Here is a 72,089-nt window from a genome sequence, read left to right as displayed (position 1 = left end):
ACCTATGCACAGTATTGGAAAAAAGAAAATACACCATCAGAGCTAGATATAATCAGAAAAGTGTTGGCCTGTGCAGAAGCAGATAGGCTCACTCTTGAACTTAAAAATAAAGGGGAATCAGAATATTTTGAAGTATGGAATAGATTTTATGATTGGTATAAGACAAGATGACAAGACTGGAACAAATGTATATATTGTGATTGGACAGAAGGATAGACAATGTATTAAGTAGATTAATCGTTAATGGTTGAAACTAGCTGTATATAATGTGAATGTATGGTCACTCTGACTCCGCGGTATTTCATTGTTTTAAATGTAAAAATAATTAAAATATATTTTTTAAAAAAGATTTGTTTCTTTAAAAATTGGTTTGCTGAAGCATTCCAGAACGTGCCAATGATTGTTGACATGGCTACTCCTGTTTAAATGCATGCAATAAGTTTCCACAAGTCTTAATGTAACTATTTAGTCATTTTATGACCTCTTAAACTATAAAAAGAAAATCTCATTGTGTCATGGCAGCACTAGACTACCATCTTCGACTCTTAGAGGCCAAGATTATCCAAAGTATAGGCAGCCAAACCAAAGCTCCCTGCCCTATTCTAGCCCAATGGTCTTGCAACTATGACATTACTTGCTCTATAGAGCAAGTAGTGATCTTTTTGTAACTCATAATTTTCTTAGAGGACAGTGTTAGCTGTCAAATCTTTGACCTTATTCTCAGCCTTGGCCTCACGCAACCCCCATAAGATTTTTTTCAGCTATGGATTCCTTTCTTGAATTCAAAGGACATTGAACGGCCAAGCTATGAATCTTGTTCCACAACGTCTCCTTGGATTTGGCCTGTCCTTGCAGGGGTATCAAACTCGATTTCATTGAGGGCCGCATCAGGGTTGTATTTGACCTTGGGGGACCAGGGTGGACATGGCCAGGGTGGTGTGATCAGCTCAGTGGTGGGTTTCAAATTTTTTTTAGAACCTCTTCTGTAGGTGTGGCCTGTTTTGTGGGAGTGGCTTGGCAGTCATGTGACTGGGTGGGCATGGCCAAATTGTAAAATGTGATGAAACTCACTTAACAATGCTCTTGCTTAGCAACCAAAATGTTGGCTCAGAAACTCTGGCATTTGAAGCATGCAAGTCTTAAAGCTGTCAAGTTACAAGACCCTTGCACCCCTAACCCTTTAGAAAAAAACCCAGGGGTGTTCAAACTTGACAGCTTTAAGACTTGTGGACTTCAACTCCCAGAATTCCTCCTCTCGCTCTTCATCTTGATGATGTGCGGACGGGCGGGGGGAGGGAGCTGGAACCGGTCCTAAACAGCACTGTAGATTTGTGGAACCTCTTCTATAGAAGAGGTTAGAACTGGCAGGAACCCACCCCTGGACCAGCTCAACATCACTTGTGTCGGGGATGCCTGTGGTGGCCTGAGTGCTCTGCCAGCAAAAACGGGCTCCCAAGCCTCTGCCAGCAAAAATGAAGCAGGAGAGTGCTGCCCGCAGCCCTCATAAGCTCCATTGTTGGCTGAGATGGCCTCCTGTGACCCTCTGCCAGTGAAAACAAATGTCAGTAGGGCTGCATGTAGCCCTCCCAACCTCTGTTTTTACTGACAGAGGCACTGCGGGATGGTCCTTCACTGTTTCCAGGACAGCCCCATGGGCCAGGTCTAAGCACCCCACATGTCAGATCTGGCCTCAAGCCTTGAGTTTCTCACCCCTGTTCTATTGTGTAGGTGTACATTGAAATTGATTGAATGAGCTAATTGACCCTGGTGAAAAAGAGAAGTCATATCAGACTTTTCTAAGAAATACTGAGGGTGGTAGTTATTTAACAATAGTTACCTAAAGGAAGGATTGTGTGTGATGCCTTTCTAGAAAGAAACAAAAATAAAGCAGAAACTTCAGATTGGAAAGATGCTCATTTCTGATATGTTAAAAAAATAGAAATATTTTGCATTTCTGCTTCAAGAACAAGAACTGAAAAAAGAGGTACTTTTTTACTGTTCATACTTATTGTTATAAACTAAATAGACCTTTTAAAATACACTGTAATTAAATTTCAAGCATACCGTAGGTCAATTTCAAGATATGGAACATTTTTCACTGAAAGCAGGAGACTGATGCTTTGAAAATATTGGGTTGAAATTGCAGTTTTCAAAGAGTACAAAGGTAGCAGTGCATACATCTGCACCAATAAAACTATAAATCTGTATCAGTCCTTTACCAATGATGTAATTCAACGTCCATGTTTCATACCAGCCAACAAGACATCCATTACAGTCTAAGCTGAGTTTTGTCACAGGGAAATCGAGCTGAAAGTAGCTATCTGAGTTACATCCATTTATTTCCGAGAGAGCGCAATGCAATCATCCAAAATAAGAATCTTTGTATACAGTTAATGTGAAATATTTTCCAAACTGGTGATCTCATGAAGAAAGATTGAATTCTGTGACTGTGCTGTCTGCCAAGTAGAACACTGATGCAAGATATATAAATGCCATGGTCTAATGCCAGATGGCAGCTGTGTACATTGAGATGGTTTTAACATGGTTAGAATATTGATTATTATAACTGTTTTTGAATGGGAAACATTAAAACATGGTTCTGGATGTAGGATGAGAATGTTTCTCTGCAAATAAGAAAAGAAAGTGGGGAAAAGGAATGTAGCAATTTGGAATTGAAAACAAGCTTGTTTCTCATGCTCAGACAAGAATACCATTGCATGGTTCCTTAACGGCATCAAAGTAAGTTGGGAGAATGAAAATAGCAAAATGCCTAACAAAATATTTGTTCTTGAATATGAGCAAGAATATTAAAAAGAGGAAAGCAGTGCAATGGAGGTGTGATTTACTGGAATTATTTTTTTATGTAGCTTTTTCTGAGAAGAATTGCATGTGTCTGATAGAGAAAAGAAAAGCTCCCTAGTAATGATTTCCCATTCATACAATGTATGTATTTTTGACAGTGTATGTATGCATTAAAAAGATCTTAACTCTTGTTGCACTGCCGGTGTTGGGATGCCCCACCTCCTGCTGGCCAGCTGGACTTTGAGTCTCTGCTGTGCATGCGCACATGTCCGCGCATGCCCATGTGCACATGCATGCATGTGCCCATGTGCACATGCATGCATGCGCACATTTGCGCATTTGCGCACGACCATGCACATGTCTATGCATGCGTGCATTTGTGCACATTTACACATGTCCGTGCATGCATGCATTCATATGCACACGTGCTCCTTTCAGCTTGGGCATGCGTGCATGCAGAGTTTGGGCACTCGGAGTCTAAAAGTTTGTCATCACTGTCCTAAGAGAAAGAACAAACCAACTGACAGAGAATCTCAATGGATAAATAGGAACTCTGACAGACTTGGATTCAGTTTCACCTTCTTCTTTTTTTATTCTAAGAGTTGTACTTCTCAGTTAAGAGAACAAACATTTATTATAGATGATGCTGCATTCCGTTTTTGGCTTGTAGTCAAGGGATCTACCTAGATTCAGCATTATTGCTGGCTGGTCATGAACAATTACTGGCAAGGAAATATTTTGGCTGATCAACAATTTTTACCTGAAGGAATGAGTCCTAGATTTGAGGAGTCATTGTCTAGTTAATATAATGTTCCCATAGGAAAACATTGAAGTGTAAATTGCAATTGGTCTCAAATGTGGTTTGATGAATGGTGCCTTCTGAAGTTTTCACATCACCTCCATGTTGAAATAATGTTGCTTTCTGAGTACAATTCAAGTTCAATAGTAACAATAAAGCTTTTATGGCTTAGTACAGCGATGGCGAACCTTTTTTGGCTCACATGCCATAAGGGGGGAACACAGGGGGGTCGTGCATGGGGATGCTGCACCTATAATGCAACGTGTGACACCCCCCCCCGTGCTTATGCGCGCATGAGAGGAGCTCCCCCCCATTTTTGCATGCTTTTTTCACCCTTCCCAGGTCCAGAGGCTTTATAGGAGCCTGGGGAGGGCGAAAACAGCCTCCCCCCTCCCCTGGAGGGCAAAAAATGACCCTACGAGCAAACTGGAAGTCACTTCCGGTTTGCTCGCAGGGCTGGTTTAAGCCCTCTGGAGGCTTGAGGGAAGCCTCCTGAAGGTCCTTGAAGCCTCCGGAGAGCTTAAACTGACCCTACGAGAAAACCGGAAGTCTGTTGCCAAACTTCCAGTTTGCCCAAAGGGCTGGTTTTTTGTGCTCCGAAAGCTTCATAGAACCTCCTGAAGCCTCCAGAGGGCCTCCGGGGGGGGGGGAGGCTCTTTTCTCCCTCCCCAGGCTCCTATAATGCCTCTGGAGCCTGGGGAGGGTGAAAAATGGCTTTAAAAAAGGCTGAACTCAGCTGGCCACCATGCACATGCATACTGGCTAGCTGACAGAGCAACGCCTTGCGTACCCTGACAAATGGCTCCATGTGCCACCTGTGGCACGTGTGCCATAGGTTCACCATCCCGGGCTTAGTAACTTGCAAGACTACCTTACTGAATCTGAAGCAATTTAGAATTGGGGGTTTAAGTATATATATATATGCCAGTGACTAAAATCAACTGATTCCTGTTTATTCTTCTATGGTATTTGTAGACATTACACATTATATTGAAAGATTTGACAAAAAGAAAAAGAGATCCACTCAGGATAAACAACATAAAGGGCAGAGAAAATTCATGTAGTAAAGCAAATAATGCCAAATACTACGGTATAAACTATAAATAAAAATATAGTGAAAGGCAGAGGGGGAAAAAAGTCACACAAAGAGGCTTTGAGCTTCTTTGCATCTTTAAAGTATGGCAACATTAATGTGAGTAATTTCCAGTTTATTTTGCCCCTGCACAGTCCCAATTAAGATGCATATCCCGATCAAGCAAGCCCACATGCCGCTCAATTCAGCCAGAAAAAAATGGAGCTTAATCTTTATTCATTCAAATTCAGTTAAACACCAAAATATTTAACAACCAAAATTAGAATAATAGGCAGGAAAGGCAAGGAGAAAGATATGAACAATTGGAGCCAATGAACATAGCAATAGCAAAAGCACTTAGACTTATATATTGCTTCACAGTGCTTATACAGCCCTCTCTAAGCGATTTACAGTCAGCATATTGTCCCCAACAATCTGAGTCCTCATTTTACTGACCTCAGAAGGATGGAAGGCTGAGTCAACCTTGAGCCTGGTGAGATTCAAACTGCCAAATTGCATACCCATCAAAAAGGAAAGAACCACCCCACCACCACCACCCCGCAGTCAGTCCTATTTGATCAGAAAACTTCTGAGTTGGTCCCTTGTCCTTCTATTGCTGCCCACCTCCATTAAAAGATTTCAAATTTCAGCCTCTGTTCTAAAGCAGCCAATCACTGCTCGTCTGTTGAGCCTTGCTGCCAGCCAATTGGGGGCAAGGGACAGATAGAGGTGGAAAAAGGGAAAGGATAAGGCTGTTCATCTTCCTTTTCACCACAAAGTAGGCATTTCTGGGAAGTGTTGTCAGAAAATATGGTGGCACTGAAGCGACCACAGCTTTCCCAAATTTCATTCTCATGGGAGTCATGCATCCCAGCATTCTGTAAATAAATCCTTGATTCAATAATTGTTGATCTTATATCTTTCAATTTTGCCCAACTGAAGATGATAAACAAACAGACTTGAGAGTTTTAGCGGTATATACATACATTTCAATTATTAGATCTGGTTTAATAAATCATTTTATTGATTATTTGTTAATTATTACATTAACAAATTTAATTTGCAATTACTACACCTGTACAGAAATTTACAATACTAAGAATGAAAGCCTTCTTGAAAGTATTTGGGTAAACGTTATTATTATTATTATTATTAATCCAATTTATAGGACGCTCCCTCTCCACCAAGGGACTGGGGGCGACGTTAGAGGTAAAACAAATGATTTTGCTGTAAGGGTGTGCTACAGGCCACCCAACCAGCCACAGGAAATAGATGGTCTCTTTGCTAATCAGTTAGCTGAGGTGTATAGGAAACATACCTCTGTAGTAATGGGGGACTTAACTACCCTGACATTAACTAAGAAACAAACTCTGCAGAGAATGGTAGACCAAACAGGTGCTTGACAACTTTGTCATACAAAAGAGGCAACCAGAGGTACAGCTATACTGGACTTAATTATTACTAACAGGGACAAACTGGTTGAGGGAGTAGATGTTATAGGAACTTTGGGAAAGAGCAACTACAACATATTTGAATTGACCATGATGCAACCATAGGTATCTAAAACAAGTCAGACCAGTGTTTTAGACTTTAAATTTCAACAAGCTAAGTGATTAGAAGGAGAAGCCTAGAACCCAACAGTAAATTGGTTTCTAGGCCAGCCCCTTCACTGCTACCAAACTTGTACTATTCAGAGAAGGGACAGAATATAAAATTTCACAATGAAATAAATGAATAAAGCACGTACCAGCAAAGGAGCAGTGACTGGTAGGACCTGATATGCACTTTCCTGAGTACCTGGCCATGCAACATGAATAATGAATGCTGCAACAGATCCCATCAGGGATGGAATTACTCAACACAACCCAGTATTCAAGTTTCTGTTGCTTTCCCTGGGTTTGCAATGTCTAAATAGTAGTAGAGTCTCTTCATGGCCATCTGAAAAAGGCTGTGAGAGCTGCACCGTGGAATAAAGACTGTGATCAGGTCAGAAGTGTGACCAAGTGCAAAAGGCTGGCCAAAATTCAATACTACTGAGCAAGTCAGATCTAAATTCAATACTACTGAGCAAGTCACCAAACCTCACAACACAGGGATACCATCCACAGCAGGGACGTGCGGTCAGGGGAAGCAGGGGAGACAGAGCCTCACCGCTCTCATCATGAAAAGAAAAAAAAAGGAAAAGGGAAAAGGTGCTGAGGAGCCTTGGGGAATGGGACCACATGTGCAGGAGGGAGGTGCAGAAAGCTCCTGTAGTCTCAGCCTCCCTCCTGCACATGTGGTCCCATTCCCCGCCTTCTGTCGGGTTCTGACTCATGGTTCCAAGGCGAATGCGCATGTGCGAGCGGCTCCCTTCTTCGCACTGAGCAATGGCTAGTATACGGAAAGTTGCTCGCGAAAGCGGAAAGTGCGACGGACTTTTGGACCGGCGGCTACTGTTTCCCTGCCAGCTCGCTCGCGAAAGGACCCTGGAAACTGAGTCATGGCTGGCGCCTTATTAAGAATTGCGCTGCTGAAAGAGACAGAGAGAAAAAGCAGGTGTATTTTTTTTACAATTATTATTTTGTGATACGATATTGAACGTAGCGCTTAGAAGGCCATGGCTGATTCCAAGAAAACTAAGCGAGGTCAGATTTGATTAATCTTTGGTTAGGATGGGGACCCAGGAAATCCTAGGCGGGGAATGGGACCATGTGTGCAGGAGGGAGGCTGAGGCAGCCTCAGCCTCCTGCACACGTGGTCCCATTCCCCACCTTCCTGATGACGTCACCAGCCTCACCAGCCATAAACCTCACCACACGTCACTGGTCCACAGTACCTCAAAGTTTTAGACTTTGTTCCCTAAACTGCTGCCCTCCAAGATTCATTAGCAGCAGTCCCAGCAAATCTGAAGGCAGGAAAAAGCTGATGGTTTAAGTAAAACATTATTTAACAGAAAGCCAACTACGGTATGTAAAGAGTATACAGCAAGAGTGTCCAACCTTGACAATTTGTGGGCTTCAACTCCCAGTCACCCATTCTGTGCGGGTAATTCTGGAGTTGAAATCCACAAGACTTAAGGTTGCCACAGTTGGACATCCCTGATCTACAGAGACTGCAACCAGTAAGTCAGTGGTCCGTCATATGGGACAATCCATAATCCAAACACTTATGAGAAATGTTAAGATGCTTCAGGATTATTAAGAATCAATCATTGCCTTGTTGAATCAAGGGGGAAAATACCCATAATCCATAGTTTTGATTAGGACCAGGCAATCAGACATTCCAGAATGTGAACACTTTTGCATCCTACAGAAATTCTCGCCACGTAGGGTTTTCCCAAAGCATAGGGGAAAAGGCAGGAGGTCCCTAAATTAGATCAGGTGTTTAAACCATGAGGTCTACAATTCTAAATCAGTCTGGATGAAATACAAGGTCAAAGTTGGCTGTTAGTGTCTGATTATAGCCAATTTATAGACAAGAGAAATGGTTAATTTCACCACTTAGGAAAATCAGTTATCTTTATTAAGATAAAAGAGGTAAATAAATTTGAACGCTTGTGCTTATATCCAAAGGAGAGCATTTAGAACATTTAGAGTAGGGGTATTGAATGCTGGCTGGAGAATTCTGGGAGTTGAAGGCCACAAGTCTTAAAATTGCCAAGGTTGGACACCCTTGGTTTAAAAGAAAGACAAATGATAAAGGTTTTTTTTAAAAAAAAAAATCCCACTGATAAACTGATTAGTCTGAAAGGAAAGGAAAAGAAAGAGGATGCCCGCTGTCCTTCTCTACTTCTCAAAAAGCCAATTGTTTTGTGTCACATTGTCTCCACTGCTGTAGGTCACTGTTTCTTATCCTCAAAACTTCAAATGTTTTGGCGTACTGGGTGAGCAATTCTGGAAGCTGAAGTCCATGCATTTTAAAGTTGATGAGGTTGAGAAACACTGATCTAGATCACAAGTAGTCCAGGTTGTTTTCCCTTTCAAGGGATGGTACCATTCCTTGTGGGGTAGATCAAGTTTTTAGCTCCCTTTAAGAAGGATTGGCCTAAACTTTGGGGATAGATATTTGGCACAGCAAAATATTGTTCTTATTTTGGCCTTACATCAATAACAATTAAATTAAACACAATTCTGCTGTAAAGCTTTAAGTTGGATAAGGATTCCACAGTGCCTTAGTTAGTTTCCATGGAAAACGGTAGTCAGTGTTCAAATATTGGACCTAATTGGAGGTAGGTAAGGCTAAAAGGCCTGGCACAGAAAAATGGAAAATAAGCAAATTAAAATCTTAGGAACACACTGAGTAGGAGCTCAGATCCTTAAAGCTACAACAGTTTATTATTAAGTCAGTTGACACCAACTGACAATTTCTGGGAAATGAAGTGTCTCAAGTGTAGTTAAAGCCAAAATATTTAAATTTCATCTCACAATGGAGTTACAGGAATAAAAGCTTGTTATATTAAAGGAGAACTAGTGGAAAAAAATAAGCATCTGTCCATTTGATCCAAACTGGATCAATGGCACTGATCTTCAAGTTCACAGATTAGACAATATTTTACACATCTAAGCAAATATCCCAACTTGGTATTTGTTAAACAACCGAACACGAACAGGTGAAAAAAAAATAAAGCCTAAAATTACGATGTCAAAATAATTACAGTTCCCATGGCAACTGAGAGTTATATGAAACTAACCTCCCTTCTAATAAAAAATGGCTCACTTTATCGGCCTTTCCAAGGATAGACCGTCCAGGAAGGTCCCTGGGATTGCAAACAGCATGGAGGACAGCCAGAGGTGGTAAAAAGGTTGATGTGGTGGGTAGCTTACCATTACAGAGACTAGTGGGAGGTGAGTAGAGCTGACAACAACAAAGAAAAGTAGATGTTTGTTTGAAATGGCACTGATCTCCAAAATTCCTATTTCTCGTATGACTATTCAAACCAGTTGTCCTTTAGCATGTGCTTCTCTCAAAACACAGCAACGCAATTCATTCATATAAACAACCTATGCAAGAATATGTACAAAGTACAAAATAGGCACAATAATGTGCATGAATCATGAATGAATCATGCTTCACGGCCTTAGAAATGCTGTAAAATCAAGTATAAAGGTATAAAATCAAGTATAAAAATTGCATTTACAATTATAGACCAGAAGAAATGGGCATAAATTTTTAGAAAGTTTTTTTTAAAGGACAGCAAAAACTACAAAAGTGAAAAGAAAGAGTGAGACCAATAAAAACTGGATGAAGGAGAAACAGAGAGATCTTGCAGATCTACCCATCCCTAAGAACAGGAGTGGGCATCTATGGCCTCTTTACAGCCTGTGGACACAAACTCCCAGAATTCCTAAGCCAACATGATTGGCTCAAGACTTCTGAGAATTAAAATCCACAGGTCATAAAAGAACCATAATTGCCCATCCCTTCCTAAGAGTGAATGAGTAGACCATTAAAGCCGGGGCTACACAAAGAAACTAGAATTTCTTTTTCTTTCTTTCTTTCTTTCTTTCTTTCTTTCTTTCTTTCTTTCTTTCTTTCTTTCTTTCTTTCTTTCTTTCTTTCTTTCTTTCTTCACTTTTGAATCATTTTTATTCCTGGCAACTGCCAGGGCTAGTCCCTGGAGATTTTTCAGAAATGGTTTGCCATTGCCTTCTGAGTAGAGAGAGTGAGCAAGTTCAAGGTCACTCAGCTGGCTTTGTGCCCGAGATGTGCCTACAACTAGGGTGGATCTAATTCCTGCACAGTATAAGAGGGAGGGAGCAGAGAAAACTGACCTTAAATAGAAAAAGAAAAAGAGAACATGTATATCTTTTATCAGACAAGTTGTTTCAGAACAAAGTGAGCTTGCTAGCAATGGAGGGACTGATCTGAAATCTATCGAAGATGAAAATGTTTGCCATAGGTGATACTTGGACATTTGATGAAGTCACACTCCTTCTCTGTTCCAGGTCACTACAATAAACTTTCTCACTGTTACCTTTGGCTTACAAACTCATGACTGAGCAAACAGCAAAACTTAATTGCAAATCCACCTATAGCGACAAACTTGCTGTCCTAAGCAAAAATATTCCAAGGCATTAATCTGAGAAGGTCAAAATGGTTCAGAGTGCACTAGTTCCATACTGTGATGGATTATATACTTTATATATATTATCACATTGCACTTGATATTTTTCCATATCTGAAGACCTCTCTTAACTGGTCTTATTTTCCAGGAATACCCAATAAACTATTTTAAGACATCAAAAGATTGTTAAGTAGAACTTGCTCAACCAGTACATGACATTGAAACTGAAAAACCTCAGTTGCTTAGGATCTTGATGGGAGACCTTGGTGAAGACAATGTACAGATTGTTAATGTTCTAGCTGAGAGAACGCGGGTGGACAGACAGGAGGGGAGCCAGGACTTCAAGCAGCTAACAGCTTTAATGATAACAGGTTGCCAAACGCGGCACTTCACAATTCTCAGCTAACTGACAACACCTGAGCCCTGTTTGGCAGCTCTTTATATATGCCGCCTGTCAAACAGGTAACCAATCAGCGACGAACACAGCGCCCTCTAGCAGAACGTACCAGAGGGAAAACTATAATACATAACAGTTAATTATCCTAGTAATAGCAGAAGAAATAAGGATTTTCTCATCTTTCCTCTGTGCATCCCTTCATGTTTGTTTTGTCATACTGATCAGGGGTGGGCTTCAAAAATTTCAGCAATGGCTTCTCTGCCCGGTTGCTGGGTTGCTGTGGCCATGTTGGGAATGGCCTAGTCAGCCTCCTGCACCACAGGAGGTGGGGCGTTTTCACCTTCTCCAGGCTCCAGAGGCTTTCCTCAAGCCTTTGGGAGGGTGAAAACTGCTTCCCCCAGGCTCTGGAGGCCAGAAATGGGCCTGTTTCCAGCCTTCCGGAACTTCTGGGAGGCCTGTTTTCCCCCCTCCCCGAGCATCCAATATGGGCCATGTGGAGACTCCTGGGAGGGGCGGAGTGGGGTGGGAGGGATGGGTGGGCAGGGCCAGCCAGGGTTGGGATTTGGAGGTTCTCCAAACTGGCCATAACATTAACCATAGGTTCTCCTCAACCTGTAGGTAAGTCGTAGCAGCCCATCCCTGATACTGATTCATTTTTTATATTTTATATACCTACCTCACCTATTCCAGAAAACAACGATTAAAAAATAAAGTGCAGCCAGCTAAAATAACTAACAATTATAGCTCAGAATAAAAAGGCATATATGAAGAGGACCTTTCTGGATGAAGGAAAACTCCTGAGGGAATGCATTTCATAACACAAAGCAGGAGGGCAGGAGATGTTCTCCTTTGGATGCATAACAAAAAGATCTCCGAAAAAACTCAGTATGAGGAGTCCTCAACCACATTTGAGCCCAAAATTTATGTTGCTAAGTGAGACATTTGTTTAAGTGAGTTTTGTGCCATTTTGCTAGAGTTGCCAGAGTTGTTAAGTGAATCATTGCAGTTGTTAAGTGAATCTGGCTTCCCTATTGACTTTGCTGGTCAGAAACTCACAAAAGCTGATCACATAACCCCAGGGCACTGCAACTGTCATAAATACGAGTCAGTTGCCCAGAATCTGAATTTTGATCACATGGCCAAAGGGATGCTGCAATGGTTGTAAGTGTGAAAAATGGTTATATAAGCCACTTTTTTCAGTTTGAATGGTCCCTAAATGAGCTGTTGTAAGTTGAGGACTACCTGTATGTCTGCAAATATTAATATCCTAGGGGGAAAAAATCTACAACCCACTAAAAGCTATACTACCGAACTATTCGATATTCTGAAAAATAGCACTCTAAAATACTAAATTGCTGATGAAATAGAATGTTAGAAATGCTAAACTATCCCACTTATTCCTCTTGCATTTTGCATCATTTTTCAGATTTCCCAACTTAATCTTGAGGCAACCATAGCCTTACTCTTCGAGTGTACTGAATAGGAAAAGGGGAAAAAAACAGCATAAGATGGCTCAGACCAACCATGGAATTTGTATTCAAAGAAGACCGAGAGAGGCGTAGTCAAGGCCAGTCACCAGAACAATATTAAAAGGGCCTTTTGGCTGATTTCATTTCTGGCTCAGCACTCTTCCTTCTGTCCCTGGCACAACTATCTACATAAGTGCACATTTGTGGAAATAGAAAACAATTTAAATTTCAACCCTTTGCTGAATTATAAATAGGAATCTTAAACATCCAAAATGTATTGAAGTTATTTCATGGTAGACAAAAAGAGCACGAAAAGAGAAAGTGTTAGATACTTACTCTAACTACAGTGGTTTCCACCAAGGTCCTCTATTCCGGTGGGAACAGAGGTTTAATCCTATTGGTTGAAGGGTCTGACAGCTCCCTATAAAAAGGCTGCTGTCAGACTCAACCTTCGCTGGATTGTTCCCACTTGTTTTCCTTATAAAGAGCTGTTGTTACCATTAAGCCTGTGTGTGCCTATCCATTACCCAATCTAACACTGGCGACGAGGATGGGATTGGAAGGCAACTAGGCGAACTGAAAGAGCGTAGCAATCCAGCAAGTACATCCAGCCCAGAGCTCAGTGTGGCTTTGAGCAGCCATTTTTGAGCGGCAAACTCAAAACGCCCTCTGAACACAAAATGGCCATGTACGCCCCACTGACTCCATATGACCCAGTCAACGAGCACTGGCACTCGTACATGCTACGCTTTGACTGCTTCCTTGAGGCAAACAACTCATGGGCCTTTCTGAAGGCTGCAAGAAGAACATGTTCCTCAGATACTGTGGCCGGGAAGTGTTCGAGACAATGAAAGGACCCACTATGCGCCCAAGCCGTCCAAGCACGTTTGCCGGCATGAGTTTAACATCAGGAACCAGAAAGAGGGTGAGTTGATTAATGAGTACATTGTGGCACTTTGCAAGGCTGCAGCATACTGCGAATTCTGAGACCTGGATAAGCTGATTCTGGACCGCATAATTTGTGGCATATGGGACATTGACCTACAGAGGAGGTTACTCGCTAAATCTAACCTCACTCTGCAAATCACATTGGACGAAGCCAGGGCGTCCGAATCAGCCTTCAAATTTACTTAGACTCTGCAGTGCCAAAGTGCTCCACAAGACGCGCGAAAGAGTACACACGTACATCGCGAGGCTGCAGAGCCCGAGAGCTCAAAAGGCGAAGAAGATGACAGCTGCCGCATGCGCAGTAGCCACGCCCAGCTGGCACGCAAATTCAAACCGCATCTCCTACCTTGCCAAGGTGTGCCGGAGTGAATTCCCTGTCACTACCTGGTGCACCAAACCGCCAACAGAGGCCCAACCAAGGGGCCTGGCAGAAGCCACCATGGCGCTCAAAGGGCGACAATAGAGTAATCTACCACACGTCTATCAGCCAAGTCTGCACCAGGCAGCCAAAAAAGCTGAAGGTCACAGTCCTCATCGAGGACTCTCTATGTGAGATGGAGATTGACACCGGGTCATCACTGACCATCATACTGTGGTCTACCCTAAAGCAGGCTATCCCTAGCCTAAAGAAGCAGCATCTACGCACCCCTGACATCAGCCTACGCGATTACCAGGGAAACCGGGTCCCCATCATGGGCCAAGGCACCTTCCAGGTGAAGTTCAAGCAGTTCAGCAGGAAACTCCCAGTGACAGTGGTCAGCGGAAACCTGCAGAGCCTCCTAGGGCTAGATTGGTTCCAAGCCCTGGGCCTAGAAGTGACCAGTATCAACACCTTGAAAGACGACAACGCTGAAGCCATCTTTAAGGAGTTCGAGGACGTCTTCAGCACCGGTCTGGCTAAGTATGTGGGGACTCCAATTTTCTTTAGTTTGGACCCCATCATAGCCCCAATAAGGCTAAAACCCAGGAGAGTACCTTTTGCTCTCCGCCCCGTCTCTCTGCTGCTTCTTTAGGCTAGGGAAATTGACAAACTCATAGGCCAGGGAATCCTAGAGCCGGTCGATCATGCATGCTGGGAGACCCCTACACTACGCCGGGGGAACTCTGTGGATTCCTGCCACAGTGATAGGCATCACCGGCCCTCGCTCTTACCTCCTAGAGCTCGAGGATGGTAAAAATTGGAGAAGGCATATTGACAACTCCGTGGCCGCCTCTCCAACTCCACTGTTAGACAACCAGAGGTAACTCCTGCACGAGTTAGCCAAAGCCCCTCCCAAACAGAGCAAACACTCACTCCTTCCACCACCAGCTCAAGCTCGAGGGTACCAGGAAACGTATCTGGTTTTGTTGCAGGCCCGCAGTGAGCTCCGAGCAAACCGGCTCTAGAAGCTCCAGCCACAGCCTGTGGAAGTTTCCAAGAGCTTCCACCAAGCGGAGCTGCGGAACAAACAGGTCCATCCGACCTGTCCAAGGAAAACCGTCCTACTGAACTGCGTAGGTCAGGCAGAGCTACCCAAAAGCCCGCCTATCTGTGTGACTACGTAACAAGTAGGATTGTTCCATCCAAGAGGGGAGGGGTGTTAGATACTTGCTCTAACTACAGGTTTCCACCAAGGTCCTCTGTTCCGGCGGGAACAGAGGTTTAATCCTATTGGTCAAAGGGTCTGACAGCTCCCTATAAAAGGGCTGCTGTCAGACTCAACCTCCGCTGGATTATTCTCACTTGTTGTACTTAATAAAGAGCTGTTGTTACCGTTAAGCCTGTGTGTGCCTATCCATTACTCAATCTAACAGAAAGAGCCTTGAAAATTCGCCCTAATGCTGAACACTGGGAATTATTCATCTGAAGAGACCGTGAATATCCTTAAAAATTATTATTTTTTTGAACAGGACACTTACAGATAGATAGAATGACTGCCACTTTGTATGGAAGATGATGGGTGTCCGAAATGTGTTTGATAAAGCAGGATGCTGAAGCTCCTTTCACTGACCAAATAGCGGCAGAACTCGTTACGGTGCCTACAGCGCACACATTAAATAAAAGAAATCACACATCTGACTAAAATGAATTGAAGAGTGGTGCAGAATGTGATGTTTTTTCATCAGTCATTGATTTGAAAATTCCAGCTGGTGAGAAATGAAACACGGATGAAGTCAAAAACTGAAACCTTTTGAACAATTGTAACGTTTGCTGGGGCCATATCAAAGCCTCTCCAGCTTGAGAAAATATAGCTTTGGGCTACAGCAAAATACCTGGCCAGCTCTCTCCTCTAAAAGGAAACAAAGTGCCTTCTTATGAACACAAGCTGAGATAAGGAAAATACTATATTCAATAATATTTAAGAAACCCAGCCTTTAAAAAAAAAAAACCAGAAAGAAAAAATATTTACAGTAATAAAAATGAAGACTTCACAGTCAGTAATACATCCCTCCAAACAAAGTACGATTAAGGATGGATGAGAAATTTGTTCTGTCTCATATTTATACATATGTGTCTAATCCACACTTCTTAAAGCTAGCCGGAACTGGAATGTTTGTGGGTACCAAAATCTCTGCTTCTCTGCCTTGCCCAAGCCCTGCTGAAGCCTGCAGAGTGCTGCTGGGGGCTGAGGCAAGGCAAAAAAAAGCCTCTGTTTTTGCGAAAAACGGCCCATTTTTCACAAAAATGGGATGTGGGGCGGGGCTTCGGGAGGCCAAAAATGTCTATATTCGGTGTATACAATGCACCAACATTTCCATGCTCTTTTAGGAGAAAACTTTGACCATTAGAATGAAAAAGCAAAGAAAATGTACATTAATAGCAAGCCTATCCCTCAAGGTATGGTCCAAAGGCAGTAAAGGTGAACAAGTAAGAACCAAACAATAGTTAAACGTGCATAAAAAGAATGAAATCAATATAAACCCTAATATATTTTCAATCCTAATGAAAATAATACTAATAATACAATTTATAAACTCTGAGTAACATCTATAGTAACATAGCTCAATTTCCTTAATTATTGTACCTTAGAGAACCATAAAAGGCCTCTTAAAATATTTTCATAAACTCTTATGTGATGTAGGAACAGCCTGCTACCTATATGTATCTGTATCAACAGGCACTGAATTGCTGACCCTGGCTTTACACTGCCATAGTCTTAATTACGTTAGCAAAACAAAGATGGAATTACTTAATTCAAGTCATCGCAGAGGAGCCTTTGTTACTCAGTCTTTTTTTGAAATGATTTATGTTGCTGAGAAGAGAGGTACACTGGCAGCTTATTTCTGAACAGCGGGGTTAAAGTGGTGCAGCTTTTCTATATATACATTTATCTAGTATCAACAATTATTAACAATGCATCAAAAAATTTCTTTCCTCCTTCTAATTTAAGTGTGCTCAAGTTAGCTTACGGGGGGAGGGGGGGATGTCAGGATGACAACTGAAGCTGAAAAACAAGTTAGATAAACCATACCATAAAATCAGTACCATGGGAAGGAAATTGTCGGAGGTGATTATGTTCATGTATTTTGCAACAGACTGAGGGAACAAAAGCTTGTGGAGAACAGTTATTCATAATGCAGCCTGGGAGACACAAAGGCCTAGAAGTAAACTTAAGCAACCACCCACCCTATGTTAGTGTGCAGATCTTATTTATTTATTTATTTATTTTTCAAGATTTATAGACCGCCCCCTCTCCCCGAAGGGACTCGGGGCGGTGTACAGGCGTCTCATTTAAAAACAGATACAAAAGATAAATACCCTATACCCTTAAAAAAGAATTAAACCTAATACAGTTGTACAGAATGGTAAAAGTTAAAATCAACTAAAAAGCATACCCCTAAAAATTTAAAAATGCAGGCTTGAGGGACTAAAATTGGGAATTAGGCCAGGCCGGCTAAATTGAACAGGTGGGTTTTAAGCTTCTTACGGAAGGAGCGGAGGTCGGTGGTAGTTCTGATATCCGGGGGGAGGTCATTCCAGAGGGTCGGGCCCATCACAGAGAAGGCCCTACTCCTGGGCGTCGCCCGCTGGCATTGCCTAGTGGACGGCACCCAGAGGAGTCCCTCCCTGTGCGAGCGAATCGGCCGAAGGGATGTATGGGGCAGGATACGATCCCGCAAATAACTAGGTCCTGTGCCATGGAGCACTTTAAAGATGATAACCAACGTCTTCCTGTGGGATCCTTACTGCTCTCTGAGCTTTGTTGTTTTCTTGCAGACATTTCATTACCAAACTAGGTAACAGCTTCCTCTTTCTTGGTGTGTCTTTGGAAACCCCTGATAGGGTTTAGAAGGTCTTCCCTTGGTTGTGTTCTGTCCATTACTGATTTTGGCTCTTTGTGCTATGTTGATAGTGTCAGCCCTGGAGGCCATCCTTTACTTCGGATCTTCAGGGCTGCCACACTTTGTGGATGGGCATGCTGTGGGAAACGGGGGGCGGGGTGGATGGAGATAGGGTGAGATGTACAGCCATAACAACATTCTTTTTCCTGGGAGTCAAGGACGTTCAGCCTGCACCTGGAAAGGTATGACTGGGAAGACACTCCAGTTGGGACGGGGGACATGATTGGACCATGTAATGGACATGTGGGTTCAAGGGAAGGAACTTTGAGTTTGATTTGGGGGGGACGACCCAGAGGCCTTTCAGATTCGGGTTTACCCAGATGTGCCAATATGACACCTCTAATAAAATGGAGCTTTGAGAAGAATGCTTGCCTTGGGCTTTTACTTCTGCTGGGGGTGTTACTTGGAACCCTGACAGTTTTGAATCTAGTTGACTTAGATTGCAACATTTTAATATATGCATGCTGGCTATGAATAGTTATTTAGAATATTTAAATGTGTGTGTTAAGTATCAGTATTGTGGTGATGTGTTCATGAAATAAGTTGGGGATATTTTAAGTGTCATAGTAATACGCATGATGTATTTGAACCATTCTGGTGCATCCTTTTGCTGATAGTGGTAGGTGTATCATATCTAGGTTACTAAACAGTCATCTGTTTTGTTTTGTTTTTTGTCTCTCTGGCAACTACAGTAAACAGCTTTCTAGATTTTTGCAACTAAGTTGAGGTAGCCTTAGACATCTGGTGCTCTTTTAAATAGATTAACCAACTAGAATCTTTCCAGATTGACATAGGGATAAAGAAGGTAGGTAGATTGTACAGATATTCCTCGACTTCAAACCACTATTGAGCCCAAAATTTCTGTTGCTAAGCAAGACGGTTAAGTGAATTTTTCCCCACTATACAAGTTCTTTTGACACAGTTGTTAAGTAACATGGTTGTTAAGGGAAGCTGGCTTCTCCCTTGACTTTGCATGTCAGAAGGTTGCAAAAGGTGATTATGAGACCACAGGACACTGCAACTGACTTAAACATGAGTCAGTTGCCAAGGGTCTGAATTTTGATCATATGACAATTGGGATGCTGCAACGGTTGTAAATTTAAAAATTGTCATAAGTCAGTTTCAATGCCATTGTAACTTTGAACAGTCACTAAATGAACTACTGTAAGTCGAGGACTAACTGTACAGAAAATAGGTGAAAGTTTACCACCAAAAAGGTAATATTCCCATTTTTCTTTCTATTTTTATCTCCATATGAAAAAAGCAAAACAGGCAACTATGTGGTTTTTAATCTTACTATTGATCAGATGAATAAAATCAACTCAATAAAACAATCAATTCAAGGGAAGTACAATATAGCATTAACATGATTAACAATTCTTCTGATGAAGAAGCATAGCAGTATACAAATAGGTATTGATAACAATGAAAGACACAAGATTAATTCACCACTGTATTTATAGTAGCCAGTTAGATGCTTTAGGAAAAGTCATAAAACTGGAGATAAAAAACCTGCTGATTTCTGTTTTATTTTTATTCAAAACATTAAAACTGTTGATTTTCAATAAACACTATTTAAAACATGTTACATTCGGTTTGGAAATATTAAACAAGCAAAAAATAATGTTAATATCTATTGATGCACAAAGTTTCGTGAACCAATCCAGTTCCCTTTTAAAACAATCCAGATTGATTCCTACCCCAAAAGGCTACTGTTAGATATTAACATATATCGCGGCAAGTCTCCTCTCTGGTCCGCCGCTATGGCGGGAAACAGGTATCGCTCTGATTGGTCGAGAGGCGTACCCAATCCCTATAAAAGGGGAACCCTCAGACCGCAGAGCAAGCTGGATCACTACTACTACTAATAAAGAGCTGTCAAGTCACTACGTGTCCGGAGTCTGTTCTCTCGTTGCCCGAATCTAACATTGGCGACGAAGGTGGGATCGAGAGACAGATAGGACGAAGAAGCTACCTCCAGAATCCCAGGATTCGATCCAGCCCAGGAATTCGGCAGAAATTCCGGCAGCCATCTCAGGCCATCGCAGCGCGGCAAATTCAACGCAGAGAAGATGGCGATGCACACTCCTCCCGCTCCGTTCGACCCGATGAACGACCAATGGGAGGCATACATGATTCGTTTCGCGTGTTTTCTTGAAGCAAACAAATACACGGGAATAACCGATTCCCGAAAGAAGAACATCTTCCTCAGCTACTGTGGGCGAGAAGTTTTCAACACGGCCAGAGACCTCTCCGAGCCTACACCGATACAAGCGGTATCATGGACGGCGCTACAACAGACTCTGCAAACTCATTACGCGCCAAAACCTTCCCGCCACGTTTACCGCCAGGAATTCAACATGCGGAACCAGAAGGTGGGAGAATCAATCAACCAATATGTTGCAGCCCTACGTAAAGCAGCGACTCACTGCGAGTTCAGGGATCTGGACGAGCAAATCCTGGCAAGACTTGTTTGTGGGTTAAAGGACATTTCGCTACAAAAAAGGCTGTTGGCAAATCCAAATTTAACCCTACAAATAGCGCTAAACGAAGCAAGGGCGTCCGAATCAGCGGAAAGATCATCGGAAACCATACAACGCGGGGTCAACGTGAGCCAGCCAGCACCCAGACACGCCAGAGTACACTACGAGGACACAAATCCAGACTTCGAGGATCCCGAGTTCGAGGAAAGTCACCTGATGCGGAGCAGTCACATGAGGCCTGGGGGGAGATCTGGATTCCGTTTGCCACCCTGCGCAAGCTGCGGAGGGAACCACCCCCGGTCTACCTGTCGGTTCAGGAACGTTGTTTGTTCGCACTGCGACAAACCTGGGCACATTGCACGAGTGTGCCGGAGCGAAGTCCCTGCCTCCTCACGGCAGCCTCCAATGTACCGCCAACAGAAGTCCAACCCAGGGACTTGGCGAAATCAAAAAGGGCGCCCAGAGAGAAACACACGAGAGTTTACCCAGAGAGACAATTCCCATAGAGCTGAAAGGGCGTATTCCCAGAGAGATTACACACAAAGAGCTGAGAGAGCATTCTACCAGGACGCTCAACGAGAGTATTGCCAGGATACCGATGCCGAGATAGAGTTGACCCAGAGAGAGGAATTGCGAACCTATCTCACCACAATAAGTCAGGTCCGCACCAAGCGGCCTAAAAAGCTGAAAGTCACAGTCCTCTTGGAGGGCTCTCCTTGCGAGCTGGAAGTTGACACAGGATCGTCCCTGACGATCATTTCATGGGCCTCCATGAAAAAGGCTATCCCTAGCCTCAAAAAGAGCCAACTACGTGCACCAGACATCCTGCTACGAGACTACCAGGGGAACCGAGTCCCCATCGTGGGCCAAGGCACATTCCAAATTCATTTCAAGGACATCATAGCCCAGCTGCCCGTGACCATCACCAGCGCGCCATTACAGAACCTTCTTGGACTAGATTGGTTTGAAGCCCTGGGGTTAGAAGTCACCGGGATCAACGCCGTGGAGAACAGCAGTGCTGAACAGATTTTTAAGGAGTTCGAGGATGTGTTCAGCCCCGGTCTTGGTAAGTATGTGGGTAAACCTATCTCATTCAATTTAGACCCAAAAGTGGCGCCAATCCGACTTAAACCGAGACGAGTGCCTTTTGCACTCCGCCCAAAAATTGATAAAGAGATCGATAAATTAGTAGAGCAAGGAATCCTTGAGCCGGTGGATCACGCGCGCTGGGAAACTCCCATTGTGACCCCAGTCAAACCAGACGGGTCAGTCCGCATCTGCGCGGACTATAAATGCACAATTAATGTCGCGCTACAACAAAGCCCATATCCTGTGCCAGTAGTACAACACTTATTGCACTCGTTGGGGCCAGGAAAGATATTTGCTAAACTAGACATGGCCCAAGCTTACCAGCAATTGCCCGTGGATAGCGCCACAGCGGAGGCCCAAACTATAGTGACGCACAGAGGAGCATTCAAATGCAACCGGCTACAATTCGGTGTGAGTATTGCCCCGGGTCTGTTCCAGAGCGTCATGGAATGGCTTTTGCAAGGGATACCGGGAGTCGTCCCCTATTTCGACGACATCTTGGTGTCCGCTGCAAACGAGGAGCAACTATTAAAAAGAGTCAGAACTGTTTTGGCCAGAATCAGAGAGAAGGGTCTCCGCCTCAAAAAAGAGAAATGCCAAATTAACATGCCTAGTGTAGAATTCCTGGGATATAGAATCGATGGTCAGGGAATACACCCCACTTCAAAGAAAATTAAGGCGATCCAGGACGCCCCCACACCACGAAATCAGACCGAGTTGCAGGCCTTCCTCGGACTACTTAACTTCTACAGCGTTTTTCTGAGACAGAAGGCAACCGTTGCTGAGCCATTACATCGACTACTCCAAAAGAACGCAACATGGAGATGGGGACGATCCGAAGCAGCAGCTTTTGCCGCAGTCAAGCACCTGCTCACCACCGACTCGCTGCTAGTGCAATACAGCCAGACGCTACCACTGGTATTGACCTGCGATGCATCCCCATTCGGCGTCGGCGCAGTCCTCAGCCACAGGATGCCAAACGGAAACAAAGCACCCATCGCCTTCTACTCCAGGACTCTTTCGTCGGCCGAGAGGAATTACAGCCAGATGGACAGGGAAGCGTTAGCTGCTGTGGCTGGAGTTAAACATTTCCATGAATACCTCTACGGCAGCAATTTCGAACTAATTGCAGATCACAAACCGCTGTTGGGACTTTTGGCAGGAAACCGCCCCACACCAGTCTCCCTTTCTCCACGCATGACCAGGTGGACTGTTTTCCTGGCTGCGTACTCATACAAGCTGATACATCGACCGGGCTCCACTCTAGGACATGCAGACGCTCTCAGCCGTTGCCCACTCCCGGATCTTTTGCCAGACCCTACTCCCGAGGTACCGGTTCTGTTAATTGACTGTTTGGACTCAGGTCCGATTTCTTCCTGCGACGTTGCCAGATTCTCTTCTATGGACAATGTAATAAAGCAAGTTCAAACCTGGGTTTGAGGGGGTGGCCGAAGGGAAACGTGGGCCCGGAATTCAAACTGTTTTGGGCAAAACGGGATGAACTTTCAGTGTTACAGGGTTGTTTATTGTGGGGGGATCGAGTTGTTATTCCTTATGTGTTACGAAGAAATGTGTTAGAAGCGTTACATGTTGGGCATCCGGGGATCGTTAGAATGAAGGCGTTAGCAAGAAGTTACGTTTGGTGGCCAAACATGGACAAAGAGATAGAGGAATGGGTGGCCACTTGTGATCCGTGCCAAGAATCTAGACCAGCACCCCCTGAAGCACCCGCCACAGAATGGGAGAAGCCTAAAGCACCCTGGTCGCGAATACACATCGATTTTGCAGGGCCAGTCCAAGGTCAGACCTTTCTTATAGTTGTGGATGCATACTCCAAATGGCTAGAAGTAGTCCTAATGACTTCAACCACGGCAGAGGCAGTCATTAAGGTACTACGGCGACTTTTCACCACTCATGGCCTGCCCGACCTCCTGGTCTCCGATAACGGGCCCCAGTTCACGGCCATGCAATTTGAAACGTACTTAGCAGGTCAGGGAATTCGGCATGCCCTCGTCGCGCCATTCCATCCGGCATCGAACAGACAGGCGGAGAGAATGGTGCGATCCGCAAAAGAGGCCCTTGCTAGGATGGGTCCAGGTGATTGGCAAACACGCATTGATCATTACCTCTTAATTCAGCATATTACCCCCAGCGCAACGATGGGTAGGAGTCCCGCTGAACTACTCATGGGCCGCCGTCTACGGTCTCACCTGGACCGTCTTCACCCAAATTACTCTGCCACATCGCCCCCAGACTCTACAAGCAAAATTCGGAATTTTAGCATAGGGGATTCCGTATACGCCCACAACTATGCAGGGGGAACATTGTGGATGCCGGCAAAGGTAATTGGCATCACAGGTCCACGTTCATATTTGCTGGAGCTAGAAGATGGACGGAATTGGAAAAGGCACATCGATCAACTACGGGGTCGTCTGGCACACTCAGACCTACGAGCCGAGAATGAAAACTATCTACCAGCACAAAGTCAGCCATCCAAGAGCCCAAACACGGAGGAACACGACACCATTGAGCCCAGGATAGAACCAGTGGTCGATCGCGAACCAGAACTACGCCAAAGTAATGAAAGCCTGCAGACCCCCGAATGCGAAGCTGAAAGAACAGGTGAAACCGATCCTGCAACCACTCCCGTTCAACCCGAACTACGGCGTTCCACCCGGGTGAGACAAACACCCACTTATTTGAAAGACTATGTAACTAACCGGAATGCTCCATCTAAGAGGGGAGGGGTGTTAGATATTAACATATATCGCGGCAAGTCTCCTCTCTGGTCCGCCGCTACGGCGGGAAACAGGTATCGCTCTGATTGGTCGAGAGGCGTACCCGATCCCTATAAAAGGGGAACCCTCAGACCGCAGAGCAAGCTGGATCACTACTACTACTAATAAAGAGCTGTCAAGTCACTACGTGTCCGGAGTCTGTTCTCTCGTTGCCCGAATCTAACAGCTACCAGTTGCAAAAATTGAAATGGCCACCAAATGGCAGTAAAAAGTTTCAGAAAATTAACTCTTTGCTGCCTGCTGCTGATCACCCAGAATTTTTCTGACTGAGTTCTGATAGATCTTCTGGAACTCTGGCAATAAATTCTACAGTTTACTTGTGCATTCCACAATCCAACTTTAAGTACATGCCTTTCCCCAGGTTTTCTTAGATCCTTCTTGACTCAAACATTCAACAAACATGTGTATTAGTGAAATTTGTATCAATGCTCACATGGAAAAGAAAGGCCAGGGAAGGAAAATCAGTGATGAACAAACAGCATGCTGTTCTGATCAGGTTCATTAAGTCCTTATGGATGGCTCCATTCAGTATCTTGCATGAACCCGAGAGCTTGTTTTATTTTGACACAAACAAAGAAGAGAAGAAAAATCACTGCTTGTCTTGGAGCACTTTTCTGGCTTATTCTTGGAGCAAATCAAAAATCCTGATTCACTTCATACAATAAAACAAATGTGAATAGGTTTGGTTATCCTGTTCCAGACTAAGGATCTGCAACCCCATCTTGACTTCTAAATAGTTTATGGCAAGCCACAGGTAGACACCCCCAAAGGTGGACGTTCATGTATATCTCAGGAATATGATCAGGAAAATGAGACCTTGGCTGAGAGGCAGGAGGTTCATTCTAGAGCAGGGGTCACCAACCTTTCGGACCTCAGGGACCACTAAATTCATAATTTTAAATCCTGCGGACCGGTAATATGATTTTTTTTAAAAAAGAATAGTATTTAGTGCAATATTAAAAATGCAAATAATTTTTCTGTGGACCACCAACATTTTCTCATGGACCATCAGTGGTCCACAGACCACTGGTTGGTGACCGCTGGTCAAGAGTCAAAAGAGTTCAGAAATGCAAATATAGTCCACGGCATCCAGGAGTCAAACACCAAGAAGGCTGGTCAAGGTTTGTGAGGTTCTTGACACTGTTTGATTTTGATGGCTTTCTTACAGATTTTTCATTAACAAACTAATCATCAGTGCATTGATGAAAACCACCAAGATCAGAGAGCGCAAAGGACCCCACAGTTCATAAATATTTTCTTCTATTGGTCTAGGTTTATTCAGGAGACAGAGCAGGGAGCAATGATACAAGGATGAAGATCTAAGATTGGGCAAGAATTTTTTCCAACACGGAGCTGCTGAGAGCTGTTCTTAAAATGCTTAAATGCAGCTATTACAGATGTTTGCCCCTTTCATTTTTGAAGAAATGAACAGATTGTCTCTGCTTGGTTCTCCAAAGTTCTTCATTGTTGCCAGATTGAGTATTCTGCTGAGATGGTCCCTCATCACCCGAGTCCTCCTGCTTCTGCTTTTACTGATTACTTGCTGAGTTGGCCTCAGTGGGTTGATTACTTACTGACCACCTGAGAAAGGGCATGGACTTCTCAATATGTTCTCCAAATAATGCATGCAGAAGAACGGGCTCTTATTGGTTTTCTATATCAGGCAGACATAACAGCAGGAGACAACATTTGGCTGAGCTGTTTCTAGCTCCTAAGCAGAGTCATGCCTGATTAGTATTTAGACAGAAGACTACTAGCAAATCTTAGCATTCCAAGTTACACGAGAAAGGTGAATAACATTCCAAAACTAAAACCATGGCAAAAGCACTTCCATACAGATGCTAAGGCATTGCATGGGTATGTCCAGGAAATCACTAAGTATCCAGCTGAGATTCAAAACATGCTTTACCTTACTAGGCATCAGGATCATCACCCGATTCTGTTAATGTAACCTTACAATAAGGTAAGATACCTTTATCTTTACCATAAAGATACAGCTAGTATTCCAGGCTGTGCTTCTTGTCTGAACTATGTCTGAACTCTCAAGGCTAACAATTTAAAAGTGTATGGGGCATTGCATGGGTTCTGCACCAATTACTTTCCCCTACTCAATTTGTGTTATTAATTCCCAAGCCCAGCTATGTAATAGTGGCTAAATAAACACCCAGTCAGTGCCCCCTCTCCCCTGAAAATGAGAAGGATATATCAAGGGACCCAAAATACAAGGCTTTCCATTTCTAATCTCATTTCCAGAGCCGGACAGCCCCAGATTCTGAACAAAAAACATTAATTAGTTGCATCATCCAAACTATGCCCACTACTGCCTGCTTAGCCAATATCTGCTCACATACAGATATTCAGGTGGTATTGTAGGAAAAGAGCCTATGAACATCATGCAGGGCTGACGGAAGGAAGGGAAGACCCAAATTGTTGCATGGGTTAATATGATGTTATTGGAGCTGAAAGTAAGGAGTTTGCTCTAGTTTAGGGAGTGACTGGAAGAAATATTAAATATATAAATCTAGAGCTGCCAGATCAGGGCTGCAGGAACCCAGACAACCACCAGAGGGTAACCAAGGAGAACAAAAACTTTCAATTGTCATGTAATAGCCATCCAATTTTTCACAGCTGACATCTGGTAATGTAAACCATATAATTTGTTTCACATTAATACATACCTACGTACCCATTATGCTATTCCCTCTGGGGATGTGCAGCGTTACACAAAGTGCAGGAGCAGAGTAATAACCTGGAAACAAACAGAAAATAAGGACATGAGATGACAAAAAGAAAAAGGAAACATAGCTAAATCCAGTTTACACCATTTATTATACATCTCCATATTTTTCTATCCTTCCTAGAGATAGATTGATTGACTGAATTTTCATAGCTACCCATCTCATGTCCATGTGACTCTAGGTGGCCTATGCAATTAAAACAAAAGCCAAACAATAAATATAATACAACCCTTAAAACCAATTTAAAAGTATAATAACAAAAAAAGGGAAGAATGCAGTCTAAATCAACCATTTAATGGGCTCCATGCTTCTGTGGGATCCCCAGGTCTGATGGCAAAACCATGTCTTAAGGGCTTTCCAGAAATGTGGCAGCCCCTCAAATATTGCTATCATGTCACCCCAGTCCTTCTTTTCATTAAACTAGACATACCCAATCCCTTCCATTTTTGTATGTTTTAGCCTTCAGTCCCCTAATCATCTTTGTTGCTCTTCTCTGCACACTTTCTAGAGTCTCAACATCTGTTTTTATATTGTGGCAACCAAAACTGAATGTAGTATTCCAAGTGTGGCCTTACCAAGACATTATAAAGTGGTATAAACACTTCATGTGATCTTGATTCTATCCCTCTGTTGATGTACCTTAGGATTGTGTTGCTCTTTTGGCAGCTGCAGCATACTACTAACTCTTATTTAAATAATTGTCCACTAGGACTCCAAGATCCTTCTCATAGTTCTACTATTGAGCCGCGCAAACCACCTACACTATACCTGTGCATTTGGGTCTTTTTTGCCTAAATGTAAAACCTTACTTTTTTCACCATTGAATTTCACTTTGTTAAATAGGGCCCAGTGTTCAAGTCTGTAAAAATCCTTATGGATCTTGGGTTTAAACTGAAATTGAAAAAAAAAAAAACCCTGGCAACTATTCCCAACTATGTGACTTGGAGGAGAAGTCAGCTCCTAGGACTGTGCCTATTTCAGCTTATTATACAAACACATCCATTAATGAGAGAGTTGGCTTAGTCCAGTGGTTAAGGCACCAGGCTACAAAGCAGGAGACCATGAGTTCTAATAGGGACTTAGGCATCAAAGCCAGCTGAGTGACTTTGGGCAAGTCATTCTCTCTCAGTCCATCCAACCTCACAGGGTTGGAAAAGCAAGATGAAGAAGGAAGATACTTTGAATAAGTTCTCTGCCTTGAGTTATTTGTAAAAATAATAAAGCTGGGATATATATTAATAAAAATATATATGGAAATTGCAATTGCTATATTTGAACAGAAAATTATAAAGACATTTCTCCCCAAGCTAAACAAACCAACTGATGTAGAAAAATCTTATATACCATTCATTCCACAGTAAAAGTTGATATTTTCCTTGTTCTAGGTATATTATTTATCACACATAGAAGTGAGTTGGATGTTTTTGAACTTCTCTATTTTTCTTCGCAAATAGAATATCCTCGCAAGAAATGGAGAAAAGCTAATTTATTTTCTTCTTCACCTTCTTTACTGTCGGAAGAATGTAGCTCAGAAGGTCTTTTAACAATTTCCCTAGGCCAATATATGCAGCAAAGAGGAATAATTCAAACAAAATGTTTGATCCATACTTGATGCAACACTGATGCTAGAGAAATACTTTTTAAATTGATTTAACAGGTAGTAAGGTGCAACAGAGATTGTCATCTAACTTTTTTTGAATAATATTAACATGCTGTTACATTCCCCTTGTGTAATTAGGTTACCCAATGTCCTATACTCTATGGGAAGGCATTCAATACATTAGTGCTCAATTTACTCTCCCTTCAATTGCGTTTGCTCTGAGAAATAAGAATAATATTAAAAAAAGAAATGATTTTGGTTGATAACAATCTATAGGTACTACTGTGAAAAAACCCCATAGACTTAGTTACAGCTACCCAGTAGCATTGCCCCCCATTAATGTTTCTTGATGTGATCACAATCAACTGTCTGTTACATGTTGATAACTAATTTAAGCTATTTGGCATCCCTTTCTTTTTTGCTTTCTTTTTTCTTTTCGTTAAAGCAGATCCACTGGATTATACCCAAGTCAAAGCTGGATCTCAGCAATATAGAATGTCTGGCCACTTACCAAACAAGCTACAATCAGTTGCAAGAATCTGGTAGAACTTTTTGCGTAGTTATTGTAGAACACCTGGAAGAGATCAAAATTGTTAAGAAGAGGAAACAAAAAAGAAAGACTGCAGGAGGGTGTAAATGTTCTTAACCTTTCCAGATGTGCGAAAAGTAAAATTGGATTCCCGAATGTTGAGTGTTAGGTGCAGTAAAAATGCTTTTTTTTTTTTTACCTTCAGTGAATTTATGACTTTTGTATCAAACTCCAAAGTGCTGGTAATCTCCTAGAACAAGAAATATTTGTTCTCAAAAAAGATTGCAGTAGAAACATATGTGCTTGCTAGAAGATTTGCGGACAGAGTAAGGAAAAGAGAAACACCATTAGCTTCACAATGTTAAGCTATTGCTTTGGAAGTGTGATAAGATAGCCAACAAAACAGCAGGCAATTGAACAAAAAGTCCAAACTACCTAAAGTAGGGATGTGACGAAGTGTACTGAAATCAAAACAAATATTTTAGTTTAAGGCGGTGTTTCTGAAGTTTAGCAACTTTAAGATATGTGGACTTCAACTCCCAGAATTCCCCAGACAGCTATGCTGGAGAATTCGGTGAGTTGAAGTCCACATATCTTAAAAGTTGCTAAGCTTGAGAAACACTGATTAAATGCTTGCTTTTGAGAGACCTGTGTGTTGTTTGCCATACCTGACTCTTTTGGGGGGGGGGGGGGAGTGTGTCTTATACTCCAAAAAATACGGTAATACAATAAGTCTATAGAGCAGTGGTAAGATTCAAATTTTTTTACTATTGGTTCTGTGGTCGTGGCTTGATGAGCATGGCGTGGCTTGGTAGGCATGGCTTGGTAGGTGTGGCAGGGGAAGGATACTGTAAAATCTCCATTCCCACCCCACTCCAGGGAGAGGTTACTGCAAAATCCCCATTCCCTCCTGATCAGCTGGAACTTGGGAGGCAGAGAATAGTTGGGGGTGGGGCCATGTGGTATTTACCAGTTTTCTGGACTACTCAAAAGTTCTGCTACCGGTTCTCCAGAATTGGTCAGAACCTGCTGAATACCACCTCTGTAGTTAGGAAATGAAATGTCTGTAAGAAAATGACCAAGCCCAGAGAGCATCAAGGACTCCACAGTTCAACTTTGAGCTACAAATATCCTCTTCTATCAGAAACACAATTCCCTCAGCTTTTTAATAACAACATTCAGATTTTGCATCATGCAAAAGCATTTTGTTTATTCCGAATGGTTGTGATTTATTTTGAAATATCACTTCATTGGACGTTTGAAAGGTTCTAGGAACTGTCTTGTCATTAATCACTTATTGGATGCTACAGGGAGCACTCTATGAAGGGGAGCATGTTATTTACATTTTCAGGACAGAGGAGGCATTAATGGCTCCAGAAGTTTATTTAAGCAATGTTTAGCCAACTGGGAAAAATATGAAAGTTACAATTTAAAGGTATTTAAGGAAGTAGCATAGAGGTGGAGGGTGGGGAGGAGAAGGGAGAATCAGCAGAAAATGTATGGATACAGTATGTAGCATTTTAGAGATGCAACATTTCCTTAATCTATATTGATAGAATAGTTTGGAATGACAAGTCCATGCACATTTATTTATCTGTTTGTTTGTTTGTTTGTTTATTTATTTATTTATTTATTTATTTATTTATTTATTTATTTATTTATTTATTTATTTATTTATTGCCTTTATAATTTTTACAAATAACTTAGGGAGACAAACATGCTCAACATGCCTTCTTCCTTCTATTTTCCTCGCAACAACCTTGTGAGGTGAGTTATGCTTAGCGAGAGAGTGACTGGCTCAAAGTCACCCAGTTGACTTTCATGGCTAAGAGGGGACCTGAACTCACGGCCTCCTGCTTTCTAGCCTGATGCCTTAACCACTGTCCAAAACTGGAGAGACATGTGTACATTGATACTAATCTATAACAAGAAAAAAAAGGTTAATTCAGTTTCACAGCTGAATTTGGCATTCCTTATTCTTTTGACAGCAAGGTAAAAGGCAGATTTTTGCTAATCCAAATTAGCAATAAAAATGCTTATGAGCAAATGTATAAAGGGGCTCACTAAAGCTACCCATTTGCAGAATAGATGGCTTTAACCACTTTACATAATTATTTAAAGAACAAGATGGTCTGAAAACCTGATTTGTGAGTGAAACCAGTGTGGCAAAAACAGATTGCAAAGCATCTTAAGTATTCATTTGGTTTCCCAAATGCCATAAAAATTTAACACTCCTATCTGAAGGTTGTATGCAGTGTCTCCAGAGAGGCAATACAAATTAGTTTGCCTCTACCATGAAACTACAAGACCAACACTTTAAGTTTGTCACACTTTGCTGTCTATTGTGATACAACACTTTATATCTTAGGTTCATTTCATTTCAAATTATAGTGGTACTTTTAATCAAGGTCTTTGTTACAGAGAAGTCCTTGTCTCTTCTAAAATGTTTTTCTTTCTTTCTTTAGTCCTCCAGCTTCATCTCTTTCTGTGGTTTACTCCCTGGGATAAATCTCCAATTCACTTTAAATGCTCCGTGATTCAACAGATCATCTGTCTTTACAAATACAATTAGATTAGATGGATACAATTAAATTATAATTACACTTAGAATACCACAGATATTCTAATTCTAATAGTTTAGCATTTGAGAAATAAATAATTTTTCTTATGCTTTTTTCATATTAATTAGCATTTACTCCTTCCTTTGACCAGTTTCTTCAACTTTAACATATTCCTCCTGTAACATGTCAATGGAAGAGAAAAGAAGAATAGAGAATAAATAAATTGTGGTGTGCTTCTGAATAAATATTCACAATATCTTGCTACAAATCTTAAATTTGTTCTTAAGTCTCCATATTGAACAATTTTATCCCACATATATTTCAAGCGCATATTCTATACTTACTTGCCTACTTACTTACCTTCAATGTTTGTGTTCTTCCTCTTCATCCACCAATGCCAAATCAATTTATAATGGTTTTAATTGATTTACCTAAAACCATATATTCACATATGTAGCTACAGACACATAAACACAAGCTTAACCACTTAAATCCTAAATTCACAAATCTCAATAATCTTTAAATCTACCATTCATGTGCTTCACTACAAATATTTAGAGGAACCACAATCCTTTCTAGATGCAATACAAAGGGAACTAATCTCTGCATTAATGTTTTGTTCCTAACAGCGATGGAGCTTCTCCACTCTGACCAATGCATGCAACTAGGGGCCATTTTTTTCTTTTGGGGAGAACAGTTGAGAGTGTGCAACAGCAATCTGGTCCAGGGCTGCAACCAATCAAACTGACTGACAGATTCTTAAGAAAGATCCCAAGCTTGCTCTGGAATTCAAATCAGGTTCATCAGTCAACTGTTCTGGGTCAATCTAACAGACTCTGTCTCTCTGAGAAAGTGGGTGGTACCAGTGAGCCAGGAGGCAATTAAAGAATGCAAAGGACTTGTTAAGTAATTAACTTCCCCGTTAGAAGAGCGAGTATGCAGAGAAGCATAATGAGAGTGATATGGAATAACACGCACAAACCAGCATACAAAGACACTGAATAGTATAAAAATATAGTAGTTTACTATGTAGAAATATAGAAGTATTCAGAGTCCGGTTAACAGTCCAAGTCATACACACTTCAGTCAGTCAGTTATCAATATTCAGTCTAGCACACAAAGTGGCTAACAGTAGCAAGACTCAGTAACTCACGAGCAGTATCAAACACTGTCCACGATCAGCATCAAACAAACAGAGAGAGAGAACTAACAGTCATTCTGGCTCCCTCTTATAGCTGCATGAGGTAACAAACCAATTACACCTCTTAAGCATTTAAAGTAACAGTACAGTAATCATAGCTTATATACATTGCCAAGCCAAGCCTAGGGTTACACCCCTAACAGGACTGATGGTAATATCATCCATCAGTGAGCCGCAGTGGCACAGTGGTTAGAGTGCAGTACTACAGGATACTTCTGCTGACTGCTGACTGCCGACTGCCTGCAATTTGGCAGTTTGAATCTCATCTGACTCAAGGTTGACTCAACCTTCCATCCTTCCAAGGTGGGTAAAATGAGGACACAGATTGTTGGGGAAAATATGCTGATTCTGTAAAACGCTTAGAGAGGGCTATAAAAGCACTGTGAAGTGGTATATAAGTCTAAGTGCTATTGCTTTTGCTATCCAATGCCAGACTGCACTGCAATGCCCCATGCTCTAGCATACCTTCAGAATGTGCTGGCCCTCTTTAATATTTGGAACATGCCCATGATTGCCATGTAAGTCAGGAATTCTGGAGCCATTTCAGACTCCACGTTACCAAGTGGCAAGTTAAAGTCCACATGGATTCAGGGACACTATAATGACAGCAAAAGAGGTCCGTCATATATACCCCTCATTAAGTGGTGGGATGCTGCTGGTTTAACAACCGGTTGGGTGAGGTGTGCACATGTGTGCACCTAAAGCACTTGCGCACAGCACTAAAAATAGAGCATTTAGAAGCTCAGTTGCTTATCTTCCAAATCAGCAATGCCAAGTAAAACAGTGAAGGGGAAGGAATCAGCTGTGCTGCACGATTAAGATGAGCTAGAAAAGAGGAAATAAAGGACAAGATAGGGCAGGGGCGGATGGGCAGGACCAACTGATCGTCAGAGCTATCAGTTTGCCTGAACTGGTCCAAACCGGCTGAAAACCACCTCTGTCCTCATTCAATACCATTATAACTTTGCACGATCACTAATTGAGTGGATGTTAAACAATGATCACTGGCATACATTTACCTTATCGCCTTAAATTCGTTATAATTTATGAGATGTGGACATTTGTGGCCTCTGACTGTGTTATAAACAATGGCAGAGAACAGAGAACTATCAACTGACCCATAAACTACCTAGGCACATTTTAGTCTAGCTTAGTGTGTTGTGTGAATCCAGTCTTTGGGTTTTCTTCTCTTTGTTTTTACACAACCTTTGTCATTGTTTCAGACATCGGGCATTGCAATGCACAGCACATCACATCCCAATAGAAATGCTATGACATGATATACTGTAGTTCAACTCATACATTTAGAAAACGGGAAGAAAGAGAGAGAAAGATGGCTTTCCAATTTACCAGTGAAGGAGCATCATTTTTTCCTCAGCAAAGCTTTGGAAAACAACCCTATGAATGATGTGCTATTGTTCCCGTGGGCCAATTTAGAATAAAACCAAAGAACAGGATGTGGTATTCAATGTGGCTCTCTCTGACCTTGGAATTATGGCAGAGCCAGTTTTAAAACAAAAAAGAATCATGTGAGAAAAGTGTTATTTTCTAACCTTAGTGCCACCAAAAATTATGAGTACGGCATTGTTTCCCAGAAATCTTAAAAAAAAAAAAAACCTATGCTTTTTCAGGAGACAAGTGACTTTATGAATAAATGGGACTGGACTTAATATTTATTTTACCTTTTTATCCTTTGTAAACTGTTCAAACCCTTTGTGGAATTAAGTGTCATATATAGTAAATTGCAGTAGTGAAATAGATAAAGTAACCTTCTGAAGTAATATTAGTTTTGGGCCTATAAGATGAAATATATTTCAAGATGAAACAATGTCACTTTTACTTAGAATGATTAACTTTGGGTTACAGTGCAATCCCTAAATAATCGAAGCCTGAAATGCTAAATCCCTGCCAGATACTACTATGTTTTGTGGATCACTGCTGCATAAAGGTAGCGAGGAATTCACTAGTACAACAGCATGTACAGCATCTCTCCGGGAGTGGGCTGCTATGAGTTTGCCTGGGTTGGGGAGAACCTGTAGCTAACGTTATAGCTGGTTCAGAGAACCTTCAAATCCCACCCCTGGCTGACTTCTAGCCACCTCCTTTAATTACCACATACATTGAGTTTAGCTATGGGTTTAGATGTCAGTATAATGCTTTGAAGAGAAGGGCAATATGCCTACTGAAGATTTGGAGAGGTCTGGGAATGGGAGACCCAAAGTGGTGAGAGGAGTAGGTAGCTCAACCCCATGATGGAAAGACAGGGCAGCCTGAGGCCTACAGATCCATATGCAGCACCTGGTTTCCATTAGGCCATTTTTTTGGTTTTCTGATATTCTACCTGAAATAACTATTTTTACCCTTATATATATAAACTTCAATATAACTTTACTGGCCCATTTCCCAAATTATGAAAACGAGAGAGAAAGAGAGAGAAAGAGAGAGAGATTCCATATGTTTTGTCTGCTTTGCCAACGCATAGATTTTGTTGATCCTTACAGCAGCTGGTTTCATGGTCAAGATTGTTCCACCATTCCTCAAAGCATAAAGAAAATGAACAAATGTTATTACAGTCATTCGATTCAGAACACAGATTGGAACACACAGTCAAGCCATCTGCATTTAAGACTGATTCGGTTTTTATTTCAGCACAATGGGTCATGTGAATTGACCCATAGAGTCTTTAGTTTTTGCTGTTCAGTTGAAATTATTTTCCATCCATGATCCTTTACTGCTCTTCAGAAAACAGTAAGTCTAAACTTGACCACTTTTACCAACATTTTACAGAATGTAGTCACAATACCATGTTTGTCTATCAGATAAAATCATAAAACTCCAGAGGGATAGCTAAGATATGTGTGAATAAAATATGCAACAAATTATACGGTGGAATGCATATTGTGGGACGTACACAGTATTTGTCATTTGGCTCCTTTGTATTTATCATGAGCAAATTAACATGTTTTAGTCTTTCTCTGGTATTTCATTCATTTTTCATATTAGTATCACAATTTACATTTTAAGGTATCTCTTCTCTAAAAAATTCCCCCTCTTCTTTTTGTTTTTGTCCCTTAAACATAGGCAGTTAATGATGGGCTAACACCGAAATGAATAGAAAGCTAGTGAATTTTAGCAGCTCATTAAACTTTCAGCCTATCAGAGCATTTTGGGGGGGATGGAAAGATTAATATTAGGGCTTCATTCATGTTACTCATTTTCAACTAAGGTGGTCTTCACAAGCCTTAACTCTGCTTTTTTGTGTTAATAGGTAGAACACTTTTGTGTTGATCTTGCAGCACAACTTGGAACTCTTAGGACTTGAATATAGGCTCATGACAACCAATCTGATACACACTTTGGGATAAACCTTAACTTTTGAATTCTACACAATTGGGGCAAGTTTATGTCTCAGCAACACTTGAATCTATACAAGACGAAATCCCTACAGGGACCATGTTTATTGGTACAAATGACACATTTTCTAAGGCATTTCTTTGCTGGGGGAGGTGGAGGGGCGGGTAGTCATGTCTATTTCTGTGATATTATCCCATAATACTACCCTGTTTCCCTGAATATAACCCCTCCCCAGATAATAAGCCCAATCAGGCTTTTGAGAGCATACACTAAAATAATTCCGCCCCTGAAAATAAGCCCCCCCTGAAAATATTGCAATGCAGCAGCAGCTCACTGCCTCCTGCACCTCAAAACTAATAAGACCTCCCCGAAAATAAGGCCAAGTGCTTATTTCGGGGTTAAAAGAAAATAAGACCCTGTCTTATTTTTGGGAAAACATGGTCAAAGATCTTGTGCTATCTTCATTAACCAGTTGACAAGGCTTTAGTAAGCCATTGTCCACAAGCTACAACCCTAACACAATCAAATCCTGCCAGTGAAGAGGAATCTTTCCAGAAGGAGTCAAACATCCTAACCAGACGTATCAACTTTCTTGGAACCGCAGCAAAACCTGTAATCACAGGCATAAAAGTTTGCCCACCCCCAAACCAAGTTCTTATGGGTTTTCTCCAGGAGAAACTAAGTTTTGCCAATGTGTCCTGGCACAGGCTCAGCACCATGTCCAGAAACAGCCCAGCAGGTGAGCCTCTTGGCACCCTAAAGAAACAGAGTCTATAAACAGTAGAGTCAGCCCATATGGACAAATTGATGGCCAGTCTTCAGTGTCGTGGCCAAGTTGATATCTCTGAAAACATGGAAAACTAAAAGCTTATTTTAAGCAGTTGAAATATGACCCTTTCTGAATCAGTTCAACCCAAGTTACTCTTTGATGGAGAATTTGGATGCTGCTGTCCTGTCCTATTCTTATTCCTGCTGTGCCGTGATTTGTCTTAATATACTGTTTAATAACTTGCTAAACTGGAAAGCATAATTTATAAGCTGCCATGACAGGATTTATATGCTGTGCTAAACCATAATCAAACTATATTATGATGCAATTTGTAAATTCTGTCACGATCTTATGGCACTTAATATTTTTTTATTAATGTTGGTTATTGAAATGTATTTTCCTTGGTTTTCCTGCTTTTCTCACTGGTCATCCATGCAGTCTTTCTGGGAAGCCCAACATCCAACTTCTCTCTAGAAACTGGGTAGTGATAGCATGATGGTTAGCTGCCACAAAAATTCCTATTCGTACAGGAAATTGTTTGACAGTGTTCAAGAATGTACTACCAAAAATGTGTCATCATGTTTAGGGATTGACAACTTTCATATTCCATTACAGTTTTTAAAAGGATATGTAATCTAAGTGCATATGCCTCAATTGAAGGGATGAATTTATTGGTCAGAGTGTGGGGTTATTGATCTTTATGAAGCTATTCTGGAATTTTAAAATTTTGGATGAATTATGTCTAATACTTGTTGTATTTTTATATCTTCAAATTTTAATACAATTTTATATTGAGTTTTATTCAGATGCATGCATAAAATCCTTGTTTCCTCCCTCAAAGCAGATTTGGTTTAAGAAGATGAGCTATTGTTATTTTGAATGAATTAAACAAGACCCCATTTTCTTCAGTGCCATCTACCCCACAGTAAATACATTGCAGCATTAGACACCAGGCAGGAATAATCTCTGCTGCATAAGCAGCTAAAATGTTTTATTAAACAAATTACTATGATTTCAATCTGCCACAAGCATTTTTAATGTGCAGTGTATAAAGAGATGTGTCTGGGGTATGACAAACATTATTGGAGGCAAGCACAAGATTGCTTTATAAATTGGGTAGTGGTAAATCTTTGCTTAAGCCTGAGGTAGATTTTCATTCCTCCTCATATAAATAATATATAACACTTGCTCATTCTTAAAAATGTTTGATGGACTTTGATTTGACCTTAAGCTTTATACTTCTGTGAAGATCCATGAAGATGTATTTATATTTGTGGACATCCATATTACACCAATGGGAATTTTCCTATTCAACAGAGTACTGGCAGAAATATTATTCAACTAAAACATAGTAGATATATGAAATGGGCAGATGGAATCTATTTTTCCAGCAGCCTCCTTCTAACACTGGTCTTTGATAGACTTCCTTCTGAACAACCAGCATGGTATTTTTTTTTTTAAGTAAGAAAAGATTTAAAAATGTTAGAAGGGAAAAGAGGCTATAAATAATACAATGTTGCTTGAATAAAAATAGTTTAAATCACAAAGGTTATTTTATGGTTCCTATATATATGAAAGCTTTCAGAAACATGTATTGTACCCATTACCATAGTAAAGCAAGTAGGATCACAGTATAGAAATCATATACTTGGAATACCCTTCAAAAAAAGGGGGGGCATCATATAGTTTGCCTTGAATAGGCTGCTAAAGCAAGCAAGAAGGGAAAATATGCAATATTTGGGGTCATGGTTTTGGGTCGGGTATCATCATTATGTTGATAATGCTTAACAATATCTCTTGATCCCTGGCTAACCATTTCATATTACTAAGGTCTTGTTCCAGAGTCTGGAGATTGTGAGGATCTGAACAGTGAAGAATAGGCTTAAGTTTATCCCTAAAAGAGCAGTAGTTATGGCTCTTTGATTCTCTTAATATGATGACCTTTCATCTTAGGTACTGAGTGGACTTCAGTATGGCACTCAACTGGTGTAAAAACCAGTTCGTTGACCGCATGCTTCATCTGAGCTCCTGGTTCACCCAAACCAATCCGAAACAACTGAATTCCACCCCTGGTGGATTTTCTGCCTATTTGGGCCATCTGGGACATTCTGTGATTTTCAAGTCCTTCTTGATATCTGTCATCCACTGTACTGAGAGGGTTGGTTTGCTTTGGGTCTCCTTAATTAACCATGTCACCTAGGTGGGCTTCTCTGTTGCAGGACCTGGCCTTTAGAATAATCCCCCCTGGAGTTCTACATGGTTCCTTTGCATGTTGGATAGAAGGGATTTTGAAGTTGTGGGGAATTTGAAGGCGGTAGTTAGGGCGTGATGGCATTGCTCCTTAAATAGAAACTGCTGTATTGTTGGAGCTGCTTTGCATTTACAGCTGTAAAATCATTTTGTAAAACCACTCAAAGTGGTCTGGAATGGGATAGCTTACAAATTCAATAAATAAATGGCAGCAATGATTCAGGCAATAAATAAATAAAGGACAATAATGTTTTATCAAATATATTCCATTATGTTAACCTTACTCAACTAGTTCTCTTCCACTACATTGTTTTACCGTACTTGATTTAAGCTGTCCTCAGTGTTTACATAAGCAAAAAATGAAATAAGTGAAATGATAAAAAATAAATTGTATAGGAGAGAAGGAGGCAAACAACCCCTTTCACAGAATTTGGGGGGGGGGGGGCAAGGGAATTCCAACCATAATGTCTTGCCATTGGCTGGGTTGTCTATTCCTGGTGTAGAAGATAAGAAGTGTAGCATTTTGAGGGGTGGGGGGAAAGAATGCAAATACATAATTAAATATATCTAAAAACTAAAGCTTGCACTGAGTTGAAATAACTCATTTAATTTTAAAGGGAGCTATTCAAGTTCCTAGGAAAAAAAGCTCTTCGCATTATTATTATTTTCAAGTATATCAGTCTGTTTCTAATAAGTAGTTGTGAATTTGCCTATCAAAAGTTGGGGGTCTATAAATTATATCCTGAGGATCCTGGTGGTTTCTTTCCTGTAGGAATCCTTGTCAAACGCTGCTGTTAACTTAGTCATAGCTACTGATTCTAATTAAGTAATAGTAAGGGTTGCCTTTGAAGCTATAATCTATTCCCTTGTGTTCAATAAATAGAATTGCTGCAGTCTGTGGTGTTAATTTCACACTACAGTGGGAGCTCAAAGTTGTTGCCAAATATAATCATAAGTCACAGACAATTTGGATTATTACTGTGGCTCACAGTGCACCGAGAATTGTGGTAGCTTATAATCACTTCTTAAACTCATTAACTGAGTTTTTGAACGATATAACTTTCCTCTCTGCATACATATACAGTATAGTGATGTGTTAGTCTACAAATGAACTGCAGATGCAGAGTAATATCTAGGCTCACTTTTAGAAAAAAATGTGCACAAGAAATGTTAGTGGATTTGGGGATTGTTATATTAATACCACATGTTTAATACAAGCGTAGATGAAACTTCAATGTTTCTTTCCATTGTTAAACATGTAATAATTACAGTATGTTCAAGAATTTATAAAGCATGGATTTTACTGAACCTATAGAAACTATTGTACCAAACCCAATTCAATCATTAGTTGTATCAACAGAGGAGTATATATGTGGGTCTAGATTGAATTGTTGTACTGACCTAGGTTTCCTTAAAAAGCATGAAGCAGAGTCTGCGTTCCAGCAAAACCTCTTTTATTTACACGACTGTGAATCCCTTTCATTCACAGTTAGCAAGGCTTGGCAAACAGTCTTTCAGAGGAATATTTATCAACACGAATCTTATCTCGCTTGGCGAGCTGCCAGATAACTAGTTTCCAAACGCAGGACAAGGCAACACAGTCTCTTATAGTCACACATAGAACTTTCCACTCTTGAAACAACTGAAGGAATGAATTATTTCCTGAAAAAGGCCCCCTCCCCATTCACACCTCTTTTGTTTTCTCAGGGAGAGCCCAATCACCCCCAAGGTGTGGCTTTACTTCCAAGTTGACCCTGCTTTCTTAGTTATTCTTGTCTTCTGGCAGCTATGCACATGCGCACATTGGGAACAGGCTCCAACTGTTCCTCTGCCTCACTGCTATCTAGCTCCCTCTCTGCCTATGCAGAGCCCTCATCTGAGCTTTCCTCAAGCCCGAGGACTGGCCCATGTTCCTCACCAACCCCCTCACTGCCTGAGTCTGCTGCCAGTTCCACTGGCCGCCGGCGGACCACAACAATTGTGGAGTCCTTGGTGCTCTCCAAGCTTGGTTGTTGTTGCAAATGCTTCATTACCCACCTAAGTAACATCATCAGAGCTGGAAGGGAGTGGGATTTGCAATACAAATTGTTTGCATAGCTTACTGTGCTGTTGTTGTTTTCAGGATTGAAATAAGCATAAAATATGACCCTAATCAAGGAACTATCAAGGAGAAAAAACACATTCTATCAACATTGGCAGGGCAAGCGAGTGTCTCTTACCAACACTGTTCTAATTTAATTCATTCCTCTTTCTGGGATTTTTCCTATTTTTTTTTCTTCTGTATTAATAGCTAGCCTATAAAGCATTTGCGCCTTCCCACAATGTGCTTTGGTTTGATAGGCCTCTTGATTTTCCTCTGGCTGATCCAGTCTCATTGAGAGGGAAAAGTAATCCCATTTTTTTATTAGCTGTTTTACTCTATGGGCTGATGGGTGCAGAGCTTCCAAAATATGAATCTTCTCTTTTCCCATTTCCTTCCACACCTGTGTCAAATGTTTTTGGCAGCGGCTGGGCAGAAGGCTTGGATAAGAGGGGTGGAAACAGCACAGATGTCTGCAATTTTTCTAAGCAGCCTTCTCTTCCACAGTCAACAGTGCCAAACTGCAGGCATGACTGGGCAACTGAGATCCTCTCTTTATTTTATTTTTTTAATATATGTTGCAAGCATCTCACGTACGCAAAAAGGGAAAAGGCTTTTCATCCCATTTGCATCCATCATTTTGTCCCTCCCTGTCCTTCCAATGGAAGAGAATATATATAGATAGCAACATTTCTTTCACTTCTCCATTCCTTGAATACTAAGTGTGACATCTTAGTCTGTAAAGTTTTCAAATTTGTAAGTTTGCAATGATATTGGTTTTCTTTCTCAGGAAGCAAACACTACGGATTGAAAACTTTGTTCTTGTACATGCAGACCTGGATTTGGTAGAGTCAATCCAAAGGGCCAATATAAGCTACACTTGCTACTTTGTTAGTTAAAACCATAGACCAGCTTCATAAACATTACTTTGCTGTGTTGGCTAGCAATTTTGGGAGCTGCAGTGCCAGATTCCCTGGAGGGTACCAAGTTGGACAAAGCTATTATGCTTTATTTTGGGGTAGAAATGTACCAAAAGGGTAAATACTTCAAGGAATGCTGTTAATCCCATGGCTCAAAAAAGTAATTTTCTTATGGCTAAGGGGAAAAATTGAAATGTTTGGTGTTTTGTCCTATTGCTTTGAAGGTAGATTCTTGGGAATTCAAGAGATTGATATTTGTTTGTACAGCCCTATATAAACCCATCTGAGAAGCAGGTGGGTTAATGCCAGGAAGTGCCTACATAATGAATTGGACTAGGATTTCTGTATAATGTTTACATTAGTTAAGGCTCATCCACATCTGAATAATTTATATCATTACTATTAATAAAAAAATTGTTATGTGTTCATGTCCTTCATTGGTGGAAAATTTGGGCATTTTAGTTTAATGAGAAAGCACTAGAAATACATCATAACTTTCTCTATGTGTGTGTGTGTGTGTGTGTGTGTGTGTGTGTGTTGTATTTGTGCTGATGAATAAATAAAGGGAGACTAGTATGGATCCATTTCAAGCTATTTAGCTCTCATCAGCTAGCCATACCCTTACTGGGATTTGAACCTGGGATGTGTTACATATTAGGCAGATTTGTTAGCCACTACATAATCTATCATCTATCTGTCTGTCTGTCTGTCTGTCTGTCTGTCTGTCTATCCATCCATCCATCCATCCATCCATCTATCCATCTCTGTCTGTCTGTCTGTCTGTCTGTCTGTCTGTCTATCTATCTATCTATCTATCTATCTATCTATCTATCTATCTCTATCTCTATCTCTAATCTATCTATCTATCATCTATCTATCTATCTATCTATCTATCTATCTATCTATATCTATATCTATCTATCTATCTATATATCTATATATATCTATATATATCTATATATATCTATATATATCTATATATCTATCTATCTATCTATCTATCTATCTATCTATCTATCTATCTATCTATCTATCTATATATATATATATATATATATATATATCAATTATAGCAATAATAATGTGAAAGTAAGTCATAGGCACAATTTGGTGGGCCAGCTTCTAAGGCTGGAAAGTATCTATTAATCAAATAGTGATTATTTCTTTCTATTTTAATTGCAAAAAACCCCATTCAACTATGCTGTAAATCTATTCATAAAGAAGCTATATATTTAATCAAAAAGAGCCCTGAGTCCACCTGAGTTGGACAGTCAATGAATACTAATAAATAAATAAAACCTCGACATAGATCCATATTACAATATGTATGAGGTTTCAAGTTCTCCAAAATTCTTCATCCATCATAAAAGCATTGCCTCTCATATTTATTTTTCTGTCCTTATATTCTGCCTCAAATCAATGATGAGGCAAATGTCTGGTCCACAACAGAAGCTCATCAGGATGTTACAAGTCTTCAGCTGGACAATTACAGAATTCCATCTGAAAGGGCTCAGGTGCTAAGACACCAAAATAGCATAAGTAACATCAAAAAGCAACACCAGGACATTGGTGCCCCTAAAGTTGAGAAGGCCAGGATATTTTTATATATTTATTCATTTTTTTAATCAACTTTATATGGCTTCCCATCTCCCAAAAAGTGACTCTTAAGTAGGATTTATTAAATAGTCCCAAGAACCAATTGAAGAACCATAAAATAGGGAGATTCAATTAATTTTTTGGGGATCCAAAAAAATCTATTTGAAGATTTGTAGGATCCTTTTTACAGGTTGTTCACAATGCTAAGTTCACAAGAAATGGGAAGTCTGTGTTTGATGTAATTGTCAAAGAGGATTTTGGAAAGAAATACTATTCATATTAAAAATGACAACTCATTATACTGTAAATGCCTTGGTTAACTAATTTAGATTGGTTAAATATAACACCAATGGTGCTGGACTGATAATATAATAGCCACAGTAACAAAATAAAAAAATACTTTGTTTCAGTTCATGTTTACTGTAGCTACCAAATAAGTAAACAGTTTTTCCTAAGTAAAATTTTACAGTACTGTATTATAATTCAGTGACTTTAGAAAGTAAGGAAGATGACCTTGACCTTGAGGGAGATAAAGTAAATTCTGTTACCAAAGCAATGCTGAGATGAAACATAGCTTACATTCATAACAGATAGAAACTACAAAAGGCACAGACAGATACCTCTAATTCACAGGATAAGAAGAGAGGGGAGGTGGTATAATACAATCCAACTTGCAAGATTGTAGTGTGTCTGTGTGCGCACTGGTACGGGCATACCAGTTGGTGAAATTTAGCGTGCCTTCCCGTATCCCTTCTTCTGGAGGCCCCATACCAGAATGCTCCCTCACCTAGCCTGCCCCCCCCTGCTCGCTCCCCCTGCCCACCTGGTCACCTCTCACTCGCTTACCCTGCCCATCCACACCATGCTTGCCCCGCCCACCTACTTCCTTTGCCTGCGCAGCCAAGGCTCTGAGGCTACAGGTGGCCGGGGAGGGAGGGGAATGCTGCCCGTCTGCCTGCCCCCTCCAGAAGAAACAGGGGGGCCCTAGGACGGTCAGCAGCCCAAGCACCAGTGCCATGTGACTACTCTGGGGGCACAGCACCTGCCTGGACAAGGCTGCAGCCGGCAACAGGACATGAAGATAAGCCATCCAGCAGAGTGTTGCGAGGTCAGTGGGTTGGCAGGAAGATTGTGCTGAGCTGGACTGGGGGCGGCAGGAAGGCCGGGGTCGAGGCTATGCCCACGTACCGGCAAAAAACCTAATATCCCGCTGTCCCGGAACTGTGCCACGAGGTAAGGGAAGCAGATCTTGTGAGAGACCTTCCCTCCCGCTTCAGAGCACCCATGTGGGGAGATAGGGCAGCCTGGTTTGAACATGGGCCCGCGGCAGTGCCTCCTTCACTCATTGGGGCAGGTGGAGAAAGAAAGAAGCATGCGAGAAAGCACCCCCACTGCCCGTGAAGGAGGCAAGCAGCAGGCTCCTTTGCCCTTGGCTATGCATACCTCCTTTCTTTCTCTGCCTGCCTCCTTCACTCGTTCAGGCAGGCGGAGAAAGAAAGGAGGTGCACGTAGCCGAGGCACAGGAACCTGTTACTTGCCTCCTTCACGCGTTCAGGCAGTGCAGGTGCTTTCTTGCACGCCTTCTTTCTTTCTCCGCCTGCCAAACCGAGTGAAGGAGGCAGGCGGAGAAAGAAAGAAGGTGAGTGAGAAAACACCCCCACTGCCCAAATGCGTGAAGGAGGTAAGCGACAGCTCCTTTGCCCTTGACTACGCGCACCTCCTTTCTTTCTCCACCTGCTCAAATGAGTGAAGGAGGCACTCACTGGCCACTAAACCACCTGTTAGCCAACATTCAAACCAGCCAGCTTCCTCTCTCCCGGAATGGGTTCTCTGGAGGAGGAGGGAAGGTCCCTCCCAAAACCTCGCTTGTCCTGGTGGCACCCCAGCAATAGCAGCTGAGCGAGGAAAGGACGAATTCTGGGAGTTGAAGTCCACAAGTCTTAAATCTGTCAAGTTTGAACACCCCTGGGGTTTTTTTCCAAAGGGTTAGGGGTGCAAGGGTCTTGTAACTTGACAGCTTTAAGACTTGCGTGCTTCAAATGCCAGAGTTTCTGAGCCAACATTTTGGTTGCTAAGCAAGAGCGTTGTTAAGTGAGTTTCACCACATTTAACAAGTTGGCCACAACCACCCAGTCACATTGCTGGCAAGCCACTCCCACCCAGTCACATGGCCAGCAAGCTACTCCCACAAAACAGGCCACACCTACAGAATAGGTTCTAAAAAAATTTATTACCCACCACTGGTGTGTGTGTGTATACGTATACTATATATGTATATGTGTGTGTATATATGTGTGTGTGCGCGCGCGCACACACACACACACACACATATATACGATAAAACACAAATCAAAGGAGGAAGGAACAAAGGAAGGAACGAAAGATACACAAAGCTAAAGGTAAGAAATATGACTTCTGACCTTTTTAACCAATAATAACACTCTTATAATCCATCCTTCCTCTCGAATATTATACAATTTCCTTCATTTAATTCACATCTTTCTTAATCTTCAAATTCATAAATTGTATTTTTTTCCTCCTTTTAGCAAACAGTCCATGCAAGGTTTCCAAATTATAATCACTTTCAATGAAAGTAATGTTAGCTTTTCCATGGAGTTGATTCCATGATCTACCTGTGGGGCTGAAAGTGATTTAAAACTTTCATTGTTGCTTACCATCCTTATGGTGTCATTTAAGAAATTGTGTGATGTCAAATAACAAAAATGTAATTAAGTTTTAGATATGGAAGAAACAAGAAAAATCCTTTTTGATCAGGGAAACACATAACCACCTCATTAGTTTTGTTTATTTACTTGTTTGTTTATTTTTGTTTACTAGTTGGTCTAGTACTTCTGTAGCTAGTAAAAACATTTCTATCAAATTCACTATCTTATGCATTCAGTACAGGTATACCAATTTTCTGCTTCATAGTTTTCTCAATTTTCTTATTGTTCTTTCTATGATTGTTTTGCCGTTTGTTACAGGTGCTTTTATATCATTTTATTCATTGCATAACCCAAAGAATAGAAGAGCAAATAAAAAGTTGCACCTTATTTCAGATGTGAGAACAGTGACAAAGATAAGTCTTATAAACACTTAAAATTATGATAAAAAAGCAATGTTGAAATGTGATATGTAATAATAAATGGAGAATGAATAATAAGGTAACAATAGATACATTAACTGTGACCAGTTTCTATTAGCAGGTAATGTAGTAAAAATGACTTTTGATATTTCTTTGTTCTTCCAGCTTCCATGCTGCCAATTGATATACCGTATAACTTTATGTAGTAATAAACAAAAGTACCTCAATAAATAAAACACTTGCTGAAGTTTTGCTATCTAATCTAAACTTTTGATTAGATTGACTGAGGCTTACCTTTCAAATGTAGAAAGATTAAATACGTGTGTAAGCGCTATCAGATCTTTCCATACATATAATCAGAATAATAAATATCTCAACTTCCCCAAAACACAATCACAAAGCAGGCACTGGGGCCAGGGAGTAGCTTCCTCGTCTCCTTCCTTCTGTGTTGTTTTGTGTAATTTAAGTAAGAAAAAAGAACATTAGACTACTCTGGGCAGGTGGTCTGTGCTACTGAAATTAGCAGATGCTAAAAATGAATGGCATTTCTTTAGATTATGAAGCAGGGGTGGGTTCCTGCCAGTTCTAACCTCTTCTATAGAAGAGGTTCTACAAATCTACAGTGCCGTTTAGAACTGGTTCCATCTCCCTCCCCCCGCCTGTCCGCACATCATCAAGATGAAGAGTGAGAAGAGGAATTCTGGGAGTTGAAGTCCACAAGTCTTAAAGCTGTCAAGTTTGAACACCCCTCGAAGGTGGTTAGAGGTAGCCCTGATGACCTCCACCATGGCAGAGGCGGTCATCAAAGTGCTACGGAGACTTTTCTCCACACACGGTCTGCCCGACATCCTGGTCTCTGACAACGGGCCCCAATTCATGGCCATGCAATTCGAGACTTAGCAAGTCAGGGAATCAGGCATGCCCTGGTCGCGCAAGCACAGACATGCTTGTGTGCATGCACATACATGAGCACATGCGCAGATATGCAGACATGCTCTGACTGACATACACATATGCGCTGATATGCGTGGACATATGTGCATGTGCAGTAGAAACCCAAAGACCAGGTGGCTGGCGGGAGGCAGGGCATCCCAATACCGGCAGCTCTCCCAGAGGTGAAATCTTTTTCTTTCGTGAGCTTCTGTTTTGTCATTTGCAGGGAAACAGAAGCTCACGAAAGAAACGCCATGGAGATCTGACCTGGGCCGATGGTGTGACTGCCAGTAGAGAGGGCACTGCATGCCACCTCTGGCATGCGTGCCATAGGTTCACCATCACGGTTCTAGATTGTGTCTACCTTGAATCTCTTCCTCCCTCACCCTACCAGGTCAGGACTGTTTAATCATAGCTACGGAAATTGTGACTGGATGATTAGTCAGTATCTTTTTTTAAATGTATTTTAAGAACTTTTATCTTATAATTGAGTGCAGGTAGTCCTTGAATTATGACTGATTATTTCATGACAGTTCAGAGCATTACAATGGAATAGAAAAAAAAAGTTATTTACAACCGAAATCAAAGTTACTAGTGTTGTACCATCCCTGTCATCACATGATCATGATCCGCCTTGCGTTTACAATAATTGCAGCATGCGGCAGTCACATGGTTACAATTGGTGACCTTCCCAGCCAGCGAACAACAAGCAAAATCTATGGGGAAGCTGGTTTCACTTAATGACTGTATGATTCATTTAAGACCGTGTACCTTATTTTTCTGGAGTATAAAACACATCGGAATATAAGACGCACCAAAGTTTTGAAGAGGCAAATTAAAAAAAAAATTGCACTCTGCAAACCTCCCAAAAATGGCCTGTTTTTTCGTAAAAACGACCCCCCCCTTTTTTTAAAGGGCATTCATAGCCTTTAGGAGGCTTGTAAAGAGCTCCTGGGGGAATAGGGGCGTACAAGCAAAAAACAGGCTGTTTTTCGTGAACATGGGCCCATTTTTTGTCAAAAAAAGGGCATGGATGACCCTTAGGACAGCCTGTTTTTTGCTCCAACTCCCAGGAGCTCTCTGAAAGCCTTCTAAAAGCTATGCACAGCCATTTTGGTGAAGGGGGCGGGGTTTCAGGAGGCAAAAAATGCTGTATTCAGTGTATAAGACACACCCATATTTTCAGCCTCTTTTTTGAGGGGAAAAAGGTGCATCTTATACTGCGAAAAATAAATTAACTTAACAATCATGGTAAAAATGGTCCTAAAATTGGGTCTTGTGCATGATGACTTGCCTAATGATTGTTTCGGTTACTAATCAGGAAACTCCAGTCCTGTCTGCAGTCATATATTGAGAGCTACCTATACTGCATTGTAACATTTAAAATTTTTAGAAGGGTCTATTAACAATATTATTAATATCCAACTTACTATGGTGAATTTAGAAAAAAAATGTAAAAATGAATAGCCTTGCATAGCAGAGAAAAAGAGAGCAATAGCACTTAGACTTATATACCGCTTCATAGTGCAGCCCTAAGCAGTTTACAGAGTCAGCATATTGACCCTAACAATCTGGGTCCTCATTTTACAGACCTCAGAAGGATGGAAAACTGAGATCCATTTTAGGTTAGGTGACTTCTTAGCCATTAAACTGATATTCATTTTACTGCAGAAAGTATAAAAAAGAAGCAACTGAAACATTAACAGCTGGCATTTAAATATCACAGGGATTATAAATTTATGGACAATTTATGTATATACCTAGTTTTATATCTGTTTTGGTTTTTTAATTTTATGCAGTCTTTTTTGTGTGCTCTTGTTTAGTTGTGTTTTGTTTATATATATTTTGGGGTCTGCATTTTAATGTTTTGAATAAAAATAAAACAAATGGGGGGAGAGCATCACAAGAATTATAAATTAATGAATGGGATGGTGAGATCAGTGGTGAAAAAAAGTCAACTGTTTCAATGTGCCCAATCCATATGGTAAGGAAGCATCATTAATTCCTCCATGAAGTTGAGATCTCCAGTCACAGTTCAGGAAAATATGTCAAAGCTGAGTTGTTTTTGGTGCCACCCACTGTGATTTACTCCGCCAGCATTCTGCAAAGCTCATTTGTTTTAGTATGGATCACATGCTAGCAGATCTTATTTCAGGGTGACCCTTGGGAATGCGTTATTCATTTGCATGAGATTTACAATAACATTATCACTGAAGGCAAGTAAAAGAAAACTCTCCAAAACATTCAATTGACTTGCTTTTCATACTACTCTTGCCAAAGCAGGTAATATAAAAACCAGACAAAAATGGCATATACAGTGACTGGAAATGTTTAAAATGGGGCTTACTTTTGCTTTTGTTTTTAAATGAGGAATAAATTTCATAAAAAACAAGTCCAAGTGAGATTTCCAAAGAAAGCTTTTCCACTTTCTTCAACTCACTTAATTTAAGGCCAGAGGATATCTTACCAAAGTGAAATGAAATGTTTAAAATCATCATACTATATTACACTACCATATGAGGGAATGAGGGAAGATGGGGGAGAGAGGGGGGGGAGAGAAGGAAGGAAGGAAGGGTATTTTAATTTCCTAGTAACTGCTGTCTAAAGACATAAATCTCATAATCCCTCTATAAAGCATGCAGATCCTTTGTAAATGTTTTTTTTTTTAATCGAGCAGAAAAAAGTTATCATCCCAGTAGCAGGTTCTGCCTACTTCACATACACGAATCAGTGTGAAGTATAGAATACTGCAGCCACCATATAAATCCAATAAAACAAACAAACAAACAACAAACCATCATCCTATTATCTTCTAAATGGTGGACTATAATTCAGTATAGACTTTGATTGGATATTCTACTTCAATATATCTGGATAAACTCTGTTTTAAAGTATTTTATTAAGTCGCATAACAGAACAGAAACATTCAATTATCAAAGCTTTTCAAGACTAAATCTTTTCACCAAATATATGGTTTTTGTGGGGTCCCTGGTGCTCTTTGAGTTTGGTTGTTTTCTTGCAGATATTTCTTTACCAAACTAGATAGCATCTTCAGTGCTAGAAGGGAATGGGGTTTGCTCTCTTTTTATATACTATGGCTTGTATATATTTAATTTTAAAAGATAGAAATTAAAAAAGATAGGAATTGAGACAGTAGTGAAAATGAATGTTTCTTTCCTTTTTCAAATGAAATTCTTGGAAAAGAAATAAATAACATGCAATGACGATAGCAATGAAACAAAAATGACACAAAGCAAGGATAAAGTGTAGACGAAGTGAAAACCAGAAAACATTAGCAAAAATAAAATTGAGAAAAGGGAAAGGAAAAGCATGAATAATAAAAATGAGATGTTCTGAGATAAAACAAATGAGATAAGACATTATCATTGTTCTCAAACTATTGTATACCGTGTGTGTGTGTGTGTGTGTGTGTGTGTGTGATTAATTCTATGAAGTATTATGTTGTAGTTATATAAAATTCTATTTAGCATATTTAGGACACAAACTTTTCCCCTGTGTAAACTGATAATACTATTTAAAATCCATAAACAAATGCACTTTTAGAAATGATTACCACCAGAATCTTAGTTTTCTAATACCTTTACATTTAAATAGCCTTGTTGTGACATATTTTCATACATAAAATGCCTCTGAAAGGTTGAACGAACTTGCCATTTGTTTCTAAAGCCTTCAGCAGCATATTCATCAATTGGAAAAAGTTACTGGCAGTGCTGGAGGCAGCTTCAGAGGTAATGCAAAATGATGCAATGAACTAAATACTATATACCTCACTATATACTAATCTCACTGAGGCAAAATGTAGTCACTTCACAAATATTTAAAGAATATCAAGGCTGTTAGACTGTAAAACTAGAAGCCCTCATGATTCACCACAAAATATTAATGAATATGTATCATCAATATTGAATTAAAGAAGTTTTTCCCCCCAAAAAAATAGAATACTGATGAATCTTTCCCCCCTCCCCAAGATTCTATTTAATATGCCCCTTTACATTGATTAATAAACTGTACAGTAACTATTACAAATTGAAAATTTCTGTTAGAACAATTATTTCCATTAAAAATACAATAGCAACAGCCCTTAGACTTAAATACCCTTGATGATACTTTATAACATTCTCTGGGAGGTTTACAATGTCAGCATATTACCCTTAATAATCTCGGTCCTCATTTTACTGACCTTAGAAGGATGGAAGTCTAAGTCAACCTTGAACCTGTTAGGATCAAACTGCAGGCTGTGGACAGAGTTTGCCTGTAATTCTGCATTATTACCACTTTGCCACCAAGGCTCCTGCAACCATCTATCAAGCATTTGAAACTCAGTATTAGTTTAGGGTAAACTTCGCTCATGATATTGTAAGATTTCCTTGTCTAATATAAATATTATTTTCAAAATCTGCCAATCCCATGTAAGATGGAATCATTTCATCAATGTCTTCTTCTTTTCATCATTACACCAGTAAAAAAAGAAAAAGAACTGATGAATAAAATAGTCTTCCTTAGCTCTCTTCAATCTACAATTATTACTTTCATTGCAGAAGCAAAGGTTTACCATTAGCAGAAGGCAAAATTATATCTTTATAATTTTTAATAATTTTTCTTCTTTTTGCATTTCTTTGGTATTCCTTTGTATTAGTGAAAATGGATGATTTCATAGTATTTTAAGTGAATAATAGTTTGTATATAAAAATATTGATACAGTTACTCAAACACTGCAGAGTTTTGTGATAATATTTAAGACTAAGCCAAAATTATCCTGCCAAATTATCAGGCAGGCTTCATAATAATATTTTTAGCAAATATTATATGCTTAAGCATATTTACATTCTTCTTCTTTTTATACTTAGCTCTGAAATATGAAGAAAATGCCATGTTACAGTTATATATTATAATTATACTTTTGAATAAATATCTTTCTTGGCTTAGAATTATCTTTTATTTCCTAGTGTAATTTCACTTAGTTTAGTGCAGTGGTAGCATTAACATTTTTACATACCAAAGATTCTATGAAACCAGTGGTGGGTTTCAAATTTTTTTAGAACCTCTTCTGTAGGTGTCGCCTGCTTTGTGGGAGTGGCTTGCTGGCCATGTGACCAGGTGGGAGTGGCTTGCCAGCCATGTGACTGGGTGGGCATGGCCAACTTGTAAAATGTGGTGAAACTCACTTAACAAAGCTCTTGGTTAGCAACCAAAATGTTGGTTCAGAAACTCTGGCATTTGAAGCACGCAAGTCTTAAAGCTGTCAAGTTACAAGACCCTTGCACCCCTAACCCTTTAGAACCCCCCCGGGGGGGTGTTCAAACTTGACAGCTTTAAGACTTGTGGACTTCAACTCCCAGAATTCCTCCTCTCACTCTTCATCTTCATGATGTGTGGACAGGCGGGGGAGGGAGCTGGAACCGGTTCTAAACAGCACTGTAGATTTGTGGAACCTCTTCTATAGTAGAGGTCCGAACTGGCAGGAACCCATCCCTGTATGAAACTGGGAATTGGGGACATTCTAAAATACTTAGTTTTGAAGGATACTAGGTTGGAGAAAAAAAAACACATGTCAAGCGTTTCACAATATCTACTGCAGTGGTGCACAAGCTAGGGAGCATATATAGCTGGGATGGCTAACCATTTCCGGAGCGAGTGCCCAAAGCGGCACCATGTGGCATTTGTGCCATAGGTTCCCCATCATAGACATATAATCTAGCAACCACAATTTTGTACACTTTATTTTGCACACTTGAAGGGAAAATGGCAGAAGCTAAAGTTATCCAGTTGCCTTTTAAAACTTCTGAACTCCCCCTTCGCAAATGGCCCACCCCAATTTTAGGCACGGCTCCTGATATGGCAGATAAATCCTTACATGGTTCTTGTTGTCCAAAGTTGCACACTTCTTTTGTATTGGTTGCCTTAGCAACCTTCTCCTGGGCCTTAAGTTTTTGAAGGGCCTGCACTTGCTCTATCGCACTTGGTGCATTCTATTTAACATTTCAAAAGCAGTCTTATTCTCAGGAATTCTAGATGAATCCCTAATAAAGCACTGTGTTAAAGTTGGGCAAAGGTGGAAAAATTAATGTTAGCTAGAACAGAATACAATTGAAAATGTTACATTATCCTCCCTTGCTGATGAGACAGATAACATCCGTTCAGGAGGGTGGAAACCCTTTCTTTCTCTCAGCTGAATTTCCTGAGCCACTTCCACTTCTTTCGGATTCTTTTTCTCTGCATAGGGGAGAGGCAAAGAGTAATAACTGCTATATATCCGTGTATGGTGAGAAAGCCAATCCATGCAGGATGAAGGACTCTTACATTTTGCCTTCTTTGGTATTAAAAAAAAAGTCTCCATTCGGCATTAGGAAATAATGTTTCCTAGTACTGTTTATCTCGTGCTCAGCTGATGACTAAAGAAGAAAGTTCAGTTCTAAAAAAAATAGCTCAATTTCTGTGTATTATGAAGCAGAATTACCTCAAAGTACTTGAGTAAATAAATATTTGCAATGTTTGTACTCTGGGGACAATCTCCCTCTCTTTTTTTCTTTTTAATGGCTCAAAATGGGAGGGAAAGTGCAAATATTTTTCCTCCCCATTTCTGTCTGCTCAGTGTATCCAAGCAGGGCTTTCAAAATGCTAGAGTTTCCATCATTAACATTAATATTAAATTCACTTAACATTGAAGGGATAATAGGCCTTTTCAGTAAGTTTAAAAACAGTGAATCTTTAAAGCCCAATAAAATAATATCGAACTCATTACAGTAAAGCAAATCAACAAGTAAACTTTGAACCTAATAGGTTATTCCAGGTCTTTCCATTGTTGTTCAAAATGGAGGTATAACTCAGTGATCTGAAAAAAAGCTTCAGTGCTGTTAAAAGGAGTCACTTGCATCATGATATTTCACACAGGACAAAAACTAATACTTATATTGCAGCCTGTGACACAAACATGCAAACTACACAATGCTACCCCTTGCTTCTCCCTCTATGCACACTCATGGTTCCAGGGGAAACATATTCACTAAGAAAGTACAAAGTAGATAGGTAGACCCAGAATTTAATGAAAGACAGCATGCTATACTGCAACATGAATAAACTGCTCCAAAGAAAACTGTAAATAGGCACCCATAAAACTAAGACCTTTCCCATCTTCCACAAACCAAGAGAACAAAATCTTTATTTGAAAACTTTATCAAAAATTCCAAACTTTTTTGCAAGGGTATACAAGTAGGCAGAAACAAGGAATCATATTTTCTGTGTCTAACTGAAAAAAATGGATTGATTGATTGATTGATTGACATCAAGTTAATTTGACTCTTAGTGACCACCAAGATAGATTTTCTTCACAAATATCTCTCTAACTTGGTAATTTAGATACCTTAGGTCTGGTGTACCCTTTGCCATTGTAACTGAGCCCATCTACCTTACCGCTGGTGTTCTCTTGTTCCTCTTCCACCTTTCCCAACATTAGAACCTTCTGTGTCTGAAGTAAGATAATTTGAGACTGCCTGGAAGTTGAGTCACAGCAACTGGACTTATTTTATTGTTGGTTGGAGATGTTTCAGTGCCCATCCAAGCAGCTTCTTCAGTATGAGAAAGTTGGTTAGGGGAATCTGAGTAGGCAGAGACCCACTGGAATGTGCCTACTCCTAAAATTCTTAGGGGTGTTCCCACACCATCCTCAGGATTCCTTCCCCAAAGTTGTGGCAATATCTTGATGAAGATTCTCATTCATCTAGGTAGAATTGTCAAGAAGTTGAGTCACGGCAACTGGACTTACGCTTATTGGAGACCAACAAGAAAATAAATCCAGTTGCCATGACTCAACTTCCAAACAATTCTACCTGAATGAATGGGAATCTTCATCAACATAATTTGAAACTGTTCATTTCTGCCTCAAGTGAGAATCGGGGTTAATTTGTTGATTTATCTGTTTGTTTCCTTGGCTGTCCAGAGTATTCTCATGAGTTTCAAAATTTCAAAAGCATCAATATCCTTTGTATCCTGCTTCTTCAAAGTCCAGCTCTATGTATGTCAACCACTAAAACTGAGATTATTGTTGTTCTAGAGGGAGACCGGAGGGACAGGACTGAGGCAACATGGATTTAACACAACTTGTGTTTATTGAAACATTAACAAGGTTAACAGCAGCTCTGAACCGGCAACAATGCGCCGCCCCTTTGACAGCTCTTTATATACCCGCTGTCAAATGGGCAGCCAATCCGGATGCTTTACTCTCTCGCTCTAATGTCAAGCCTCCAGCCAATCCCCAACGGGCTTGCATTGGCATGACACAACAATTGCATTATGAGAACCTTAAACATAATGCTAGGTAAATAGATCTTTATTTAGTTGAAGCTTCTGAAAATGTTCATTTGAAATGGTGCTAAAATGAATGATGGCACCAGGGCCTGTGGAAGAAGTATAGAATATGGAGTCCTTTCCTAATAAATATGTACACTGATACCTCAACAAAGCTGAACAAAATTTCAGAGACTTACTTTTCTAGAATTCTACCATTTCTTGTTCATTATCCCATGGATTTGCATAGATAAATCCAGACATAAAAATAAGCTACTGATATAATGAGCTCCATAGGTGCATGTATACAAGCACACACACACACACACACACACACATAGATAAAAGTGTAAGTTTGTAGATTTAGCCATTGAAATTCAAAGCCAGTCTCTTAAGCGTAGGGTATTTACAGAATATAAGCTTCTTCGCTAACAATATTGGTCATGCTGACTAGAAATACTAAAAACATCTGGTTTCCAGATGATCACAATACAACTGATGGACACCAGCTTGAAATATACTGGGTTGTATTATGTACAGGCTAGCAAATTAGAATAAAATAGAAAGAACAAAATATGTGTGAGACAATTTATCTTCTGTATCATTTTTTTTTCAATTGTATAATCCAGCTGGTTCTCTTTTAAAAAAAATCCATGATGAACTATTGATCAGTATTATAATTTATGGAACACTAATCCTAAGCATCTCAGCAGATGAAAACACCTGGGCAATTTTGTCTGAACTTGAAATCTAACAAAGGGGAGGCCATTTACCAGTAGCAAAGAATATCAGGACTGCGAGATAGACTTGGAACTAAAAAAGACCCTAAAATATCCCTGAAAAAGAAATGGCAAACTACTTTTGCTTTGTTTCCAGGAAAAGCTATATTAATGTGTTCAAGAATTCATCAGTTAAGTCTGAATTGAACTAGACTTTACATGACCCATAGCAAATCATTAAATTTCAGTGAGACTTCATGCAAAGTAAAAGCCACTGTCTACTAGGACATACAGGTAGTCCTCACCTTATGACAACAATTGAGTCCAAAATTTTCATTGGTAAGCTGTGAAATGAGTTTAACTTTATGACCTTTTGCCACAGTTGTTAAGTGAATCACTACAATTGTTAAGTCAGTAATATGGTTGGTAAGTGAATCTGGCTTCTCCATTAACTTTGCTTGTCAGAAGGTTGCAAAAAGGAATCACATGAGCCCAACACACTATAAGTGTCATGAATGCATCCAATTGCCAAGCATCCACATTTTGATCACATGACCATGGGAATGCTGAAATGGCTGTAAGTGTGGGAAAAAATCATAAGTCACTTATTTCAGGGCCACTGTAACTTTAAACAGTCACTTAATGAATGATTGTTAAGTCAAGGACTACCCGTAATCAATAGGGTTTTGGAAAGAGTTCATGAAATTTGCAAAGTCCTAGTAAGCCCAGCCACAGTCTGAGGTTAGAGCAGGGCTGTCAAACACGCGGCCCATGGACCAGATGCGTCACATGCTGCCATGCCCATGCACAGTTTAGCAAATGGGGGGGGGGACTCCCAATACGTCACATGACACCACCATGATGACACAAGTTTGACACCCCTGATCTAGAGAGTCTTGGTTGCCTTACTCTTGATCCACTCATATTAGGCTTTTTTTAAAAAAAAATCTAGAGCATTTTTAACTAATAGAAATTGATTACATTAAATATTAAAATAAATAGAAAAATGTTCCATGCTTGCATAATGCTTCATTGGATGTTCTTGTCAGTGGAGTTACTTGGGTTTCTTACATGTGGATTGTATCCAAGAAAAGGAAGAGATTTCCTGGTGCAAATCAATACTTCATGGATTGTTAAAGGTTTTTTTCCCATTGGAACTATTTGGAAGGCACATTTTTGTGCTTGTTTATAGAAGAGTATCAGAGTGAGAACCAATATAGTTTTGTTCTGTGAAGAAATAAAAGGTTTTTTAAAATGAAATGAACTCTTTGATTGTGAAGAGACTTAGAAATATGGGCTTATTTATTTTATTATTTATTATTATTTACTGTGCTTCTAGACCGCCCCCTCTCCCAAAAGGGACTCGGGGCGGTGTACAGTCCATGCAAAGAATACATCACAATATAATAAATAGGAAAATTAAATATGTACAGTTAAATATGGAGGAGGTTAAAAATAGAGTTAAAAAGAACTGTACAGTTAGCCAGTATATATAAATATAATTTTAAAACCCCTACAAATAACACACAAATTAAATTAAAAAACAATACCCCTAAAATAACCAGTTAATAATACGTCTACCAGGAGGTAACAGTTGTAATTATGCCAGGCCCGCTAATCGGAACAGGTGAGTCTTCAATTTTTGCCGGAAGGAGCGGAAGTCAGTGGTGGTTCTGATGTCGGGGGGGAGGTCATTCCAGAGGGTTGGGCCCATCACAGAGAAGGCCCTACTCCTTGGTGTCGCCCGCTGGCATTGCCTAGTGGACGGCACCAGGAGAAGCCCCTCCCTGTGTGAGCGAATTGGCCGCAGGGATGTGTGTGGGAGGATGCGATCCCGCAAGTAACTAGGTCCTGTGCCATGGAGCGCTTTAAAGATGGTAATCAGGACCTTGAAACGCACCCGAAAAACCACAGGTAGCCAGTGCAGCTCGCGCAGGAGAGGTGTTACGTGGGAGTACCTAGTACTCCCCATCACAGCCCGCGCGGCTGCGTTCTGAACTAACTGCAGTCTCCGGGCACGTCCCAAGGGCAGCCCCATGTAGAGAGCATTGCAGTAGTCCAGGCGGGACGTCACCAGCGCATGAGTGACCGTGCGCAGCGCATCCTGGTCCAGTAGGGGGCGCAATTGGCGCACCAGGCGAACCTGGTGGAACGCCCCCCTTGCCACGGCTGCCACATGGTCATCCATTGACAGCCGGGCATCAAGGAGGACACCCAAATTGCGCGCCCGTTCCACAGGGGGCAATTGTTCGCCCCCTATGGCCAGCGATGGGATCAGCTGGCTTGTAATTAAAGCTCAGACAAATGGAAAAAAATAGCAAAGTAGAGACTTGCGATTAGAATTTTTTTTTAAAAAAAATCTTTCTCAGGACATTTGTATTTCCTTTTGCAGTATATACATAAGGACTATGTACAGAGGCCTACTAACTTCCAAGTGAATAGAATTGTATAAGTCAAAGTTAATGCTTAGTGACTTACATTACTTTTATTTATTTTTTGAAGCCAAAAAACCAATCAAATAAGACAAAAATATGAAACTAAATTTCAATTATATTTTATAAAGGGAAACAATGCTTATTCTTCCCTTTCCAAAACCTCCAATAAAATTGGGGACATTTTTTTGTGGATAAATTGCAAAAAGTAACAAAAGTTTAGTACTATTTCATTACTTTGTGGATGGGGCTGGACTGCTTCAGACTTATCCAGTGACTAATCTAAGGGTTTTCCTGGGTTTGCAACACCTGCCCAAGGAGCAGGTGACCATCGTGGCCAGGAGGGCCTTTGCACAACTAGGAGTTGTGTGGCGGTTATGCCCATTCTTGAACCAACATGCCATTCCCACAGTCATCCATACCCTAGTGACTAGTCACTTCCCTTCTAAACTATTGTAATGCACGCTACATGGAATTGCCGTTGAAGAGTAACTGGAAGCTTCCATTGGTTTGGAATACATGGGTCCAAAAGGTTTTGTGCAAGTCTATGCTGCCAATCTGCTTCTGTATAAATGCAAGGTTCTGGTTATCACCTTTAAAACCCTACGTCACTTGGGAACAGGCCATTTAAAGGATCACCTCTCCCCATTATGTCCACCTACTCACCAGGCCTGGAAGGCAAGGAATGTTAAGGATCTTATCAATAGAATTGTACATCTGGTTGAACCACAAAAACAGCCTTCTAAGTGGTGGCCCCTTCTCTATGGAACCACACTGCGGCCAAGTTATGATGGCCCATACCCTGTTATGGTAAGGCCCTAAAAACATATTTGTGTCAGTGGGCCTGGGGACCCCAAGTGATTAATTTGATTGTGTTACTGTTGCCATGGATGGAAGAGATGGGATTTTTGGTTCATTTGTTGAGTTGGGCAGCTATAGAAATGGAATGGAGGGAGGGAAGGAAAATTTATCTTGCAATTTTCAATGTTGTAAGCCTCCTAGGGTCACCATGTATGAGTTGGCTGGCCATACAAATTTGTTTAGTAAAGAAATATACGTAAAGTAAATACAAGTAAGCAAAGTAAGTAAAATTAAATTTAACTTTTTGTTGCTGAAATTATACCATTATATTTTGTTTGGGAGGGGGGGGGGGAAGTATGTAACTGATACAGCATAAAGCAAAAATTGCTAGAAAAAAATTAACTCTGGAGCCAAACTAGGCTAATTTTGAATTGCCAAAATGTTATAAAAGTGAATTTTGCAGATGACCTTCAGGCTTAAGCATATGGACAGAAATCAAATGAACTGAGACTTGGACAGTAGAAATGTGATCTTCTGGGAGTTGTAGTTTGAACTTTCAGCAGCCTTTAATATAACTTACCACGGTCTCATTTTGTACTCCTGCTATGGTTAGAAGATAGGACTACTCCTCTGATGAAGCTCTGCTCCTTCCAGAGTTGGTGATTATGACAGGAGGGGCTCCCACTTTTTTAACGTGGGAGGCCCTAGGTTTGACTCCTCTGTCTTCTGTTTAATATCTACAATAAACTGCTGCTGGGAAAGGCAGGTTGTTGGTGTGGGGTCAGTTTTAATTAATATGCTGAAAATAGTGTTTATATTGTCACGAAGCCAATCAGGCCATAAAGTACTCCACCCACCACCTTGACGAAGAAGCTGGGAGACTAGAGGCACTAGAAGATGACTTTGTCTAGGCCACCAAAATGTCAAGAGCTGGCCCTAGTTCTGGATATGGAAGCCTGAAGGTTATCATATAATAAAATTATGTATATGTAATGTTCACGTTAGGGTGGTGTGATGCATCTGTTTTTGGAGGGACAGCATTACAAAATTTTAAGAGCAGCTACCCCCGTGAAGGGGAAACCCATGTCATGTGTGCCACAGGTGGCACGCAGAGCCATTTCTTAGGGCACGCAAGGTGTTGCACTGTCAGCTCCAGCGTGCATGCGTGCGCTGGCCAGATAATTTTGGCCTTCAGTTTCGGCCATGTTTTGCCCTCCGGAGGCTTCTTCCTCCCTCCCAATTGGAAACAAGGCAGCTGTCAAAGCAAGGGAGCACGCCCCACGTGGCTTGTTCAAATAGAAGAAGAATTAACAGGAGGGGAGGATTCGTTGGAGAAGCCAACGGACAAGCCAACGGCACATGCTGCTCTCTCCTCTGACAGCTGCCTTGTTTCCAATGAAGGGGGTGGGGAATCCATGCAATTTCCTACCTCTGCATGGATTCCCTGCCCTCCCTCTGTGCACGTGCCAGCCAAAACCTCCCGGAAGGCTTCTGCTGGCAGGCGAGCAAGGAGGAGGGATAGGCCAGGGGAGGGACCCTTCTGGTACCAGGCACCCGGAAGCCCCAGTACGGGAAGGCACGCTAAATTCTTTCAAATGGAACGTGCATACCAGACAGAATTGGCTGAAACCCACCTCTGATATGGGTTCTAATTCAGTCATTAAACTCACAGCAGCTTCAATTCTCTGTCAGCCCACAGGGTGTTTATTGTGGGGAAAATGAAAGGCGGGAGGGATCTCTGTGGAGGAAAAGTGAGATATAAATCATATTTTTCTCTCTGTGCATCCAAAGTACTGTTAAAGAGTAAGAAAATCATACCTGAGGTAAACAGAAAATTTCCAGACAGTACATTTGAGAACTGGAAATTATCTATTATTAAAAATACCCAAACATTAAGTTGCAATGCAATTCTGTGGTGTTTTTAGTTACATATTTATATATCCATTGCTCAGCCTGAGGCCTTATTTTATTTATGAAAGTGATAAAAGAAGACAGAAAGAAAACAAAGCTTTCAGTGCACAGCATACTATGCAATTTCATTTTTATCTGGAGGGGGGGGACTTTAGGCCGCAGCATGCCAATACAACTGAGAAGTTCACATTTTCTTTGGAGAAAAGAATAGTCAAAACAACAAGCTGTCTGGCCTAATTCACAGATGTTTCTGGCGCTTTGTGGTTGTAGTGCACATCTGGACTAAGATGTAAATCCCCAGTCAAATTTGTTACTCTGGGTTGTTTAGACAGCCTGCAGCGAAGTAATTTGCCCCAAACCAGGAACTCTCATCCTCCTCTAGAGTGTATCTCTGTAGTAGAGTATCAAATATTAAGCCAGATACCACAAAACAGACAGTTTTGGACCACCTACATCTGGCATGTGGAGGAAACCTCAGAAATCTTGTGGTGGCTTGAATTGCAGGCTGTGACCTCGATAGTATGAGAGTGGTTTCCTGCCCTTTGAAAGCATTCTTAGAAAGTAGGGATAAACAAATCATGAGCCTTGATTTGGACAACTTAATGGAGCAAGTGTTGATCTTTCACCTCTGACATTAGTGCAAGTGTCAGGCCCCGTGTTTATTTTTATTCAGGTAGAGGGCAATCTTCACAAACACACCCAGAAGATTTAGTACAGCAAGTGGTGTGTCAGTGCAAAAAAGACAGGGGAGAAAGACGTATTTTTATACCTTCTGACAGAGAGGAAGAATTTTGCCAAAAGGAAGTGAACAATGAAGAGTAAAAGGAGCATATTTCACCCACATAAACACATAGAGACATAGACACGTATCTAAGTACAAAGGTTTGGGAAACAAGTGGCAGAGAAACCAGATGTTTGAGGAAAAAGAAAATGCTGTGGTTTAATATTTTTCTTTTGTGCCTCTGTAAAATACTAACATAAAGGGTATTTTGAGAGTCAGGCCCAGTGGTGGGTTGCAGGCGGTATGCCCCGGAGCATATCGGAGCCTGCCTGGAGCACCGGGTACCGTTCCGGTACGGTGCTCCAGAGGGCCCACCCGCCCGCGTTCCTTACCTGTCTTTAAACCCTTCGGCGCTTGCACACATGCATAGTGCGTACAGCACCTGCACGATGCTCCGCCAAGCAGCTGGAGCATCGCGGAGGCTTGCAGAGGCATCGCTATAAGATAAGAAGCCCAGAACCAACCACTGGTCTGGCCTCATAGACAATTTATTATATAAATTAGATTAAATTTTGAATTGGATGCCATGATCATCTAAATTCATCCCTAGTCATTTGATGCCTGACCTTTGAGCATTCTGAGTTCAGTAATATCTTCTGAAAAGCATATTAATCAATAAAATTAATAAAATACAATGAGATTATCCTATGGGCCTGACTTTTGGAACATTTGTACTACTAAGGGCCACTTTGCTTTAAAAACATTAAGCTATAAACCAGGACACTGGGAGTTCTAGTCCCACTTTAGGCCCAAAGCCAGCTGGATGACAGGGCCAGTCAATCTGTCTCAATCCTAGGAAGGAGGCAATGGCAAATCATTTCTGAAATCCTGTCAATAAAACTGTGACAATTGAGCAATTGAGGGAGAAAGAAACAGAAAGATACACTACTATTATTACTACTAAACACTATTAAGCTTTATTATGAATGTTTTAAATAAGGTTCTTTAGAACATGTGAAAAAACACATTAAATGCTTATTTTGAAAAGGCTGTATCTTTTTCCAGGCTTTGCAATTACTTTAAAATCTAGCCTCAATTTAACTGCATATGCATACCCACATTGCTTTAAGTATGGTATAGTGATAAATGCAATATGGTTATTTTGTATTAGTCTTCTTTTGCAGGTCATATTGAATAGATGCCTAATTGCTTCTTTATAATACTTGAGAAACTCACAATAAGGCTGACTGACATGATAGGACAATTTCACTAGTGTCAAGTGGCTCTTAACTGCCTTTATCAGAATGATGAAATCAGTAATGTCACCCTGCAAACTCTGCCTCTTTTGGATATGCATGCGATTTCACAACACACAAAAAATGTATTTAATTGCATTGTTACACAACAATGCTGCTGATAGATCTAACCCTTCGTCTACTCTCCTTTGCAGATACCACAGAACAATGTTGTGTCACTCTAAAGCAGAGGCAGTTGGTGAGAATTAATGGAGTGGAAGCATAAGGCTCTTCTTGCAATTTTTTTTCTGTGTAACAATAAATTGGCTTTGGATATCTCACACTTGCTTGTAAATTGACCATTACTTGTTTACATTGTCCACCTTGCTGCCTGGAAATCTCTAACTACCAAGGAAATCCTACCAATTGACTGAAAAGAGAGGAATGGAACTTTTCTGTTCCAGACATAAAGTAACTGAGCTTCAGTAAGTCAAAATCTATGGCTATGGAGGGATCCCAAGTTGCTGATACCATTCAGATGTGTAAGTCATCAACATGCCTGGGATGATAGGTGTAGCATGCTAATATGGTAACGGCTGAGCTATATATTTATAGTCCAAAATAAATCACCTAGATAAGGCTAGCCACCATTTTTATTGGTGTCCAGAAGTAAATCAAGATGAAACTACAAGTGGGCATTTTGCTTTGTAGCATGCTCACTTTCTCTTCTTTAAAGTAAAATAATTTGTGAAAACAAAGATACTGGCTGATGCTGTGGAAAGTATCTGTGAGGACACCGATATTCATAATTGCCGTGTTAGGGACTCCGTATATAAAATAGTCCTTATATTCCATAGAAGTTACTTATAGTGTCTATACATTTTATTATGCACAGTAAGTTAACTTGTATACACAGTTTAAAACTTTAACCATTTTATTTTTCAGTTGCTTATGTGTAGAGGTTCTTTGGTCTTGCAATTTTCATCTGCCAAAGTATGTTTTTTCACTGAAAGTAATTTAAAAAGTAGCATAAATACTTCTGTAGGAATAAAATTTCTCCTGCTATTTGCTGCCTTTTGTTTTGTTTTGTTCTGTTCTGGTTTGCTATTCTTTGCTTTGTTTTGAATCAGAAAGATTCACTTTTAAATATAAATCCTTAGGCATAATGTGGAAGAGGTGGGATAGAAAAGAATGCCACTGCCACCAGTATGAAATAAAGTACACAGTAAATATACACAAACAATGATTACAAGCTGATGGAACCTACAGGTGTCTCACCTCTATCATTCAGTAGTTTTACTTTGAGAGGGAAGGTGAGAACAAAGATATAAAAGAATCTGAACCTATGACTTTCTCTCAAATAATTGTTCATTAGGAGACAGCTGCTAAAATCATTTGCGTCATTCTTTGCCTTCATTAGTCCTAGAGCTTTCAGACTGAGGCAGTGCTCTTGTCCTGACAAAACACAGGAAAGATCATAATGCTTTGAACCTTTAAGCAGAACAAAAGAGAGAAAACAGCCATTTGACCAACCTCTGATGGCTTTTCTCCAAGGTCAGTTCTGTCAAACACTGGAACTAATGTAGTTCAGACCATTGGTGACAGGAATGCTTCTATCTAATTCTCACATATAACCTTTTCCCTTTTTTAATGATTTTGTTGAATAAAGAATGTCAAATATATGATACAACCTTGCAGACAAAATATATTAAGTGAAATCTCTCAATGTAGCCTTAGGCAGGTTGGGCATTGCACAATCTAATTCCAGATGTTGTTATTCTTTTTCCATTGAACAATGAATAGGTCACACTTTGTACATGGGGTAGCCTCAGAATTTTAATGAGAAATTAAAATAATGAGAAATGTGGTTATTTTTAAAATAGCTTATTGTTTTGGTGGAATAAAATAAACAGAATAAGGTTATAATCAAATCATTCCTCTACACATTCAAGGACAGTCTACCCTTGTTTCTCTGCCTACAGTATATTGGGCCTTATGCCTCTTCACATTATCTAAGACTGTCTCCATGAGAGGGAGCTTGTTTAGATCAATATCCCCTTTGCATGCACACTTCCTACATTTCTATGTCCACAGAGCTCCTTCACCTGTTTCCCATGTAGACATGAATATAATCTTTTCCACCAGACATATCAGTGGGAGAGTATCAGTGAGAGAGCAATTGGCTAAATACCCATGCCTTGCATGAGTGGAGTGTGTTATCTGAATCCTATCACTTTGCTAAAATTAACCATTCTTATAAGCCATGATTATTCTCATTAATCATAGTTTGCTCAAATGTATATCTATTTAGTAATTATTAATACTAAGAAAAGAGAATTCTTATTTGGGGGCAGGGGGGGATTTACTTCTATAAAAGTAGAACTGTTCAGAAAACATTAACCTTCATCCATTGATACAAATTGATTTGTTATAACTCCCCTTTGTTTTCAGGAGAACTAACTTTCTGTTCTTCAGTATATTTATCCCATTCAATGGCATCCATAGTAAATCACAATAACAACCTAGGCACGGTGGTGTCAATACACAAGTACTGTTCTTATGCATTTGCATCCTCCTAGCTGAATCAAGTGTGTAAAGGGTACAATTTGCACTACATGATCACACTTTTTAAATTATTTATTCCTACCCCAGAGCAACCGCAATCCGAATGTAAAAATTGGAATTATTAGATAATTAAACTATTTAACCCAACTTTTAATCAAAAATACTCAGGTAGCTATTTAGCTGATCCTGGACACAAAGAACACCCTGCCTTTAGTCTTATAAAATTGGAAATGGATAAGAGTTTTTAAAGTTAAAATGTTATTTCAATGATCCATAAACCCTCAATGTTCTCCTTACCTTAACTCGGTATGGCATTCTGTTGGAATAAACTGCCAGTAGGAAAAAAATATATTAAAGGTTAATATGGTTTTATTTTTCTGCTCAGTAAGTGTTTTTTTACACTGGAATAAAGGAAATGAGAATATCTTTCCTTGTCACGGTTTATTAATCTGAAAAATTAATCCTGATAATTCAGATTTGGAATCTCAGATTTTTTTAGCATGAATATAGAAAGTAATATGAAAAAAGAAGTGCACTTTATGGCATTAGTAAATATTCTGACAGTCATTATAAGTGGGTATATCAATCTTGTACACATACTTAATACATTTGCCACTAGAGGGGGCTAATATTTAGATCAGATCAAAGTTCTAATATTAAGCTCATCAACACGAGCAAGGTCAAATAGAAAAAAAATGTTATTTATTTGGGAGTTCTGACAATCAAGATAGTATTATTACTATCTTATGTAGTATTATTCCCAATACTACAGAATACTCAAAGCATTCCAATAAAGAAGGATGGAAAATGTGAAGTTGCTATATTAAAAGAGTTTGATTTTAAATTTATCTTACATTGTCACATGAAATTTGTGCATATGTATGCCATATCAAACAACTGCATTAACTAATTCTCAGATGAGAGGTTAGACTAAATGATTCTTGTAGTCCCTTCCAACTTAATAATTCTACAATTCTGTAATAAGAAAAGCATTTGATATCTTTTTCAGTACAGATGCCCAGAACATAACATTCTTCTGTTTTCAGTTGCATCAGTAGGAACTAACTTCACTCCGTTTTTTGCAAGGCAATAATTGCCCAAGATACCTTGATTTTTAAGCATTAATTTTTGATAAATATGCATCAAGTGTGGATGACACCCAAGTTTTAAACATATGAACTGATAAGACACAAAGTACTTTCCCCCTCTGTTTCAGCGAATACTTGTTTTGTTCTTACAAAAAGTTTTTTAAAAGTGCCTGGATAAAATGGGATCAGTACAAACCCCTCATTCTGGTTAACACAACTCTCATGTACTTGTGTAACAAGACTTGGATGAAAATTTACATCAGTCAAATGACTTTCCATAATTCAAACAAGTGTGCTCACGTCATTCTGCAAATTTCACCTTTTACACACTTGATTCAATCAGCAGGGTACAAATACACCAGGACAGCAGCATCTGTGTAATGATATCACCTTGCCCAGGTCATCATTGTTGTTTGTTATGGATGCCATTGAAGGGGGTAAGCATATTTAAGAACACAAAGTTAGTTCCCCTGAAAACAACGGGATTTGCAACATCGTATCAATGGATGAAGACTAAGATTTTCTGAATGGTGCTACTTCTATAGAAATAAGTTTCCCTCCCAAAATGAGTATTTTCTTTTCTTAGTATTAATAATTACTAATTAGATACTCATTTGAGTAAGCTATGAAAAAATCACAATCGTGGCTAATTCCTGTAGCTCACTCCTTAGCTTAGAAGAGAAAGAAAGAAAGAAAGAAAGAAAGAAAGAAAGAAAGAAAGAAAGAAAGAAAGAAAGAAAAGAAGCAAGCAGTACGACATTGTTAATGAATAGGTAAAAATACGGAGGGAAATGTCCAAAATGTTCTAGTTAAAATTGTGCCTTATATAATGGGTATGGATAAAAAATAATGTATGCATTTAAATGAATATTCTCACGTTATATCTGCCAAATATTGGAGATAGTTCTGACAGGCAATGACCTACTTAAGAAATACTTCTGGTCTGGTTACTTTGTCACATTCCGGAATCCTGACTTTGATAGCATGGGTCTATATTAGATTTCCCCATCTTGGTGCCTTTCAGATGCATTAGACTACATGTCCAATGAATTGTTGCCAGAACCACGTTTTCTGGAGCTTTGATAAAATATAGTTCAAATATGTTCCATTTGCTAGCTGTGAACTCAAGGCATTGTCCTTATTACACTTCTGAAAGTTGAAGAAGTTGAAAGTCTTTCTTTTGCCTCATGATTTGAGATGTGATGTCTATGACATTATTTTGAAGGAAAAATGTTTGGAGTTCAACTATTGTTTAATTACTGCATGTATGATTCTCATTATGGGGAGATGTCGTTTGTTTAATTCAACTGTGTTTCTGCAATAGAGTCTGTGAATCTACCTCACAGAGAGAGGTTGTTCTACCACATAAGTGTGTAGGTTGATTAGTGAAAACTTAAACCTGCACTATCAATATACTACTAAAACTCTCATTATGTTCATCTGTTTGTACCCTCAAGTTAACTCAAATAAGGTAATAATATCAACTGACCTTGATAGCACTATAAAGAATGTTATTGTTCCTAAGCACATAAAACCAGCCATAAAATTGCAATCTCCTGTATGTATGCATGCATGCACGCGCGCACGCGCGCACACACACACACACACACAAACACACAAACACACACACACACACACACACACACACACACACATATATATATATATATATATATTGTATTTGTACTGATAAATAAATAAAGGGAGACTAGTATAGATCTATTTCGAGCTAATTAGCTCTCATCAGCTAGCCATACCCTTACAGGGATTTGAATCTGGGCTGTATTATATCTTAAATCCCAGTAAGGGCATGGCTAGCCGATGAGAGCTAATTAGCTCGAAATAGATCTATACTAGTCTCTCTTTATTTATTTATCAGTACAAATACAACACAAATATAAAAAGGCAACATTAAAAAAAAATGGTTTTCTGCCTGCATGGTCTCCTGTGATGAGCCGAAGGACAGAAAGAGAGAGTAGTGACCTTCCTCCCATATTTAGGCATACCAAGGGTTGTAACACACATACATACATACATACATACATACATACATACATACATATATGTCTACTCCTTTAGTGTCTTTCATTAAAGAAAGCAAGAACACCAATCACCCAACTATCTCAAAATGTATGGAAAACAAGTACAAAATTGAAAGATCAGAAGATAAATTATTAGGGAGATTAATGCTTTTCAGCTTTGGATCCAGAAAGCATGATCTCTTGTTGACATTCTACAACGTGACCATGTGATCCTTCTGAGAAATTATTTAGCACTCTGGGCTAATTCTGGCACTGAACGACAAAGAGGTCTGCAGGCAGGGAGATGCTGAAAGATCGGCATCAATCAAGTTAATAGTGATGCTATTGCTGCAGCCCCCGGTGCTGCCAAAAACATCTCCAAAGCTGAAGATGATGAGACTGTGAGATGCTCTGATAATGACTGATGTTTGCAATGCAACTCCACAGCTTTGGAAAAACTGAATTATTATTTAGACTGTTTCATTCCTTTCCACCCCCACCCCCTTTTTCAGGTGAGACTGTACTTGAACAAAGATATTGGATGTTTAGTAATCAAAGAAAAATATACAGCAGATTGACAGGATGAATAACAATATTGCATAGTAATATGTCCATATCAGGATGAGCAAAAGCAGCTATTTTTCAATATAAAACATGTTCCCTAGTGGAAGGATATGAGTCAGGTATGAGAAGAGTTATAAGAGGAGGTTGGTCGAATACTGTGAGTAGGGAAGCTCTTTGGTAGTATGTTTGCATTGAAACCAATTTCTCTAACAAATGTTCATGACCTTTAATGTCTCCGTAATACAGAACAAGTTTATCTTTGCTGAGTTCCACCTGGAAAAGAATACACATGTTGAATTTCTTTCCTGTGGAAATGTCAAACACAAATGCACTTATACAAAAAAAAATGGTTAGCAACTTCACTAGGCTAAAGGAATTCTGTTATTCATGAGAAGAGATCAGGGATGAAAACATATTGCACCCTGCTTTTTAAAAAGTCATACAAACATTAAGGCAAATATGAAGCAAGCAATTAAATTGTCAGATAGTCAGGGATGGCTACATAGTTTCTGCCCAGCTAGTATGTGCCAGCAGAGAAAGCAATAGCAATAGCACTTAGACTTATATACCACTTCACAGTGCTTTACAGCCCTCCCTAAGCTGTTTACAGAGTCAGCATATTGCCCTCCAAAATTTGGGTCCCCATTTTACCCAACCTTGGAAAGCTGAGTCAACCCTGAGCCAGTGAGAATCGAACTGCTGAACTGCTGGCCTGAAGTCAGCAGAAATAGCCTGCAATACTGTATTTTAACCACTGCTGTCACCACGGCTCAGTGGTGTAAATAAGTACACTGTAAGTACTTTGGTTTCAACAATGTCATATATTTTTTTGGACCCAGCAATGAACCTCTGTTGTGATATTGGCCATTTGGAATGAGATCCACACTGAAATCCACAGATTCCCCCGCTTTAATTGTCTAAAAGCTCTGAAGACCCAGTTGTTCTGCCAAACTTTGGGTTGAGATGAACAGAGCCCCTGGTTGATGTGTTTTGTTACATTAAGATATTTAAAATTTAATAGCTGGAGCGGTGAAGGATTGGACGACAAGTAAGAACACACAGTTATAGCTAATTGGTTAAAGAGAGCTGGCCATTGCATGAGGGAGTCTTGCTGTTAGAGTAAAGGGGGAGTTCCCTTGTTTCTCTCCTTTTTGCCCTGTGTGCCCTGTATGCTCTCTGTGATTTACCTGAAAATGTTCCTGCTGGGTTGATTTGTCTGATTATGCTCCCGTTTGCCTCTCTTATTTACTGTAAATATATTTATTTATATAAAATCACAAGTTCTTGTCAGCATCTCTGACTCAATTTGGACACTGGCTGCACAATTCCATGATATGTTACTTTTGTTTCTGCCTTTATATGATGACCTGATTACAGCTTGTTTTAGTTTTTATTGGATTTTTATGATAATATAGTAATATAATGTGAGCTGCCTAGAAACATTTGGAGTTGGCCAGTGCCTAATTTGAAATAAATTGCAAGGACTTGGCAAAAATATGATTGTGCAAATCCACTCTTAATAAAATTCCACAAAGAGCATTTTACTGCAGCTTTTAATTCCCTGCCTCAGTTCTAACAACTCTACAATAATTGAGTTGCCTTTTGAATCTATCTAAGTAGTTGTGCACTACATAATGTACCTCACTTGTCTGTTGGCTATATCTCTACAATAAGATATATAATCCAAACTTCATATAATGCACATGTGCCAATATCGTAGGCTCCATAATAGCTGGAATCGGCCAGATTCTGTACACATGTATTGCTCATGATCCTGCTTCATCCCAAATTACTGTACATTCTGACATGATCATTTATGGCACTTATGGTTCAGTGTCAAACAATAGGTTTTTATGTTCAAATTAAATGAAAGCAGATGTTAATGA

At 40.2% G+C, this 72,089-nt stretch overlaps 1 long non-coding RNA gene across 1 annotated transcript; it reads right to left on the bottom strand.

Moving 5' to 3' along the window:
• Positions 1-25,680: 25,680 nt before the first annotated feature.
• On the bottom strand, positions 25,681-53,741 carry LOC309388382. Its single transcript, XR_014174770.1, has 4 exons — positions 53,718-53,741; positions 29,076-29,138; positions 26,905-26,975; positions 25,681-25,807 (listed from the first exon to the last, which is right to left on the bottom strand). It is a non-coding gene; the product is annotated as an uncharacterized lncRNA (long non-coding RNA).
• Between the last annotated feature and the right edge of the window lie 18,348 nt (positions 53,742-72,089).

This window comes from Natrix helvetica (assembly GCF_964273705.1).
Source record: "Natrix helvetica genome assembly, chromosome: 2".
Classification (NCBI taxonomy): Eukaryota; Metazoa; Chordata; class Lepidosauria; order Squamata; family Natricidae; genus Natrix; species Natrix helvetica.
The sequence above is the reverse complement of the archived record's forward strand: the minus strand, read 5'-3'. Positions and strand labels throughout refer to the sequence as shown.